The 52,879-nt window shown below is 41.1% G+C and overlaps 1 protein-coding gene and 1 long non-coding RNA gene across 3 annotated transcripts; both read right to left on the bottom strand.

Moving 5' to 3' along the window:
- Positions 1-10,468: 10,468 nt before the first annotated feature.
- On the bottom strand, positions 10,469-23,895 carry LOC121897983. 2 transcript variants are annotated; one of them, XR_006096317.1, is made up of 3 exons: positions 23,830-23,895; positions 21,879-21,940; positions 10,469-11,321 (listed from the first exon to the last, which is right to left on the bottom strand). It is a non-coding gene; the product is annotated as an uncharacterized LOC121897983 (long non-coding RNA). The 2 variants fall into 2 exon arrangements; XR_006096318.1 differs by lacking the exon at positions 10,469-11,321 and adding an exon at positions 11,863-11,949.
- Positions 23,896-45,884: 21,989 nt separating this feature from the next.
- Positions 45,885-51,257, bottom strand: dusp6 (dual specificity phosphatase 6). Its single transcript, XM_042413021.1, has 3 exons — positions 50,036-51,257; positions 49,182-49,616; positions 45,885-47,621 (listed from the first exon to the last, which is right to left on the bottom strand). The coding sequence occupies exons 1-3, from the start codon at positions 50,436-50,438 to the stop codon at positions 47,308-47,310; spliced, it is 1,152 nt and encodes a 383-aa protein (XP_042268955.1). The 5' UTR covers positions 50,439-51,257; the 3' UTR covers positions 45,885-47,307.
- Between the last annotated feature and the right edge of the window lie 1,622 nt (positions 51,258-52,879).

Here is a 52,879-nt window from a genome sequence, read left to right as displayed (position 1 = left end):
ATATGAACACACACGCTGTTCTCATTAAGTCGCTCTCTAAAGCCACTCTGACTCATTCAGTGCATTACGCAACTTCCCATGAGTGCATGACTGTATAGAAAGACTTAAGTATAATCTTATTCCAATGCTCTGTGTGAATGGACCTGATTGTTTCCATTCATATATTCCTAGAGAACAATAACTAAATTTTAAAACGTAAACTGATAATTCACCAGTGGATCAGGGATGTTCAGGAGTGTAGGAGCATTCCCAAAACACTTGCAGTCTGCAGCCACTTGGTGTCATGAGTTGAGTGGCCAACATGTTGGTTTCCAAATCCTCAGCTGGGCATCTAACACTTGGTTTACAAGACTCAAGGTAACAGGGACTTGCTTGGTGGCCATAGATCTGTTTCAAAATGACTTTCCTTTTTCCAATAATAAGCTGGTCAGAAAGGTTTTCCCAGTTGCTGGTGTTTAAAAAACGTTTGTCATTTAGGCAAATATTGTTACCATTATCTTAGACATAAATATAACTTTGAACTGTAGAGTTAAGGCTGTGAAATGAAAGTTTTAGAGACAAAAAAGTTCAGATAATTCCCAAGATTTAGTTTGTTTTTGCAGGGAATATAAAAATGGACACCCATGAAATGACTTCTAGCTTGACAGTAAAGCTCTCCGTGCACTGACATAAAGCCTATTATAAAACTTTTTCCAACAGAGGTATACATAAAATTTTAGATTTCAACCCTTCTACTGTAAGCTTGACACATCACGTAGCTTGGTTGTAGAAAATGCATCATTTCCATGTGGGAACTCACGCCTCCTTTCACAGCATCAATATTTTAGTCCCTCACAAGCCTCTGCTTCCGATCAGCAGTGATGCCATGTTGAGTCAGATGTTTGACTTTAGCAGTCTTAGATCATTGTGCAAAGGCTGTGAGAAGGGTTAGATTTGCAAAAGCAACACAAAAAATATGATACTTCTGTTCAAAAGGCAATGTTTTCTAAGTAATCTTTTCCCATATTCTGTACTTTGTAAAATGACAACATGACTGCAAAGGTTAGTGTGGATGGAGGACCAAAATAGAAAAGAATGTTTTCAGATTTAGTCACGTTAGTGTGGAAATCAATCCCTCCTATGATTTATGACAGTCCTATTAACAGTAAAGGTCACAGGAAGGCTGTGCTTAACGTTACAGCCTTGATGGACCGTTTTCTGCTGTCAAGTTAGGAATCATCCTCCAGGTGTTAAAGTAGGGCTGTTTTACGACCATGTTGATTGCCCTTTTCATTGGCTGTGGCAGCCTTTATTTCTGTCAGGATGTGTTCCTACAGGTCCGTATCAGGGGTTTGTACGCACAATTTAATTATTCATTCCTTTGAGTTACTGACTCATAACCTCAAATTACCTCATTTGATTCATTCGATGATGAATGTGTGCACAATAACTATTCATTTAAGGGAACAAATTATTAATTTGTACAGATCAGTTATATATTTCAATCATACCATCGTTATCACACACCATCCTTTTGTTGCTGTGTGGTCACTGGTCAGTTTCTAAAAAGTTCAAAGGTCACTAAGACCTATAGGGTTGAGCCCGTAATCTGCTGCTTATCAGGTGTGCGTGAAAAGCTCCGCCCCCTAACCCATGGTGACCTTTTAAACTTCCTATACACAGGAATTTTTACAACATGAAAGGTCTGCAGGGAATTCCACAAGTGGCCCACTTCAAATGAGGGCTGTTCTGCCTTAAAGGGCCAAGCATATGACCCCTGGCTCAGAGGTCAAGTAAATAAAGTGTTATGGCAGCCCATGAGGAACAAGACTGTCAGCTTTTAAAGCACTTTGTGCAGTACAGTTTTGCTGACAGGCTTTATAGACTTTGTTTTCCTGTTATTATGTTGTATTTGTTCTGTTCTTTGGTGGCCAACTTCTGCAAGGAAATTTTTTTTTCTGCCGCATATCTTTTGGGCTTTTATTTATATTCTCAGTAAAGCACTTTAGAAAGTGGTGTAATATTTCAATAATATTTATTAATGTTATTTTCTTGTGGTTGTTTTTTCCTTGTGGTTAAACTTTTTTTGAACAGCTATGTGACTGGCTGGGGGGGATGAGATAAGATGATAAATATCATCCTTATGTTTGAGCATTACGCTGAGGTCAGGATGTATTTAGCCTAGCTTAGCATAAAGACTGGTGGCAGGGGGGAAAACAGCTAGCCTGGCTTTGTCCATAATTCAAAACTACATCTACCAACACTGGTATTACTGATGTATTTATACAGTGAAACTTTTTTGTTTAATCAGTGAATAAACAGAAATTTTAGAGGAACTTTTGTGTTGAAACTATTTCTTGACAAATAACAGGGTCCAGCGCTACTCCCCCTTAAATTACAATTTCACAATAGGCTTTAACTATTCCTTTAAATTAATGACACTTGAAAAATAATGGATTAATTCCAAAAGACAAACCTCACTGGAGATGTTTTATGTAGATAATACTTTTTGGCTTATGAGTAACAATATTTTTTCAATACCATTTACCCGTTCTCAGGTCTTTAAGTTATCAAAATACATCATTTGAATGTTGTATGTGATCCTGCTGCATGCACCTGAGAACTAAAGGTTTCCAGAGAGTTGTAGCTGACCAGGCAAATACAAACAACATTTCTGTGATACAAGTCCTCACTAGGGTAAAAATATCCATTTCCTGGATGAATTATTTTTAAAAAAGCTCATGAGAAAGTAGTACACACAATGCACATGCACGCTGAAACATACTTTGCTTTAGTGAGATTTTACTCGTTCCTGAATGGCAGCGTTTGTTAAGCGGTCATGTGAACTGTTGTGGTTAAATTTGGCTTCCTCCCTGCATCCCATGACATCCTTTGAGGGCAGGCGGGCCCAGCTGGGAGGGAGAGGCAGAGGAGAAAACCAGCGTACCACAAGCTCAGGGATAACAAACATGAAGATGCATCTGATCATGGAAAATTTGACAACAACATCTCATGTTAGTGTTCGGTAAAGGCAGGGATCGAATATCCGGAGCGGGGATCAATATATTGACACTCATCAGTGTCAGGATGTGACGGCTCCCTGCTCAATAACCTCTGAGTCAGCATGCCAACTATTCTCGTAACACAGCATGAACACACACAGCTACTGAGCTCTGTTCACATGACAGATTCACAAAGAGGTTCTGCATGCAACTAATGTATCCATAATACATGTAGCACACAAAATTACATGAACTTATGAGTGCACACACAAGCACAAATACACATATATGGTATATGAGAATGAAATCAGTTATATAATCATTGTCTTTGCCAGAAAGTTTGAAATACTGAAAGTTCACGTGTTCACAAATACTTTTGAAGCTAAAAATAAATATGTTGTATCTTGTGTTTTTTAATTCACACATAAACAGAAATGTTAAAATGCTCATTTGTGGTTTTATGGGGTGTCACATGCTGGCAAACAACAGTTTATCCATCCTCAATCTCCTGGAGCTGCACCGTCACAGCACCCAGGTGTTGTTCATGAAGAAATTCCAATATGTAACTGCTCTAAAACCACCACCAAATTGTGTTGTATGTAAATGGTTTTCACATTTCTCTTTATGTATGGATGAAACAAACATGTGAAAAAAGTTCCTTTATTGCAACAAGTCCTCCAAATTAAATGACCAAGTAGGTCGTTTGACCATTTACTCCAGAACGACCCACAGTAGCGTTTTGTGATCAGGCACCTCTATCAGCAGTAATCGGCAGGACAAAATCATTTTTCTGCACTTTCCAAACCGTTACAAATCACACTTAAAAAATAATTATGTTTTATGATGTGACGATGCTGTGGTTACGGTTTGGTTAGGTTTGGATGCAAAAACCACTTGGTTAGGGTTGGGAAAAGATAATGTTTTTTGGTTAAAATGATCATTTGAATGTGGTGTGGGTTAAACTTACTACTTCCTTCAAGTTGGCAAACTTCATCGTCAAGGCAACAGTAAACACCACGACAATCATAGTTATGGTTTTTAAAAAACTGTCCCAACTTGTGGTTGGAAACTTGACACTGTCTGTTGGAAACGGAAAGTGAAAGGCAGTCTCCAAGTTAAAATCTAACCAGCCACCCAACCTGCCACCTCCAAATATGGAAATTTGTCACCTTATATAAACGTTGTCTGAATTGTGCCACTTCTCCCGGTGATACTTACTACAGCCACTAGATGGCGTCTGTCACTCAAACGTAACTATAGGTCGTTTTTGGCGACTGGCATTACGACCTATTGTGTCGTTTTTCTTGGGAGGACTAGCTCCTTTATTGTGATCAAACCTCTTCCCCCTCTTCCTTGTCTTCCTCCCCTCTCACTTCCTGTGTTTTTGTGTCTACCCAGCTCTCATCAGTGTCATGGGACTACAAGGTCAGTCAGTTCATTACCTGGTTGTAAAAGAAGCTCTTGGTGCAACGTGACTGCTGTATCCCTGCAAAGATGAAGAGGCTGGTGAAAGAGCGAGAAAGAAAGGAACAAGACTGAAGAGTCTACAGTCACGCGGTTCTTTGATAGAAAATAATCCCAACAAAAAACTGGTCAGAACTAATTCAACATGTTTTTGCTCTTAATTTGAAGGGGGAAAAAAAGAAAAGTTCTCAGGAAAATATTGAATTTTGGCTGCAATTTTAATCAACACAATCTCAGAAACACTGTTCTCACAACATGACAAGTGATGGACTCCTTAGAAGATAAGAAAAAAATAGGATAATCCACCAGAGTGACAACATTTTGGCCACTTTGCACTTCTTCAGGAGAAATATTTTAGGTCTGGACTCGAGTTTAAGATTCATATTTAGATTACGTTTTTTTTTACACTCTAGGGCTACTTTTAATTGTCCAGGATTGGGTTGCATTTGCTCTTCTTCTTTGCTGAAAGAATGTAATATCTCTTCACTGTTCTGTTGACTGAGTAGTGAACCACCAACTATCCATTCACAACTTCCCAAAAAAGCCCTGTGAACTAAACCCTCCTTTCAGTTTTCTCAGCTTCCTGATCACAAATCACAGCAGAGACAATTTCAAACACTTCATTGTTGCAACTGTCGGTGTCAAGTCCTGGTGGGTTACGCAACCTGCGTAAACCCAACTCTGTCTGCCCGGCACGGCGGATGTGGCGGCTCCTCTCAGCCGGGCCTTGGCATTCTCCGGTTACTGAGTGTGCAGGCGGACAGGTCCTTGTGTGTATCCCTTACACTTGTTCAGGCAGGCAGGAAGTTCCTGTTGACATGAATGAACTGGCCTTTCAATAATGCAGGAGGAGCTCTGGTGAGAACGGCTGCCTCTCTCCGCGGGCCATTACCTCAGCAACTGTCCTGCTTAGGCTGGCCCGAAGGCTTTCTGTGTGTGTGTGTGTATGTGTGTATTTGTGTGTGTGTGTCTCTGTGTGTGTGTGTGTCAGGAGGAAAAAGAAAGAGGAGGAGGAAACAGAGTGTTTGTTTTATGTTAAGTGGATGCATTAGAGCGTCTGTCCACTTTATGTGTGTGTCTTCACTCTTACTCACTATCCTTATCTCATATACATAAACTTACAAGGACAGAAATAATGCACCAAGATAATATTTTATTTTTGGTTTCAATTTAAAAGAATACATTAGGCAGTTTAAAAAAGAGAGGTAATAGGGGCAGCAGAACCAGAAATATCTTTTTAATTCCATGCATTCTTCTTCCTTGTCACCCTACATAACCCACAACGCAATTTGACCGCTGACAGTTTGGTTGTAGGTGTAATGTTCGTAGCGGCTAATGTAGCCACTAGCAGCTATAGCCTGAAGAACAGAGGAGGAGGAGACTACAGAGGTCTGGAAACTTCATTTCTTTCTAACTCCACACCCCCAGATTAGATTTTTTTTTTGTTTTTCCAGCCCTATCCAACATTGCCTTAAGTGACATCATTTGAGACAGATGTCACACAGCTGCCTGGAGCCATAAAAAAGCTTTATTCAACTTTGCAGATTTATCTAAAATGAAAGTAATCCCTGGAGGTAGTGGAATAAGTATTCATGCAGTTTAAAGTGAGAGGGAAATATCTGATTATGCTACCAGTAGGTTGTCAGTAGGTTCAGCCAGCTATGCAACAGCTGTAGTGTTGCATAGATCTACATAAGTATGTATGGTGGTATTTTAGTTAATACAATCAGCAGCAGGTTAGACGCAGTTTAAAATTAGATCAGGGTTGAGGATAAGCATATAGCATGGAGGGTTGATTATATGATGGAGAAGGAATGGAAGGTTCTCATAATTAACATAAGAAAAATCAGTGCTGGACATGAAAACAGTCAAGTCGTGCATTTCTGAGCAATTTAAACAAACCACATTTGTGTTTTATCTTCACGAAACATGACCTCTCCTCACATTTTCTTTGCCAGACTGTACATCAAACAGTCAAACTAGTCCCAACAGGGCCATTGTACTGTAAATGCTCCTTGTTATCTGACCAGACTAAACAAGCCAGACTACACAAACATTCTTCTTACCCATAAAAGCCCAGAGTCGAGCTCTCCCCTCCTCTCAGTACAGCCTCCACACCACACTACACTCCAGCAGCTCTTTTGAAGTCGACCCCCGCAGCTCTCCACCATTAGCAAACCTCCCATCTGCTGTGCCACAGCTACTTCATTACCAGCCTACTGCTGGTGCCATAATAGGAAAGAGAACAGCACGCTAATGTAGCCATGGTGCTTCCTGAGCTGAACCCCCTCACTCCAATTCCAGCTTCTTTAATTAGCTGCTGGTTGTTGGCTTTTTATTGACCTGAAACATCCCTAAAAGGTATTGCTCCAAACCCCTGACTACTATAGCTCATTAAGCCTGCACAAGAGAAACAGTAAAAGTACATAGTCCCCAAAGGATACACTTCGACACTGAGATCGGTTGATGATTCATAGAGAAACAATGTGACAGCGGCAACATCCTCCTCACAAAGTGCTTTGATGAGTAGAAGTACAACTTTTTGTGATTCTAGTGTCACGTGTTGCTTAAATGTAACCACTTGCTTGTGCTTCTCTATGTGATTTCCTTCCTCTCATTGACCTTGGGCACGGGATTTCTACTTAAAAAGACTTAAAAATGTCTTTTTATTTGATTTTATTATTTGTGTTGTGTGATGATTTTCTGCAGTTTGTGACAAATTTGGTATCTGCAGTCAACGTTGATTTCTTCTTACAATGACTACAATCTTTCCTGACAGACATACTTTTAGCTGCCTGAAAAATCAGGTGGTCTCTTGTCTTTCACAGGCCTGAAGCTGGTGGTCATGTTTACATTAAGCATTTCATTTGCATACATAGTTTTGATTGGTTCCTTATTATCTCCCATTGCCTAAATAATGGTGCATGACAATTTTAGTTAATTTCCAGATTCATTAAAGTTATATTTCAGGGAATCTGAAAGCTTCGAACAAACAGCTTTCCCTCCATTTTGATTGAAGTTCTGAGCGTTTCCATTTCCTGAGGGAATTAATGGGTGTGATTGGTTGTCACCAGGTTGTCGTAGGCTGTCGTATCTGTCTGCTCAATATGAGACTTGAGCCAACAGCCGATTAGCTTAGCTTAGCGTAAAGACTGGAACAGGCTCTGTCCAAAAGGTACCAAAAACCCCCCTACCAGCACCTCCAAGGCTCATTAATTAACACGTTATTTCTTGTTGGTTTAATCTGTACAAAAAGTGAAATGTAAGAATGTGTGCAGTGACTTCCTGGAGTCTCCAGTGGTTGTCCGGCAACTTCACGGTGAAAACTCTAGGAAGCCACTGTGCCCGGCCTGGCCAAGGAATCCCACCAATAACATCCCACAAAACCACAAATTGTCGTCTTTACACCTCAGTTTTTGTCATGAGACCACTGCACTCAGACAATGTGGTTTGCTCTGTGGACAAATCTACGGTAAGCAAACTTGAAAATGGAAAATCATCATAAAACTGCACATGATTCCTCTGTACAATGCTGATTATTTGGTGCTGCTTAAATAAACAAAACAGTGTTCACTACATGTGTCTTTTCTGAATATAGGCGACACATATAGTATGTTGACAGCACAATATTCCCAGAGATAAAACATAGGAGTCTTGTTTGTTTTATATCATATACTGGACATCAAACAGTCATGCATAAAAGAAGGAAAGAGAGGAAATACAGCAATATCAAGATCGTGTTCCCATGCAAGGCGGACACGATCCAATCATCATTAAGCCTGATGTTGCAATAAGGTTCGTCGTCCAGTCAATTTAACCACAACATGACCAAACAACTTAAGTTTTGAGTTATGTAGTCACCATTTAAGCTTTTGAATGCACAAGCTACAAGAACATCTGTTTCCCAAATCAGAGAACATTAAGCCTACTACTCATCTATCTGGCATTCAATGTACTGTTCCTCTCTTTCTTGTTTTTATATGAGGGGTTGTAAACAGACAGATAGCCTCTGGCTTTACTGCTCCCCTCCCTCTCCCTCATTTAGTGACTTCCTCTCAGGGTGGCAGTAAAAAGAGTTTTATTCCTCATTATTCCTCTGGTTTGTTGTAGCTCCAGACAGCAGGATCAAGTTGAGGTCAGCCAGGTTCTTGTTTGCCTTCAAGGGGAGGTTAGTGCGTGCCGTCTCTGCTGCTGCTGCTCCAAACCTCCTCGTGTAGATTTTTGCGCAGTTATTGGTTGATTGGAGAGATCGCATGCTGAGATGCTTTGATGTTGGTTTCAGAGGTGAAAAGTATAGAACACTTAGACACAATGGGAGTGTCCTTGTTATGATTCACTTTTATGAAGCCATAAGCTGAAATGTCAAATGAAGTTTATGTTAATTAGGTCAGTGCAGTGCTGCTGAGAATCGTGGCAGTCAAAATCCAACCAAGGTAATTAAGTTACAATTAAATGTACAGTATTTATATAGCAACATGTATATAGCAATGCAGCTAAAAATGCATTACATTAATAGAGAAATACTGGAAAAAAACAACAATTAAATCAAATTAAAGAATTTAAGAAACACCTGAAAAGAGGTGTTGGGAAATTAAAAATAAAGTAGCAATAATTCCAAAATACATAATAAAATAGAATAAAGTGTACCTAATAAAATGACAGTGGAATAGTAATAACAGATAAAAACCGAGGCTGAAAAGAAGAGATTTTAACATACAAGTGAATACGCAGGTTGCCTTTTCCTCATCTGTCACCTGAGTGTGCTACATCACACCTCAGTGCTGAGCTTGTGGTTTGTTTATGACGCCATTTGTCATGTGATTCCACACAATTTCCTCTCCAGCAGGGTCACAGCGGGGTCATCACAGCACATATGTACACTAGCTGAAGTCTGAAATCTCACCGGTCGTTGAGCACAGATGACACCGTTGCCTGACTTCTCTCTCCACCTTCTGAATCACCACCAAATTACTGCATTACTGAACTTTTTCGAGCACTCTTCAAGCATCTATATTTAGACATTCGCTGCTTTATTTGCCCACTTTGCCCAGTGCACAATCAGTCTGTAAGTATGAATAATCACAGCTCTCCATCTGCATGTTCTGTAATTGAATCACAACTAAAAATCTTCCACTAATCATGCAGGCATAACTTTTAAATCGCTCAGAGCACTACTTAAAATGATCCAGTTCATGTCAGGCAACTTAGAGTTATTTTAAAAAAGGTTACAGTTGTTTTTTTTGGCCAAGTGTCAACTGACAGTGTACTCACCTCAAAGACATGAACGCACTGTTGACACCTGAGTCGAATTCCTGTTTTGTTCTTGTTACAAAAGCATTCGGAATGAAGCATGAAGAGACAAGAGAAGGCATAATGAGACGTCTCACATGTGACGATGTGAGTAGGCACGCGAAAATGTTCGTCAGTGCCAGGCACCATTCAGATTCTCTCGCTTTGGCTGAGATCCAGAGACCTTCAGTATCCTGTTTTACAGTGTATGACTGTGTGTGACTGTGTGGGTGTGTTTGCACATGTATTTTTGTGATGTGTGTGTGTGCATGTCTTGTAAAGCACTGGGGGTCTTTATGATCAGGGGATGGGGGGTGTTGTGTTCATTTAATGTTTTCACTTTGTTTCACAGTTTAGGTTTGGTGGAGCGATTTTTGAGTGGAACTGTGATTAAGAGTCAGCTGTACAAATCTACTTGACTTGCACCTTTATGTGAGTGGGTGTTTTTTCCCTCCCCCCTTTTACAAAAGTGCGTGTGAGCAAAAGTACGCTCCCCTGCGAAAAATAAGATCTTTTGTTTTTTTTACAGGAGCAGGAGGTGTAACAGAGGAGAAAACATAGTCCCTGTATGTCAGCAAGTGTGTGTGTGTGTGTGTGTGTGTGTGTGTGTGTGTGTGTGTGTGTGTGTGTATATGAGAGAGAAAAATCGAGTGAGCAGCAGTGATTAAGACTACTCACACTAAGCTGGCAAATTTTGCAAACTGTTTGCATGTAAAAGATCTGCATCCACAGAAGTCGTCCATTCACACTGAAACAAAACTACAAAACTGTGCACCAACATGAACTCATAATTCAGTTGTTCTCTTAAACACATTTTTTCTTTTTTCTGTTGAGCGACAACTGAACAAGTATTAAACAAAAAAAACAAACACAGGCCGTCAATGCTATCTGCTAATCACACATGCAACAGTAATTTGTGCACAGCTGCAGTGCAAAGCCAATCAAATGGAGTACACAAACAAAATAAACATAAATCATAATCAGCCATGTAAATACAGTTTGAAAAAGAATTCTTACCTTAAGGTCCACTTTTTATGGAGCTTTCAACCACATCTCACAGCAGTTCTAGTTTGCCCATGGCTATATTGATTTTTAAAATCATGGATCACATAAAGGATTAGAGTTAACTTTACTAAAAAAAAAAAAGTTATAAACCAGCATTACATGCTCTTTTTTTTTTTTAATAAATTGTTTTCCTCCTCCACACTAAAATTCAAGGCAACCCTTTTTAGATTTATCCACTGTGAATAGCAGATTTTGAGTCTGCAAAAAAAAAAAAAAAAACCCAATGGCTTAGTGTTGATGGACGGCCAAAAAGAGAGAAAAAGTATTTTCAGATTCAGCCAGCTCGGTGTGGACACAGTCTGGGAGCGCAGGAGTGTGATCTACACTCGTCAACACCTCTCCCCTCTGCCCGTGTCATGAACCCCAGATCTGTGCGATATGGCAGCTGGCAGACCTCTCAGCGGCACATCACCGACCTGCCCACCTGCAGTCCACACATTCCTGCACCTAGAACCTCTCTTTCACCTCCTGTTTTCTCCTCCTCCTCAAACCTGCTTCTCCGCTCAGCCGGGACTCCGCAACCTGTTTGTGCAGAGCAGAGAATAATGAACTCATGATCACACATGATCTGTATATATACCGTAAAAATCGCTAGTCCTGATCGCTCACCTGGATCTCCTCTTCTATACTTTATGATTAATGAAAGCAACTGAAACAGTTTCATAATAACTGTGTGTGATTTCTGAACTGACTATATTCAGTCTAAAGGCCTTTGACAGCAACAGCTAACAAAAATTTAATTTGGCCTCCTGTTCAGCCTTGGAGAACAAGAAATCGGCTTGGCAGGTATCAGTTAAAATTGTAAATGGTGTAAATTATAAATCTTAAAGCAGAAAGTTTAACTGACATCTAAAATCTGTGTGCAAGATATTTTAAACAGAGACAATTATGATTCATGCAACAATACTGGTGAAATGAACAAAACAATGCTGCTTTTTATATGGATCAAATGACAACATGTGAAGTGAAGGGTGCCGTTCGCAGTGATGAACCCACAGAGAATTATCACCCGACTCTCCAGTTCCTCTCAGCTCTGTGGAGCGTTTTAGCATCTTTCAGCTCATTGTTTTTGGTTTTCCAAACGGCACCTTCACTGTTTTGGTTCTTTTCCAGCTCTCTCATCAACTTCATTTCCAGCTGTAGCAGGCAGCTGTTTTCAGGGGGGGAAAAAGCTCTGATAAAAACACTGCACAGTCACAACAAATGCAGACAAAGTTAGTGAATAGCTTTGAATATAGTGAAGCATTTAGCAGCTTAAGAGCGACATTTAAATCAGGAGTTAGCGAAGACCAAAACAGAGCTAAAGGGAGGATGAATACTGGACATTTGCCAGGTCACATGACTCGGAATGAATAACAGTGTTGTTCCATACATACTAAATGTGTAATTTGCCAATTGTTTGCAAATATGTTCACTATAACATCTCTATAAGGTGATAATATGACAGTGTTGTGTTTACAGCTTTTTGTATAGTGGCCAGAAAATCAATACACTTTAATCAATGCAGATTTTAAAAATGGATGGCAATTAAAAACCTCTCCTCTGTTGGGTAGGCTGATAAGATGGTGATGCACATGTGTCAAGATACATAGAATAATGGACTCATATATTGGAACACCTTCTTGTACACTTAAGTGCTTACTTGTTCTCAGTACATCTTTCACAAATTTCACACATTGCCAAGAAATAAGGGTTTATATTTGAAACAAGATCAAAAACAGCTGATTAAACAGCTGATTCAAGAAACACCTTGATTTGCAAGTTTTTTAAAACTTATTTTAAGATTGTAAGATATCATATTTGTTTCATATATTTTACTATTAGTGTAAAGGTTAGTTACACTATTGGCATTGTTGTGGGGCCAATTCAAACAATAATACAATATTAAGGACATATTATTTCTTGCTCTGATAGAACTTTAGTTTGTATATAGCTGAACACAATGAGCACAATTCATATCTAAGGGGAAAAAACGAACCACTTTTACAGTTAAGTGATCATTCCGGTCTCTTCACGGCAATGCAGAAAATATGTTGTCAAGTGTTTTCAGCAGTGCTAAGCCGTTTCACAGAATCATTTTCAATAATCTTACTATTAATTATTATGACTAGTCTTGCATGCTTATAGAGAAAATGACGGCGTATAATCGCAGAACAAAGTGTGACACCATCCCATTACGTAATGGTGCACTGCAAAGAATGTGAAGTACATTGAGTACAGCCTTGCCCCTGCTTTACTGCAGGCCCGTTGTCTGTTTTGACATACTTTCACAACGTTAATCTTACTCCTCCATGTGTTACACAGTGGGGAGGCTACAACCCATGGCTAATCTTGGCAAGAATATAGACAGACGTATTAACAGCAGGAGGGAATGTACTCAGTGTAATGGTATATAAACCCTTAACAAGAACAGAGGTTTCTTTGAGTTTACTTAGTCATTATAGCTTTTGAGTCTGGTGGTTTTACTGTGTCAGGGACATGAGGTTCTCTGTTGAAAGGGTTGGGTGTAACCAGGTGTAAATGAAATGTATGCAGCACACGTTTTATTCATCTGACAGGACAGAGTTCTGCAATGGTTTCAACAAGCAAGATGGTGTCATAAGCCAAGAGCTCGTCCTTAAAACAGACTCATGTTCTAAGCTTTACATTCACCCAATAACCTCAGGTTACTGGACTTTAACATGGGAGATCACTGTTCATTTTCCTTTTCCAACCTCAAGTCAATATTTGTTTCTTTTAAACTATGACCATGATCGTCCCCTAACCGTAATCTCATAGTTTTTTATTGTCGCCATGAGGGCGAGGGTTCCCAAACCTTAAAGGATGGGTTCACAAAAGTTCAACTCTGTCTTAAAACAACTGTCAGGTACCCATATGAACATTGAAACTGGTTTTGCTCGCTATAATCATTCCTCCTGTCAATACTGATCGTTAGAAAGTCCCCTCCAAATGAGCTTACAATTGAAGTGGTGGTGTGTGACAAGTGTGATGAAATCCACAGTCCTAATTTTGACCCAAAATTTATTTAAACTTAATCTGAAAATAATATGAGGCTTTAACAGTCGAGTTAGTCAAATAAAGTCTTTTAGTAAAAATGTCTGTCTCTGTGTCTCAACAGACAGTGTTTTCCTATTGAGCTGCAGTGAAAGGACTGTAACGAAAAGAGGGCATTTGGCACTAAAAAGACTTTAAAAGACTTGATTTGACTCATTTTTAAATACATTTTTGCACAGAGGGGGAGCTGTGGATTTTGTCCCCCATCACCTATATTGAAAGTGCATAATGAGGGGATCTCTTAATGGTCAGTATGAACAAAAGGAATGATTACAGCAAGAAAAACGTATGTAAATGTTCATTCGGGCACCTGACTATTGGTTTAAGACTTGAAAAATTCTTGGAAAATCCTTTAATGAAGTAATAATTTTAACCAAAAACCAAACCATACCTAAACCTAACCAAGTTTTTTGTTTGTTTGTTCACTCTGGTGTGCATGAACCAACGATGTGTTTTGCTGTTTAATTTGGAGGTCTTGTAAGGAACACATGCTCTGGTCGTCACTCTTAAAAGACCCAAATCTGTGACTTTATTATGGTTAAATGATCAAAGTACACCATGCAGAAGTATAATTGTACAAGGGTTACTACAAACAGTTGTCAACTTTCAGTTCATTGTTAGAAAACAACAACTCGGCAACAACACTAGTCCTCTCTTTATTCAACCGATACGTTTTTGGCACAGGGAACTTTCAGTTCATTAAAAGTGATCATTGTGTTTACATTGACTGTGGCAGATGGTGCTGGCAGCATGGTGTAACTCTTTGTTTTCCTTATTTAGTTTCTGTATGAAATGTTTACATAATAAACTACTCTTTACATTCATATTTAAGTATCTCTAAACAGACATTTTGGGAAATATGCTCAACAGTTTGATGAGAAAAGAAATATCAGTGCCATGTGTTTAACCAAGCTTTGCCCACATTATGAAAACATGAGGAAACTGCTAGTCAAGCTCCATCAAATGGTCCCTCCAACCTTCAAACTGTCTTTAATTTTGGATCCTGCGTATTTTACAAGAGTAGAAATAAAAATGAGACATGCAGACAGCTTAAAATTTTGCCCACTTACATAAATCTGAACAAAATCCAGTCATTCACCAGGTGTCAATGTACTGGTGACTGACTTACTGGCCTACAAACTTCTCCAGCTGTTGGAAGCCATATCAATCTAATGATAATGATTTTCTCATCTAACATCCAGTAAAAAGAAAGTATGTTTTTCTTTTTCTTCTTTGCGTCTTCAAGATTAAGCTCAAGACCACTGCTATTTCTGTATATCTCTACATTCATGCACCGCTGCAGACACTATTTACTTAAATCCTCCTTAGAGGGAACATTTATAACCCTGTCACATAAACTTAAATAGACCAGACTCTATTCAGCTCCCCTCAGCCATGACAGAACAGCCACCACCCTTTATCTGCCCATCTCCCTCATCGAACTCTTTCTCTATGTCAAACTCAAAAGCTGACCTCTTAACCCCATGGTGACCCCGCCGCCCCCACCAGTGGCAGTCTGAATGGACCACAGGAAAAACGTCGCCTCACAGCCTGCAGGAAGCCCCTGACCTTTAACCTCACCACCTCTCTTTAGGGTTTTTTTTTTTTCGCACTGGGAGGTGACACTTTTCCACACCATTTGAACTGGTACTCCCATCAGCACTCCTGTGTTATTCTCTGCTAACACAAGACCCGTAGAGGCAATGCAGCCATTACACTTCCACTATTTCACAAGTTAACTCTCAACAGCAAGTCAATTTTGAAGTGTAAATTGCATTTTTTTCCCCCAAATGAACCCTTAAAAGTAGCTTGTTATATCCCAAAGTGCTTAGAAGAGAATATACTGACTTTTACAGTGGTTCAGTGGTGCAGCAGACAGTATATGTGATTTCAGATCCAAAGATTTGACTCTTAGCATGCATGAGTAAGCAAGTGATTGGTGAATCTGACCACTAAGTCTGGCCGTCCCTGTGTGGTCATTCCTCATGAAACAACCCTTAACCCCAACTGGTCTAGGGTCAGACTTTATCAAATCAGTGCCAAGTTACTGCTTGTTACTACTCATGTCTCCTTCATAATCTCTTTCATGGTGGCATTTATGTCATTATTGATGTAGTGTGAGGTTGGACACAATGAAAGTGGTATAAGCGAGGAGGTTTGGTCTCTGCATGTCATTCAAAGACAGATTATTGTTCTTAAACACACACTGGCTAAACTCTGACCTTCCAGGTTACAAGAGGTTCCCTCTCAAGGAATGCCAAACCAACTTCAAACTGCTAGTGGTGATGAAACACGTTGTCTTGCTTCTGTTCAAAGTTGCATTTGAAAACTCCCAAATATTACCGCCAACAGTCATCTGATGGCCTACATTTATGTTCTGAATGTGCTCAAGTGAGCAGTTGAAAGGCAAAGAAAACCAACAAGCTAACCATCCTTATCCCACAGTAATTACTCAAAAAAAAAAAGAAGTCTGATGTTGTCAGTCTGTGTTTTCCTTCCTACAAAGTTGGTAGCAAACAAAATTAAGAAGGTAAAGAACCCATCATGAATGGGTGACATTATGGATTCAATCAGCAACACCCAGTCTCTCATTTCTCTTTGACAGTCTGCTGCTAATTTGTCATGTTTGAATGTCTTAGCGGACACTGACAAAGGTCAGCTAGTGCCAACAGCGCCAGACAGACACAGTCGACAAAAACTACAGGCAAGGGTCAGTCACAGATTCTCAACGGCAGCCAGTGATCAACGGTTGCCTTGAATTGTCATGTCCATAACAGCTAAGCAACTTGTTATCTTTTCATTTACAAATTTCCCCTATTCTCTGATAACCTCTTCCAATCTAAGTCAGTTTCTCTCATTGTAATTCAACTTTCTCTCACAGTTGTAAATACAAAAACAACAGCAGGAAGAAAAGGAACCTCACTGGGTAGCAGGGAAGGGAGGATGGAAAGAGAAGGAGGAAGGAATGGAAAAACAAGGATTACTGCCCTGCATTGTCCTGCTGCTAATCCCTCCTCTACTTCACACAAAAACATTTGACACCTTTCAGTGGCTCAGCCTAACACTTCCAGTTACTCCCACACACTCAGGGTTACACAAACTCAACACAAAATGGAAGCACGCATTCACATGCTCGCAGATTCAAAGTGTTTCCTCGTTCTGTCCGCTCTGCTTCTCAAACAGCATGAAATCTGCCGTTCATTGGATGTGGGGGCTCTTCGTCGGTTACACCCCCACTTCTCCTTCCTCCTCGCTTTCATCCATTCTCCAAGGCCCCACCCTCCCTTGGGGCCCCATAAGGCCTTTGTGCAGATCGATGGCCTGTGGCTAGCCTAGAAGTAGGGTTATACAGAGTGCACCATACTCACTGGTGCAGGATTTTCAGAGAATATTCAAATCACATTTCTTCTGTTAAAGTGAATTAAGCTTCCTGTGTGGCTAACTAGCTGAAAAACCACATAATCCCAGTCATGGATGAAATATTCAGAGTCTTCAGAAGAAGAAGTTGATGGAAAGTCCTACATTTAACGAAAATACTTCAGTAGAAGTACAGAAGTATTATTAGCAAATTGTACTGTGTCTAAAGAACAAGACTGGTGTATATTTTCTCTAATTGTCAACAAACCCCATGAAAAGCTAGCTTGGTAAGATCCTCTGTGTCATAGACCTTCACTGTTGCCCAAAAAACTATCAAAAACATTTCAGTGAGCCACACAGTTGCACTGACTTTTGAGTCAATCCCACATACAGCGTTATGCTGCCATAAATACTCCCCAGAGCACCAGATGTGTATTAACCGGCACCTGAAAATAGTCCACAACAAATACACTATTTACTCCTGTTTGAGTGCTGTTTTCTAAAAACTACAGTGCCCAGCTGTTTTAGGAAATCACTGAAATTAGCAGTTTTTCAAAGTGAAACTATAGAAACTGTGACCTTTTTGTAAAGATTTTTTTTTCTCTGTATGAACAAATAGGCTTGAGGCTGAGTCCACGAGACGGAAAGTATTGAGAGATGGACCGATGCACAAGTACTCATCAGGCAGCAGAATGGTCACTTTCATATGATTATATTGCTGAATGATTGTAACTACTTTCTATAACATTAGATAGTCTATAAGAATGCATTTTATCTTATTCAGTGATCATATGTTAAAATCTTAATCTGCAAAGTACAGCTGTCAGATAAATGTAATGAAGTAGGTGTAGAAAGTAGAATAAAATGTGAAAACTAACACTGAAGTACATCTCGGGGGTACAGTACTTATCTATGTTCCACTACTGCATGATCCTAATAGTTTTTCATTCACTAAAAATGTACTGTTGTGCTTCACTGCATGGCATGTTTTGTAGTTTGGTTTTCAGGAGTCCTTCGTGCTATTGGGAATTGTGTTAAATTCAATTGGTTGTCAATTAAAGAGAGGGCGAAACCTCTTTGGCTCATAGCACAAAATCCCTGAGAGAGAACTGATAGTTAAAGGACCTGGTTGACAAAAAGCCAAACAAGAAACAGATGCGTGCCACCTAATACCTAATACCTAATCCTCATTTTAGATATTTAAAATACTGGATGAATGTGAAATGGTTTGACAAAGCACTCCGAGGTTCCTTGCACCCTGTCATGAATGTTATCCTGCTTTTCTCACGTTTTCCTCACTGCGTGGGGTGACTTTGCAGGTGAGGTGCGACCTCAGCAACCTTTTGACTCACACGCTTTCCCCTCCTTCTCATTTGGAAAGAATGTATTTTCAGTTCCTTATTTCCTTTTCATTGCCCCTTTCTCCAGCGACCCCGCCCCCTCGATGCCCCCTCCTGGGGCAGTTAAAGTGCAGCTGTCGCTCTCAGCTCTCCATTATCCGGCCTTAGGGGTGAGCAGAGCAGGGGCAGAGAAGCAAAGGAGTGGAAAAAAAAAGAAAGGAAAGTATGGGATGATATTTAAGCATTTCTGGGAAGCCGTGGGTGTAGTCCGGGATTACTTGAACAGGTGTTACCCCAGTTTAATTTCTGCCCTGCTCTCCTCCACTTCCTTTATAAAATGTAAAAAAAAAAAATTAAATATCCCAGAGAGGAGTGCTACACATACAGTATACTGTAAAAAACAAGGAACCAGGCAATTTGTTTGCAGGGTTAAACCAGTATATCGATAATTTTGTGGAGCTTTAGTTTTCCTTTCCAGAGGTTTTTCTTCTTATATGTAAAAAGTCCAGTAATATTTACAGGTTAGTCTGTGTAACATATGACTGTGTGTTCAGACAACTGGTGACAAAGCAACAGGCTACAAGTCATTCTCAATGGAAGCTGGTGACATGAAGCTACAAACTGATGCCCGACACTTGTCGCTGCGTGACAGGCGTGACGCACTACAAATCAAAGTTGAGCTGTCCTCAACGCTTTTTCAGCGCTCTGATGATGCGGTGAAGCATCAACCAATCATATGTTTCTGTTTCAGCATTTCTACTCCCCTTTTCTCTCCACACAATTCCTGCTCTGTTCTATAGATATAGACATGATGCTATTTAATGGGACCTTTAAGTTAAGTACAGCTTCAAATGTGAATATTGTTTCTAGGTTTTGATTTAGGTTTATTTGTCCATATTATTCCAAGAACATACCTGAGTGAATAATGTTGCAGGAATGATATGAAAAGTTTCTGTGGATGGTTTGATACTTTTTTTCTACCCAGAAAACCTCTTCCATTGGGATCAATTGTAGTGACATAATTACACGCAGGTTTCTCTGTATAGAAAGAAACTACTGACTTTTTATAACCACATTTTAAGCCGACAGAGACTTTAAACTTATTTTAGGAAAATCAGTCATCTACAAGATTTAAATTAAGTTAAATTAATTTTGGAATTTCATTCACAGATATTACATTTATTAATTTTTATTAAATGAAATAAAGAGTAAATAGCTTAGAACATTGTGTTTTTGTCTGTCTATCACCCAGTCAGCTACAGAAGGTTTTTTTGTTGGTAGCTACAGGAGGTAGAATAGGATTTTTAGTTATTGTATTATTTGTTGTAAATCTGTGTTTGAAGCATATAAACAAATTATTTTCATTTCTATGACTTTACATTCATTCTTAGGGCATTATTATTATAATACTGCTGCTCATTCCCACCACGGCTGCTTGTTAATTGATCAAATTAATTGATAGCACATCAAGCTGCTGCCGGTGTTCGTGCTCTCTCTCTGTTCGGGTCGACCGCATTTTGGATGTTGTTGTTATGTTCGGGTCTATTCTGTTTGGGTCTGGCTGTGCTCGGGTCCCCCTCGGGTCAGGTCTCTCTTTTTTGAGAATTAATTTTTGGGTTCGGGTAGGTTTTCTATGGGTCCGTTTCAGGTTGGGTCCAACATTTTGGACCTGTGAAGACCTGTAGTTCACTTTCCAGTCTTTTGTTTCCTCCATTATAAAACAACAGTAGCGACAGCAGGCTAACGTGGCTGATAATCACTCCACTAGCCATCTACTTTACCTTGACCAGAAGGAAACCACCATGTAAACTGAACTCTGTTCACCTGTCAGTCTGTCGGTTCACCCGCCATCCTATCCATCTCACTCCTCAGGATCAATTTGGCTGAGTTGAACGAGGGGTCAAGGCAATTTAACACTCCTTCTCCATTGTAAAAAGGGGAGAGGAGGGGTCAGGGCCAGGCAGGTGGCAGTCAATTTTGCAAGGACTGTCTGCATTCCTGCATGTGTGTGTGTGTGTGTGTGTGTGTGTGGGTTTGGGTTTCAAGGAGGGACAGTTGTCAGGAAACAGAACACTGTCACTGGTAAACATCATCATAAAATGGATTGTTCTGTATGGATCTGTGTGTTTGTGTGCTCTTGTACTTCTATTTTTGTGAGGACCAATTAGACTGCTAGACCTTGAGAGTGATGACATTTTGGCAGGTCCTCACTTCTTCAAAGGCTTGTTTGACAAGCCTTGGTGATATTCAATATCTTTCTTATAATTATCTTTCTTATAATAGAGCCATACTGTTGTACTGGATGACCACTGTAGCTTATTTTGACTCAGTCTACATTCACCACCCTGCTGCTGTAAATACTCACTAGTCTCCCAAATGTGTATTAACCTGTGGCTGAAAATAGTTCCCATCTTCCAGGATGAGGGCACGAGGGGTCACTGAATAGGTTGATGAGAATGAAGATGATGTGAATCATATGCTATGGCCTTCACAGTCACCAGATCTCAACCCAATTGAACACCTCTGGGAGATTTTGGACTGACGTGTTAGACAGCGCTCTCCGCCACCATCATCAAAACACCAAATGAGGGAATATCTTTTTGAAGAACGGTGTTCATCCCTCCAGAAGAGTTCAGAGACTTGTAGAATCAACGCCAAGGCTGAGGAACACCATTTTATATTGCTGTAGAACTGAATTTACTGAGTTAGTTTTCTGACTTTATAACTTTTCCATACTTGCGCTACTGTTACAAGTTTCTCTTTCCTGTTGAAAATAGAATGCCTGACAAATAAGCTAAAAACCAATAAAACTAAACTAAATCATTATCCTGCAGCTAATCCTCACTTGTGGAACTTGTCACAAGTGAAAATTACTTGAAACAAGGTCCACTGTTCTACAAAAGTTATATTTTGCTGATATATTTGTAGGTTTAAAGGTGTACTCCCATGTGTGTGCCTCACTATGTGCATGTTTGTGTTGCTATGATTATGTGTCCACAACTTGTGTGTGTGTATATGTGTATGTGTGTAATTTAGCCAGTAAATGTTAGTCATTAGTGTTGGTCTCCAGGAACCGAGAAGGAAGGAAGCAATGCAACAACCAGCCTTCTAGGGTTTCATGGTAATCACCAGTGCAATTATGTGCAAGTATGAACACACACACACACACACACACACATGCACACCTAACCAGCACCAAGATGGATTATGGTTTATTTCATTGTGTGTTCATGAGTGGCTTTCCTTCTGCATTTGCAATCTTCCTCCCACGAGGAAGGATGTGGAAGAGGATGTGTTTCATTGAGAAAAAACTGCACACATAACCTACCTGTAGGTGGAGGTGGGGGGTCGGGAGTCCACTTTCACCCATGAGGATACTCGATCGACGGTCTGTGAATGGGCAGACAAACACATGATGTCTGAGCTGGTGCTCTTTCCTGATGTAACAGATGGCTCAACCCACTTACTTCCCTTGTACTGGATATGTATTATAGTGTCATGTACTGTAGCTGCTACGTGCCTGTGACTGTGTCTGAATCAGTATCCCCGGTGTACCATTTACCAGATGTCTGATAGTTATATGGTACCACTTTCAAATAAGGCATTTTACATGTATTAACAGCTTTAAAGATCAGTAATAAGCCATTACAGGAACAACTTTTGGGTTGCCAGGTTGGTTTGGTGGTTGGGGAAAAATCCTAAATTCTAAATAACCTGATTGTGTTTTTCGGATGCTCTGCAAGTGGTCAAACTGTCTGATGGAGAGGCCTTTCTGTAAGATGAATTAAAGTTAACTATTTTGTAATATATGCTTTCTTTCCGAGAGTGAGATAAGACCATCTGAAAAGCTGTTTCACCCTGCTCCCAGTCTTTCTGCTATCCTCTCATTTAATTCTCAAAAAGAAAGTAAATAAGGTTTTTTTTAAAGATGCAGTTGAAAGAAAATTATGCCGAAAGAAAATACATGCCATTACATTGTGTTCAAAGTCTGTCCATGAGCTGTAGCAAAACTTAATGAGTTTTAAACTTGAGAAAAACTCTTAGACATTATTTCAGTGAACAACTGTTTAGTACCACTAACCAGCTTAAGGCTGCATTCAGACCAAATCCGGCAATGTGGTACTATCATGCAGGGTTCTGTGGAAGTGTGGATGTGTCACTACATGGCCCAATTATATGTGTGACATATCTGATCGTAGCACAAGTAGAAATACTAACCAGGAATTCTAACTTGCAGCCCGATACAACCTCAATAACCTCGAGCGCATAGCGATTTACATCTTTGCACTCCCTCATGACAGGGTTGTCATGGCGGTGATGAGTCTCTCTTCCATCTTCACAGTTCCTTGGTAAATAGCGGAATGCTACAATGCTACATGGTAAACAAGATTTTTCTTTATGTGGTCAGTCTGATTGCCCGCCTACATGATTGGCCATCGTAGCGCCTTGTCAAATGACATCATGTTGCGTTCCGATAAAAGTTGAGTCTGGTCCAACTTTTTTGCCGGATGAACGCTGTGGTATTTTGCTGAAGCCTGTGCAGTCCCTACCCCGCAGTGTAAACACACTGCCCCCATTCAAATTAATGGGAGGACAGCCGTTTTTCAAGCATTGCCGTATTTGGTCTGAAAGCATTATTGTGATACAAGTCAAGTTTATTTGTAGAGCACAGTATCATTCAGAAGCCATTCAAAGTGCTTTACAGAGTGATAAAACAGTTAAAAAAAATTGGTTAAGAGATAAATTAAGCTTTATTTGATGAGTTTCATGAACACTCAGCAGAATGTTCATGAAACTCATCATGACTGAAGAATTCATGGGTATAAGTCCCAGAATACATTAACAAATAATTTGTCAACATTAACAAAGCCATCAGCTGCAACATAGAGAAGTTATATGTCTTATTATAAAGTATTACTATTTGACTTCATTGCAGACAGGAAAGTGATTAAATAATTTCTTGCAACCTCCTCTTTTCTTTTTGCTGAAGTAGCGAAGCAAACTGAACTCATACTCAACTATCAATGAAAACTGAGCTATCCTGTGGCACAGGAAAGCAGAAATTCAGTGGATTCATTCCCCTTAACATGTTTCTTCATGTTTTTTGAGAACTCATGTTACCAAAAGCCTCTTTCCATCAGCATAATATAGCAACAGTTTGCTAAATCTGCTTAAATCCCTCTTTGCTTGGAGGTTTAACATGTCTGGATTCCGGTGGAAGAGGCGCGCCGTTGACACAAAGAGGATATTGATTTCAGAAGGTTTCCTTTTCCTCTTACCTTTCACCTAAGTGTCAGTCCGGCAGACAGAGGCCCACAGGCTCGGTGTCGGAGCCCAACGTCAGACTTCGCCCCAGTTACAAAGAGAAACAGCAGGTCAGAGGTTGTAGAGTTTCTTTTCAACTGAAACCCTGGAGCCAGCGTGTCTGGCTGATGTAGAATCAGTACAGGAGTTGTTTCAGTAAATGTGGGTCTAACATACGGTAATGTGTATGTGGAATGTTAGCAAGTCTGGTTTTGGGTTTAGAGTTTCACAATATCATACAAACTCATCGTCCCTGTCTGAAATTCATCATTCAGGGTCTGATAAAAATATTTGCTCTGTAAAAAAAGTGTTTTTCCTCATGCAAGGATTCAGATATCAGTATTCATTTATAACACATTTTTGTTCACCCTTTTCTGTTTTAAATGTCATGAAATTTAGTTTTTGTGCCTCAGAACACCTGCAGTTTGCACTGTTAGCCAACATTTACTGATTGAGTTGATAAGAATGTCCACAACCACACAAATATCCAACACATTTAAAATAATACTGTCTGGTTCACACTGAGCTGTTTTCTTGGTTACATAAATAAACCAAGCTTGAAGCTCTTTAACTAAGCCTCACAGTTGTCCTTCCCTCACAGTACAGAGGTGTCCACTTATAATATCCAGTAACTATGGACATGTGCCACCAAATCAGAATCAAGAATTTTCAGTGGCCATTGTATAAATCCATAATAATACAGCAGATAAACTTAGAAATCACTTCTTTAATTTTGAGGCAAGCTTATTAGAGGCTTTAAAGGTGACATATTATACTCCTTTTCAACAAGTTAATATAGGTCTCAGAGGTCCCCAAAACACGTCTTTGAAGTTTTTTGCTGAAAGTACCACTGAGATTATGCATTCCAGCATGCCTCTATACCCCTCTGTTTCAGTCCTGTTCTCTATGGGCTGTTTCTGTGTCTATGCAAATGAGCTGCTGCTCCCCACGCCCCACTCCGGAACTGGTTGTTGCTTTCCGGCCGTGATACAATGCGAGATTATATGACCGCAACAGGAGAGACTGAGGGCTGTATTCATATTCATACTGAAACTACAACGGAGCTGCAGTAGAATCACTAATACTATTATTACAGTAATTCTAAGTGTATTTCAGGACCAGAATGGATGTATTAGTCTCAGCTTGACTTTACACACACTGCCACAGCAGGCCACTACAGCTTTATGGTTGGAGCAAGTTAGCTGCTGGGTGTTAATCAAAGTTACAAAATGTTGACAAGCAAAGGAATTCCTGCAGATTGACCATTTCTAATGCACACATGTATCATTACCTTCATGGCATGGTCTATCAAGTACATTAACATAATGTTACAGCAGCAACATACACATACCGGTGAGGATCATGGAGCAGAACAGGCTTCCGTGTAACAACAAAGCCGGCTGAGCTAGCGCTGCTGTTCAAAGTTCCACAAAAAGCAACATGAAAAAACAGTTACCACCATCCAACTTATTACTGTTATTTAGTTGGCTTCAAATGAGGCTTAACTTTCACACAGTTTCTCTTGACTGTCCCTCAGTATTACAAAATTTGTCCAACATCACTATCCATATTAGCCGCGCAACATGCTAACGCCAATTTCAACAGACTAACCAGCTAAATAACAGTAAAACAGCATAAAACATGGCAAAACCTTCAGCTTCCAAGTTTGAGGTCAGGTCACTGACAGCCGATATCGATCCATCACACATATAACAGTTTTTCAGTCATTGTGGGGATATATCCATCAAAAATTTAGTGAATCCAACAGGTTTCACTTCCTCAGATGATGGGAAGACAAAGACTGTTGTGTTGGTTCTTGCAGCCAACAACATAAGTTTGATTAAGTTAAAAATTTTATTTGGTAGATTTTCGGTAGGCAGGGACCATCAGCCTGCTGACGGGCTGGAGGGGGAGGTCTAAGTTCAACAGATCCCTTTATGATGTCATGAAGTGTAGTGTAGTGTGGTGTAGTGCAGTGTGTCGCGGTCTCTAACATATTTATGTTGAAAAGACATGAAAAAATGCATATTGCATGATATGTAACCTTTAACGTGCTAAATAAGGAGATGTTTTACCTTTTGCATGGAGATGTGTTCTATTTTATCTGGCACTGAGTTTCGTCTTGAAAGTTACAATGATAATAATACTTAGGGAGAGAGAGAACTTAGTAAAACTGGGCTTAACTTTGACTAAAGGGGCTTAGTGAAATGATCCTTTAAAGTCTCCGGTGTTGGCAAGCATCCACCCTGCTGACATGTCCTTGAGCCAGACACTGACCCTCCTACCACCAGCTCCAGGGGTGTTACTGTGTATAGCATCTGACCCTGACCCCTGACCTTCCTCCTTCAGGAATCAATAATCAGACATTATGAAAGGAGGTGAAGAGTAAAGTTGAGTGCCAAGTGCCTCTGGAGGGGGCCACAGCCAGGGAAAACATCACATTAGACACACTAAAATATTTACAAGCCTCTGTCGGCTCCTGAGCCTCCAGCCTTCATCAAGTGTCAGGGCTCTGCCATCCGGTGTGGCCCCTGCTGTTTGTTAATGGACTTCCTCCTCTCCTCTAACAGGAGGATGGCTGCTGTGTTTATGTGCCCAAGGCCTTTTTCAAGAGTGAATACAGGAGGGTATATGGAAAGAATAACAGGTTAGAGATGTTTCGTTGAAGGTTGGTTTAGGAAAATGGGGGAGTAAATGGTTGTTTGATTCATTAAATCCAGTTTTTAGGTGTTCAGTATATGTAGCAGGGACTTGTTAGTAATAATGGGAAGACAGATATGTGCAGTAAAGGCAATAAGGGAAACTGCAGAGACAGATAAATACACGGATTAAATAAATAGATGGACAGTTATGTATTCAGAGTGAAGAAAGTGTATATGGACTGGGTTAAAGCCATATAAGGGATTAATATCTATGCTTTTGTTATTTTTAGGCATAAACAGAAGAAAGAAACTCAATGTGCCTCAGTAGATGTTGACACTCTCAAGTTTTTTAGGTGTGAGGATCTCTCTAGCAAATTGTGGTCCTGTTTTTCTAAACTATTTAAGTCTCAAATAGTCAAAAAATATCTGCAGACTAATGGTCATCATGTTTTCCCTAGATATCACTGTACTATTTAGTGCTTATGTCTTTATTTCGTGATCTTTTTATCATTATATTGTTTATTCCATTATAACACTGTCCTCCTAATGAGAAAGATATATATTATGTATGTGCAAAGACTGTCAAATACAAACTTTTGTGATTCCACAACTATTTCAGTCTTGTTTAAAATATGTTTGTTCATTTATTGTTTCTGTTACTGATTTACTTGTAACGATACACTCCTGTCCTTTTTGAGATCTATTGCCTCCACGTTAAGTCAAGCCAATTTTATATGGCCCAAAATCACACATTTTTTTCAGAGGGTTTCAAAATACAAGATACAACATCCTCTATCCTCGACTCGACTCCACAGAAAACCCTTTAATGGGAAAAAAAGGAGAGACCTCAGGAGCAGTAGTAGGAATTCCTTTTTCAGGATGGACATACATGCAATACATAAAGTAAAAGAAGTAAAGACAGAAGTCTAATCCAATTATCACTCAACAAATCCTTTAGTTTTATTCTGAAAATGTTGAGATCTGCAGGTGAAGTACCAACAACACATTTAAAAAATTTAGTTACGATGAGGATGTGGAGCGGTACCAAATAGATATAGTTGGACTTGTCTCTATGGACAGAACTGGCTCTGGAAGCAAACTCCTGGTGAGAGGCTAGACTCTCCTTTTCCAGAGTTGCCCAGAGTGAGAGGTGCCAAGCGACTGTGGAGATACTCACGAGTCCCCAGGCTGAGCACTGCAGTGTTGGAGTTCTCCTTGCAGAATGAGATGGTTGCCTCCTTGCAGCTATGTGTTGCTGGGAAGAACACTGACTGTTGTTTGTGCTTACACCCTGAACAGCAGTTCGGAGTATCAAGCCTTCCTGGAGTCTCTGGTTGGGGCCCTGGAAGGGGCACAGTCTGGCAAGTCCATAGTTCTGCTGGGGGACTTCAATGCTTAGACATGCTAGACATTGAAGTGATTGGGTGAAAAGGCCTGCATGATCTGAGCCGGGGTGATGCATTGTTATTGGACATCTGTGCTAGCCATGGATTAGTCAAAATAAACACCATGTTTGAGCATAAGGTTGTTCAAAAGTGTACCTGATACCAGAACACCTTAGGCCAAAGATCAATGATTTACTTTGTAGTGGTGTCATCAGATCTGCGGGTGCATGTTTTGGACACTCCGGTAAAGAGAGGAGCAGGGCTGATCACCACCTGGTGGTGAATTGGATCAGGTGGCGGGGAGGCTACTGAACAGGCCCAAATGAGTAGTGACGGTGGACTGGGAACGTCTGGCGTAAGCCTTATTGTTGGGCTGTCATGGCTGGCATGCCTCTTCAGCATTGCATGACGATCAGGGACAGTGCCTGTGGACTGGCAGACCGGGGTGGTGGTTCCCATTTTCAAAAAAGGGGACTGGAGGGTGTGTGAAGCTTATGTCAGGGTGCTGGAGAGAAGGCTCCAGCCGATTGTTGAACCTGGATTCAGGAGAAACAATGCAGATTCTGTCCCAGCCGTGGAACAGTGGACCAGCTCTTCACCTTTACAAGGATACTTGAGGGGTCATGGGAGTTCACACATCCAGTCTACGAGTGCTTTGTGGACTTGGAAAAGGCCTATGACCATGTCCCTCTGGGCACCTTGTGTACAATGCCGCGGGAGTACAGGGTACCAGGGCCATTGCTACAAGCCATTCAGTCCTTATACAACCTCAGTGAGAGCTGTGATCGCATTCTTGGCAGTAAGTCAGACTCGTTCTCAGTGGGTGTTGGGCTCCGCCAGGGTTGTCCCTTGTCATCGATTCTGCTGTGATTTTCATGGACAGAATCTCAAGGCACAGCCAGGGGGAGGAGAGTGTCCAGTTTGGGGACCTCAGGAAGGCTTCTCTACTTTTTTCAGACGATGTGGTTCTGTTGGCTTCAACACACCGTGACCTCTAGCAGGCCCTGGGACAGTTTGCAGCCGAATGTGAAGCGGGCGGGATGAGAGCTAGCACCTCCAAATCTGAGGCCATGGTGCTCTGCCAGAAAAAGGTGGACTGGTCTTTCTGGGTTGGGAGTGAGTTGCTGCCCCAAGTGAAGGAGTTCATGAATCTCGGGGTCTTATTCACGAGTGAGGGTAGGATGGAGCATGAAGTTGACAGGCGGATCAGTGCAACATCAGCTGTAATGCAGGTGTTGTACAGGACTATTTTGGTGAAGAAAGAGCTGAGCCAGAAGGCAATTTACCAGTTGGTCTACATCCCAACCCTCACCTATGGTCATAAGCTTTGTGTAGTGACTGAAAGAATGCGATACAAGGGGCAAAAATGAGTTTCCTCTGGAGGGTGTCTGGGCTCAGCCTTAGAGATAGGGTGAGGAACTTGGACATCCGGGGGGAACTCAGAGTAGAGCCATTGTTCCTTCGCATCAAAAGGATCCAACTGAGGTAGTTTGTTTGTTTGTTTGTTTCAAAACCTGGTTAGGATGCCACCTCACGCCTCACTGTGGAGGTGTTCCAGGCACGTCCAACTGGTAGGAGACCCCAGGGCAGACCCAGAACACACTGGAGGGACTTCATATCTCCTCTGACCTGGGAACACCGTGGGACCCTCCAGGAGGAGCTGGAGGGCATTGCTGGGGTGTCTTGGTTTCCTTACTCAGTCTGATGCCGCCGCAACCCGGTCCTGGATAAATGGAAGGAGTTATGATGAACCTCTCTGATGAATACCAAAAAGAGGATGAAGGCAGTGTAGCCAAACAGGTCTGAGGGAATAAATGAAAAGAAAATGAAAAGAAAGAAAATTCCTCTTCTTCTTGTATTATGCATGTCCAACAGAGCAGAGTGAGTAAGCAGCTTGATATATAGCAATAAAAAACCTGCACATCAGTGCTTTAGAATACAACTGACCTATTTGCAGCTCAAAAAACTGAAAATGACAAGCTGACAGCTTCCATTCACCTTGCTCCTCCCATTCAGAGGCAGCGAGCGAGTGTTCATTCAGACCAAGGACAGGCTCTGTTTGTGTGTACCCGGTTGTCTTCCATTTTAAGCCTCCGCCTACTAATGGTCGAATATTGATGTGTATTTATTTATCTTGCTCACCATTGGCCTGACATCAGAGATGCACAATGATTCAAAGAGAACGAACAAAAAGAGACACACTGATGTGTCTATATTTATCTCCTTTTCTCTGAATGAGGATAATATTACATTTGATAGAGATATTGATGATGAGGGAGAAAATGCAAATGAAAACAAAATGAGTAGAAGTTCAAGAACAGGGTCTGTCTATGGAAATGTGTCAGTTCACATCTATGAAATGGATTTCTCCTCACCCCATAAGGAGTAATGTCAAGGTGTTCTTTGGTATGGCATCCATCCACACATGTATGAAAGTTTTTTTCCTACATAAATAAAAGTTGAGATCAAAAAAAGTGTTTACAAAAGCATGTGCACATTTCCTCAGTCCACCTGTTGTCTGCCCCTGTGTTGTTTTCATTAATAGAACAATCTGTGCGGACTCTGTTGACACTCCATTAACACTATGTTACATGTCAACAGTCTGTGGTGTTCAGTCCAGTCCAGCAGACATCTCTGATAAAATGAACAAATCTAGTCTTTGTGGCCACCACTTTACCACCACTTTACCTCAAGAAAACAATTTACCACACTTCGCAGAATGCCCCATGACCATCCGGGAATAAATACATGGGTTATATACGGTAAAGAATGTGTTATTGGAGATAACTAGCAATAGCAGTGGCATACAATTGAGAATTTTATATTTGAGAAAAGAAGACATATGCACCCATTACCCAAACCATAACATATCTTGTAGATGATTTGAATGGTCTATTCCAAACAGTTGACACCACACCTTTTACCACTAATGTTTTAGATAGTCTAACTTTTTTGCAATCAGATTTAATATAGTATATCATTACGTCAAATATCATTACTGTTGCTTTTGTTTATATTTGGTAAAAAAGCCACAACACTTCAGCGATGTAATCCATCAAAGTTCATCATCACAGTACACATGAAAGAATAGATGGTTTTAAAGTGTCTTCTATGTGATGCATGCTGATGTAAGAACCTTTGGCAATAAGATTTGAAGTTGACCTTCAAATAGCATTACATTCCTGAGCTGTGAGAACTAGAAAATCAAACCCAGAACATACACAATAGGTAAACATGGACATTGTGAAAAGGATAATGTGAAATTGGCAGGCTCTTCTTTTGAAAAACATTTGTTCAAGAGTCAACTTTCAGATGTTGGAGCTTCCCTCAAACACCTGAATACATAGTGTACATTTTTCACTGCATTATCTTGCATCAATAACATAACATTTATGAAAGAAAGATAAATGAAAAATACAAGCAGTTATATGATAATACAGGTTGTAAACAAAGCAAAAGCTTAGCAAGATAAGCTAAACCACTTTATTTGGAGGTAAAACTAGATGTTAGTGCAGCCAGAATGTCAGTAATGCATGTTTGTAGCAGACAGTGTAGAGAATCATTTAACATTCACAACCTTTACAAATGTCTGACTGTTCAAGTTTCTTAACTCGTCACATGTTTGAGACGAGAGAGATTTTGCCACATTCCAAGATCTCAGTAATTAACTTATTAGTGGTATCATAACGGATAAAAAATTTCAGCCAAAACTACAAAAATAAAATCCTTGTAATTAACAGGAATCTTCTAAGTACAGTTACAGCAACCTTGTGATAAGGGTGCATGCACAGTAGCATTATATATGAGTTACATATTGTGTCTGTTTTGGTAGATGTCAACAATCCTGTGAAGTATTCTGTTTATCACCCAATAGTCAGTGAAGCGTGCTGGGATGCTGAGGTGATGAAGTGCTATTTCCTCCCACTGTCTCCCTTATTAGCTCTCTTTCCCCTGTTCTGTTGCTGGAGTGGCACAGTTGTGTCAGCAGTATTACTCATACCTGGGCTGGATACACTGGGCAGGCAGGCAGGCAGGCCTGGATCTGCCTTAATCACCCACTTCCACTTCCTGTTCCTCAACGACGTGCCAACAACCTGCCGTGGGCGGACACTGATGACAGGAAACGGCACAGCCGAACCAGTGAGAAACAGGAGGGAATACTTGACTATAGGATATTATTATAGTTTCACTAATATAGGGGGAGCAGACTGGGAGGAGAAATGTGGATGCCTGGAGTCACCACACACTAAGAACACATAGAGGAATGCAGGTTTACTGATTCACATAAGAGATTTTTTTCAGGGACAGGAGCATCAGCTCAGGATTCAGCACACTGTGCAGAGCTCACAACTAGAATTTTTATTGAAAAACAGGCAACTCTTCAATCTAACAAGGACCCTCCAGAGGTATACAGATACAAAAATGACCTCCTCCTCTAATGAATAAATAAATTAATAAGGTGAGCAATCAGGATATCCAACAATCAGGTCATCATTTAGGATATCTAGTATGTAGAGCTAATAGGACTTGATGTTTGAGCCAAAAAAGTTTTCTAGCTTACGTATTGTGCGGCCAACTGAATACGCAAAAACTTTTACCTCGTTTGCGGTTTGGAATTCATCCAATGTAATCTTCCATTTGGGATTAAATTATGAAAACCACTGAAATTGCAACGTGGCTGTTACAGTACAAAATAATCTTAAATCTTGCCTGAATGATCGCTTAGTGGACGTCACAGTCAAACACAAGTATATTATTTGTTGATTTAGTCCTGAATCACAGTCAGACTAACACCAGACAGGTGTTGGACAAAACAGATACTCTGCTGAAAGTGTAAATGAGAAATGGACGCCAACAGACAACGGAGTAAAAAAAAAAAAAATCTGCATCAGTTAAGTGGGCCTGATAGCAGGTCTGTCTGTGTGGGCTGGATGTGCTGTTTGCTCGCCTTGTTTCTCTCATTTTGTCATCTTTAAAACAGCTTTTAAATGATAATGACTATTTATACTCCTCTTGAGTTGGCTGCGTGGGCTTGATGGAGACAGTGCGGATGATTCACAGCCGTTAGAGATCGCCCTTTGACAACCACCGCTTCTCTTTCCTTTGGCTCTCCCTCTCTTTCTCTCTCTCTCTCTTTCCATCTCTTCTTTCCTACAGAGCAATAATAGAACGATCATTGTAGTCACTTCAGGTAGAGGCTTTGTGGGTGGAAGGACAAGTTGACTCAAGGTTTATGAAGAAGCCAAAGATAGTTTTTGAAGGAAAGGTTTCATAAGTCTCCATTCTGACTCATGAATTCATACGAAACAGGTTAAGTTGCAGTGTCGGTGTTTTTAGCTGGGTAGACGGGCCGTGGCCCAGCAAATCAGGTCACTGTGCTTCTGCAGTTTGAATTGACTCAGTAACAAGAAGTTTCAGAAAAACATATTCTAAAATAGCTTTTTAGACCTTAAAGTATCATCAGTATCATTTTCAGACTGTACAACAAACTGGTCAATATAGATCCTTTTCACGACATTTGAATTGTCAAAGCAGGAAAAGCACAGGTGGAATCAATAAGATTAATGATGGCATTTAGGTGAGTCAGTTTCAGGGCATTGGTATTGTGCATGCTCACTCACTAACATGGCCTACTGGGACAATTAATGCAATGGAGCCATTGTTAATGTTATTATTTACACCTGTGTTTCTCCTGCTTTGACACCTCTGGCAGCCTGCCAGCTGCTGTCAATCAACAGGACATCTACATGCCCCTGGTATCTCCTCAGTCCTTTTTTCATCATTTATAAAACTACTGAAAATATATAAATATATGTTTGCCAAAGACATCTGTCTATGGTGGGTGGCAAGGATTACTCAGACTAAGACATATAGTGCAACCAAAACAATGAACGAGAAGAGGCTAAAAAGTTCTGTTGTAGTTTTGAAAAGAAGACTGATTCAATATAAGTATCCAAAACGTTGATTAATTAAGGATAAACATAAAAGTAGGCTTAGTTCAGTAGACTAGAAACTACATTGAAGTGTTTTTTTAAAATGTGAAATGAATCAGTAATTCTCCATCAGAAATCATGTTTCTTTTTGCAAATATGGACTGAAATATATGTCAGGAACGTTGTTTTGTCCTGATTGTTTCTTGTGTTTTTTGGTTATCGCATCAATATCTAAATGTCAAAGCAATAATACTCTTACTTGCAGTAGTTGTTCTTCTTGGTTTGAATGTCAGGATGAAGCAAGTTGTATGCAGCTAGAAGAGCTGGAATCAACAATTTTCCAATCACACACACACTCCTCTCACCATACAGGCTGGTTCTGCCTGGATGCCTATAATGGTAAAAGCCTATTATGGTATAAACCATGAAAATCGGATGTTTCCCCCATCACTTTGCCCGTATCTGGGACAGCTCACAGTAGCACGTGCAGCGCTTGACAGCCAGCACCCTGCAAATCCATCTGATTCGCACATGGATCACAGTGGGAGATGGGTGATGAGGGGTTTGCAGGGGATGGGAAGGTGGGTGTTATGAAGACATGCAAGCATATTCACCAACTTATAAAGAGGCAATTCCAATGACGTGAATGCTCGTCTTCCTCCTGACGGACGGCAAGGTTCGTCAGGGGGAAGACGAGCATTCACGTCATTGGAATTGCCTCTTTATAAGTTGGTGAAGTTTTGGTGGGTTTGATGGGGTAGTGGTGGGGATTTGACAAAATTGAGGGCAAATCTGCAATGCTGTTTGTAAAAAAAGAAAAAGACAGCCCCAGCAATTTGAAGAACGTAACTATTTTTGTCACAGCTTGTCAGGAGAGGGTTTTGATTCCCCCTTTTGTCAATTTCGGCATCTGCTGTCTCTCTACCTGAAATTTTTTCACATGAGGATTGTTTTTAAACATTATTCAGTAATAAAAGTTTTCATACTAACTTTAAGATAATAACTGTTGCTTTAGTTGAATCCTCCTTTTAATCAGACAGGATAGAGGTCAGGGTCAGCTACCAAATATAGCAGATTTATTGTCTTTATGTGGGACTTAACACAAAGAAACCCAATAAAATACAAATCAAAAGTGAACTTAGATCAGATTTCAGTTTTAATATCTTTGGGTCAACTGTAACAGATCTTGCAGCCATTTCACATTCAGTACTGTTTCCCTAATTGCTTTAAAATAATCGGTAAAAGAAATATTCAAGGATCAGGTATGTATGAATAAATCTATTCTGATCTAATTTAAAAGCTTACAAATGGCCAAGAGGAGGAATTCAATATGAAAGGAGAATTTCACACATGCATGCGTGCAAGAGATGCCGTCCACATTGATCTGCAGTTGCAGTTAAAGGCTGTGTGTATTGCTCAAAGGCACAGTGGCAGTAGTGGACAGAGAAAGTGTTTGTGGTTTAGTTTTCCCAGTGACTAGACTAGACCGCCTGAGGCTTCACTGTAGAACTTTATGGATTAAAGTTTATGGATTAAAGTGCAGTCACATATGTTATAGTATCCATAAAATGAGTGAAACTCTTTTTTTTAATTCAAAAGCGAAGGATTCATTTGTATTAGACTTAAATTTAGGTTATGGTAAAAGTTCAATATTTTTGCTAAAATGTCAGACTGTTCCAGAGCAAAGTCTAGGTTGGGTTGTGATCACACTTTAAAAAGGAGAGGGAAAAAAAAAGCTGCCTTGCTGTGGAAAGTGCGTGGGCTGAATGTCTGTGATAGAGAACACTGTATAATACTGTACACACTCAGAGAACACACACACACACACACTGAGAGAGAGCAAAACACTGAGTCCCAAAACAAAGCTCTTCATTCTGACTTTCCCCCTACTCCAGACATTCCTTCCCAGCATTCCATTAGGCGTGGGTGGGGTCAGAGGTCCCAACGTCACGAGTGATGATTTTAACAGTGGGGAAGCATGTTAATGGAACACACATGTCTGTAATACCATACTTGTGAGGACCCTCAGTGACATAATGCGTTCTCTAGTCCCTAACTTTAACCTTAAGCTATAAAGACTAAATGCGTAACTCCATACCGTAACCTAAACCTGATTCTGAACGATGAATGAATCTTAGACAGTGTCCTCATGCACTCTCAAGGTCTAAACTGGTCCTGACAAAGGTAAAAGTACATGAACACACACACTTTTTCACAGCAGACATGACTTTTCATAGCAGGACGAACACCAGTGGAATTAATAACATTAACTTTAACCAGTATGCCATGCCAGGAACCCAATAGTAGCATGTCCTTGAGTAGCAACGTCTAAACAGAATCCTGTCCTGCTATGACAAGTCAAAACGCCTGCTGTGGAAAAAGGTGTACTGAATAAACAGAGCAAAATCAACTGCGCTGAAGCAGATAAACAGACTTCCTGATTGATTAGTATTGGGCAAACTGTTTGTTGGTGTCTAACTACTGCTGGCTGCAATTTAATCCTGAGTGCCAAATGCCAGCTTTTTATAAAACATGAATGAGACATCCTCAAAGTGCTCAGGAGAAAAAATGTAAATTTGAACAATCAACTAAAATTCCACGGCAAATGGACAAACTTCATCTGCTGATGAAGATTATGTGATGTGATCAAAAGCTCCAGAACAGCTACTAAAAAACTATTTATCACAGATAGTGACAAAACATGTTCCTCCTAAAACAGCTGTAACGATGTATTAAACTCGAAAAGAATGCATCTTGTTCTGTTTTAAAACCTAATGTAGATTTTCAGGTTAAAACCAGCGAACCACTCGAGGGCAGGGTGAAAAGTATGACAGGTCTCTTCTCTCCTCTGCTTTGCATACATTTGAAACTGTAAATATGTTTTGGATTTTTAAAAAAAATGTTTTATCAAAGTTTATCTTTTAGCTTTTTCTTATTTAAGTCACATCAGGATTGGATAAAAGCTCAGTTTAGAGACAATGATGTAGCTGTCAGTGATTACAGTTGAAGGTTTGTCCATGTGGGAGGTTTGCAGTCTAGGAGAGGTGATGATAGCTGAGTGTGACAGCAGCCCTGTTTGAGAAGCTGCGATGCAGCAACAGGCTCAAATTGCTGACACTGTCAGAGGAAGTATGCATTTATGTGAGCACTGAGACCATAAGGACACCAAGTGTCTCCTCCTATGTCACAGCTGAACTGTGGGCCTCCATCAACAAACATAAAGCTCCAGTGAACACAGACATTTGCTTCGAAAATATACAGTAAATACAATCATATGATTTAGTTGCATTTCAATTTTAGTGTTTGCAACAATCCTGAATAACTAGACAACGACAAAAGTGGACCCAAAAATAGATGCAAGTGCAGGACTTGGCATGTAGGCTTAACAGGATGTTTTTTAGAACTGCGGTCACACAGCAACAGTCAAGTAGCCAGATAAGGCAATTTAGGCAAATATGTGAAGGCAGGAAATAACAGCCCGGCAGCAGGTCATACACAAGTTGGCAAGGTAAACAGGCTTCAATCAGGTAATAAGGAAACATCTGTTAGCCTGATAACAACAATACAGAATAGGCATTTGCATTCTTCACAAATACTCATAAGATCTATTATAAAAGCATATGGACAGTTAAACTATATATTTCTACTTTATTTTCAGTCCAACCTTGTTAAAAGTTTCATGTGTGTATTGAGTCCAGTATTATCAATTGAACTGTATCAAAGCTGACTGTATTGTTACAAATCCTCTAATGGTTGATTTATTCCTGACATGGAGAGTATGGACTCATAAATTCATATCAGATTTAATTAATTGGACAAACCCAAGAATTGATTAATTGAAAAATGCCACACACACTCACACACACACACATACACGCCGCTCTCAGCTGTGGAAAGAAAACTCTAACATGCTTTTTAATTAGCAGACTGCCTGCTGCCCAATTAGAAGAAAATTTACAACCTGCCTGCTCACAGACCTTTACAACTCTCTCCCTCTCTAGTTGACAAACACACACACACACACACACACAAGCGCCACACCCCTCCCATGTCCTCGTCCCACTCTCACACAAACACAGATACACACACACACATGACACACATGACAAATAAGAAGCTCTGACTGCATCAAACCTCACTCATAAAAACACAAACTCTGATAACAAAATTTTTAAAAATGCTGTGTTTGTTTGAGGGAGGTGATTTCACACATTCATACGCATACAGCTCACATCTAATCTTAACTTCCTCTTTCACCCTAATACACAAACATTATGTACACCCACCTTACAGGATGAAAACATTTGGGCTGAGGCCAAACGCCATTATCATAACCATTCATGAGAGGGGTTTTGGGCTGATAGGTTTGTGCATGTGTCACTGTGTGTGTGTGTGTGTGTGTGTGTGTGTGTGTGTGTGTGTGTGTGTGTGATCTGCATGGGTGCAAATCCGATGACAGGAAGTGTTTTGGGGTTGTTTTTTTGGTTGTTTTTTTATGAGCTGGTCCATCTGTTGCTTCCGATGAGGGTTTGTATCACAGCCTGTTCCCTGAGCGGGATTAATAATCTGGTCAGAGTGAAGGCTAGAGAGAGAGTGTGTGTGTGTGTGTGTGTGTGTGTGTATGTGTGTGTGTGTGTGTGTGTGTGTGTGTGTGTTTGTGTGTGTGTGTGTGTGTTGAGTGGGTAGGGAGTTGTGAGACAGAGAGAGACAGACAGACATACAGATAGAGAGAGATACATCAAAGGAGAGAGTTGGAAAGTGTTATAGTGTAAGCGATGAGATTGTAAGGATTGTCAGTGGGAATGATAGCATGGCTGGCATGCAAGAGAGAGTGTCTATTTCTGTGTGTGTGAGTGTTTTCACCCTTTTATGTCTATGTGTTGTGAGAGTGAGCTTGTAGGCAGTGTGTACAGTGTGCGCGAGTGTGTCTGTCTTTGCAATTTTGGAACTTGTAACACGATCTGCGAGGGCAACAGGAAATTGTTGGAGTGGATGAGGGGGAAGCAATGTGACATGAGACAGGTGGGTGGGGGGGGGGGGTTGGTACTGGGGGAGCTGATGGAGGGATGGATGGAGGAGGGAGAGACGAAGGGGGTGGAGGCTGCTGTCAACACGCTGTCGCTTGAGGGTAAGAGGGACAGGAACCGTTAGCAGAGGATTAGCAGGCGCGCCAAGTTTAGCCCCACAACCTCTTGGCTTTATTTTCAGGGCCAGAACGTCAGTGGGAACTGGGGTAGTCGCCCTCCACAGCGAGCTCACAGCCGGATGTCACGTCCAAATTCGATAATAAAACGGATGTGGCATTTTTAACACTTCAGGGTGTTACTTTGCTACATGTTGCGGGATAAATAAGCATGGGTTTTGAGGCTCTGTAGGACCAAACTAACAGAAGTTGATTGATTGGGCCTTTGACCAGTGCTATCAGCTCAACAATTACTTCTCTAGGTGCTGATTTCAAACTTTCAGAAGTTACTTTTTGTACCATGCAAAGCTCCCCACACTCTAGCAACTTATTTTGCTGCTCCAAGTGGAGGACAGTGTTATTAGCAAGCACCTAGAGTCGTGAGCCATTTCTGCTATAAAAACTGAACAATCTCATTCTCCAGCCAAAAAAAAGCAGTTGGGCTGCCATTATTCCACTATTCACCATGGCAATATCTCGACCTCACTTTTAATTGTCTATTTTATTCTACTCAACTGTGAAAAAAATACGTGTGTGGGAGGAAAAAAAGTTCTATAAATGTTGCTGCAGCTCCTACTGGTGACAGTAAAGGTCAAAGTTTAATTTCTGTTGATGATGCGGCATGGTGTTATCAGTGTAAGCATTGTTAGTCAGAGAAGTAATGGGTCACTTATTAATCATTTCAGATCTATATATTTTACTTATTACTCAACTGGGGCTGTAATTGAGCTTTAAAATTAGCTTTAAAAGTCAGGCTCACTCATGTGAATCATCCCAAGAATCAAACAGCATTGATGTCCAGGTTTCATGTCTTCCTTTACATGCAGCTATCTGACTTCAGCATCTTCTCATACACAAGTCACACCGTTGGTTAGCTTCATTCAGAAATTTTTGCTAAAAGAGCCCTATCACAAAGAGACATGTTGCTCAGAAGAAACGCCATGTAAATGAAATGTAAAAATGACAATGTTTGGTTTTAAAGGGTGTTATGAACTTTAGCTATTTCTTGACGAATAACAGCTTGTCCATCCACTCAGTCACTTTGTGCAACGTCTCTGTGAAAACAAGACTCCATATGCTTTGCTAAACTAATTAACACCTGGCTCTGGCTCTTTACTTAATGAACAGACATGAGTGTGGTATTGATCTTCTCATCTAATTCAACCCAAAAGTGGTTAAAAATTTTAAATGAATGACTCCAAGGAAAGTATCTGCATTTCTGTCTACTTTTTCAGTCCAAAGGCTGTCTTCCCCCCCCCACCGCCCCCCTTTTGTGATGCTCCTAGCCTTTTCAGTGCACCTGGTGTTTCTTTGTTTCAACTGACATTAGCACTGTGTCAAAAAATGCAGCCTCTTTGTGCATTTCACTGAGAAATTCACCAAAAAAAAGTCACAATCATCCTGAAAAACTGGCTCAACTTTTGCTGCAACACAATGCATTGGCCAATCAAATATGTGCAAGTGCCCCTTCTCAATAGTTTCCATTGTAATAAGAATGGATTATTGCTACTGTTTACCTTGCAATATTTGAGGGAGGATAAAATGATTGCTACCAATGATAACTTTCCCTCTTGTCTTATAGAAGTATAAACCAAGTTTTGGAGACTGACGAGCCTTAAAACTACATTTCCTTGGTAATATTTCATCTTCTCGCCTGTATCTGTAGCAACACAACCACACCAATGCAGACCCTTTCATTTTTAATGCAGTGCTATTTTTATTTTGTACGCTTGCTTACCATCCTCCCTACTGTACACTTAACTCCAGCCCTATCAGTCATCTGACCACACGTCCGCATGCCGACCCCCCTGACAGCCCTCACCATGACCCAGCCATACATGTTTCCAGATCCCTGTATGGCCTGCCCTGTCACAGCCGCCGTGCTATGGTGATAAAGGTGCTGATGGGGTCTGCCAAGCCCATCTACATGCCTGTCTAAAATTAGCGCTGGTAGTTTCCTGTGCCCTTTAATCCTGGGCTTTAAAACCACGAAAGGCCAAGCCGCAGACAGGAAGAACGGCCATGAGAGCCCCCGGGGTGCTCAGCATGCCCTGCATTCCCCCAACCTTATCTGTCAATCACACTACTGCCATGACATCACAGTGGCTGTTTCTAAGAATAAGAGCTTCCCAGGCTTGGCTATAGTTGGGTTCAGGTTTGATGGACGATATCTTGGTGGCTGAGGAAGCATGTCCCTTCACCTTCATGTTCACAGATCCGATCCCCTGCAGCAGCCAGTGAGTCTGTCACAGCGTCCTTGAGCGAGACATTGAATTTCATCCTGCTCAGAGGCCACAACTCCTGACTGAACCTTTTTACCACTCAAATATGGAGTGATCACCTTCACACTGAATAATCAATCTTCACCAGATTACAGTAACATTCTGATGATTTGATACCTTTAAAGGTGCAGTGTGTAGGATTTAGTGGCATCTAGTGGTGAGGTTGCAGATTGCAACCAACTGAGTACCCCCTGCCACCCCCCACCCCCCCACTTCCAAGCATGTAGGAGAAACTAGTGGCCGCAAAACTCGTGAAAAACGCAGAAGGCCTTCTCTAGAGCCAATGTTTGGTTTGTCCATTCTGGGCTACTGTAGAAACATGGCAGTGCAACATGGCGGGTTCCATGGAAGGGGACCTGCTCCCTATGCAGATATAAAGGGCTAAGGTAACGAAAACACAATGATTCTTATTTTCAGGTGATTATACACTAATTAAAACATACTTATGAATATTATATTCCATTTCTGCCAATTCCGCTCTGCTAGATGCCACTAAATTCTACACATTGCAGCTTTAATTTGGCAAATCTTTCAAGTTATTAGGACATACTGTATAGAAGACTCAAATTTCACTAATCTCACTAATTTCTGAAAAAATCCTGCACACATTCTCGAACTTTAACCCCACTGAATTACTAAACTCCAACCATCCAACAGCCTGAGTCTTAACCTAAACATAACCATTTTCAAGGGCTAGCTAGCATTTTACAGCAGCATGGCACTAGTGATTGCAATGTGTGACAACTTTGTGATGGGTTTCTATAAATTTGGAACAGATAATCATGGTCCCTTATCCCTGGACTTTGGTAATTGGTACATTTTGCTGGGGATACAGTGACACAGTAGTTAGCGCAATTATAGCAACTATAAAATTCAAATTCAATTCACAGCCAAAGACCTTTTGGTATGGAGTAAGTATATTAATCCAGTGTTCCCCTGTGCTTCCTTCTACAATACAAATGGATTGAATACTGGTTTAATTAGCGATAGGTAGGAAAGTTACTATTCAATGCCTGTATGGTGGGGAATGCCCCCTTAGTACTAGTGAATACAGTATCATGTGTAATGTTAGTGAACACAGCCCCAGGCTTGACTCCTCCTCTAACCAATCCCCTAATCATGGCCAGAATATATAAAACACCTGTTGATTTTGTTCCCCTGCTTGCTCTTGCTATGTGCCCTGGTCAGAGCTTCCTTGCTAGTGCCTCCTGCTCGTAGACCTTTTCATATCATGTTGGTCTCTACCTGCTGCTGTTTTGCCTGGCTTCTAGTGTTGCGATAATTGCGTGCCATATTCCAAACATTGTATTGTTGTGGAACCAACTGGTATCCTTATTTTGTTTAACCTTGTTTGTAGCTCTTCTTATTTCTTTGATTTAGTGAAGCTGAGTGCCAGTCTGCTGGGAGAAGCTAGTCACCCCGGATGAGGTTCCTTCACTGTTTGCTGTGGTTAAAGGACACCAGAATGGTTCACTCGTTTGATGTGTGAGTGTGTTAAAGTTGCTGTGACTGCACATGTGGTGAGTATATGGTAGCACCTCTAGACACAATTCAGTGTAGCCTGCCACCCCATTTACCAGTCTTTGATCTCATTCATCGATCTCATATAGTCCTCTCAACCCTCACACCGCCACACCTGTACAGTATAATTACAATAATCCTGTGATAAACCGGTGACTCTTCCTTCCATTTAGTGCATCTAAAAGACTCAATGAACACATAGTACATTATTGTCATTGTGAAAGTACAATGAATAATTAGGCTGGTTCCATATCAGCTCCATACCATCTCAGTTTTATGGCAAAATCTGAAACTATGGCATGTCAAATATGCATTTAGGGCTTTTTAGAGTTATTGATCGTTAAATTATTACACAAATACAATAATTATTGTATACCTGAAAACACTGGCTTTTGTAAAACTGAAGCGACCTGCACAGAGCTCAGACCTCAACCCCATTCAGCACTTTTGGGATGAACTGAAAAGCTGACTGCGAGCCAGACCTTATTGCCCAAAATCAGTGGCAGACCTCACTAATGCTCTTGTGGCTGAATAGAAATCCCGGCAGCCAGTTTCCAAAATCTTGGAAAGCTTTCCCAAAGTGTAGGCTGTTATAGCAGCATATTGATGCCTACAGTTTTGGAATATATAGTTAGTGTTCCACATATGTTTGTCCATGTAGTAAACATAGAATTTAGATTTTAGTTGCAACTGTGTGTTATTGATGTCATATTTGACTCCTAAAAAAAGAAAAATGTGAATATTCTCACATGAGCAAAGTTGTTGATTGTTTAACAAAATTCTCTGACCCTTTGACACACATCACATTTTGTGCCTGCCAGCTACAGGTCTGTGACGTCAAATCAACACACAGAGCAGCTGTGTTTGTTACAGCATGGCTTGCACTGAATCAATACCATAAGTTGTAGTCTTTGGATTCAGTGCCTTGAGGCTAATAGGAGAATTGTCTTGTGTACAGATTTACTACCTCTAACGTATATATTATTTCCTCCAAACAAAAGTCAGTGTTATCTATAGCACTAGCCTTGGGCTAGACTGCTGTATTGTCAAATGTATTCAAACAGTATTTGCCTCTCCATAAAGACATTTCTTATATAGTGAAACCAAAGTTCTTCCTCCGACAGATTCATTGTTCAGATTATATCCATTTTCTGTGAATAGCAGCCTGGTTACAGACCTCTGAATTGATGTGTGATAAACTGATGACTCTTCCTTCCATTCAGTGTATCCAGAAGATGCCATGAAAAGCTATTAAGCAATAAAAACAATAAATGAATGAATGATGACATTACTGATTATCAGTTAAAATCCCAGAGATATTTGCCTGCAATTCTACTTGGCATGAATGGGTAGCTACAATGAATAACACTATATACAGCACAAATTACAAATACTGTATACATAAATGGGAATTTCCCTCAAGGTAAACGCTGTCTTTTTCCTGGTTCTTGGTTCCTTAAACACACACAAATTCTTGTGGGCAAATTAAGAACTCTAAGATGTCTAAAAAATCTTTACAGAATGAGTTAAAACAAATATTGCTCATGTATGTACTTTGCTGTCACAGTTAGGGTGTAGGAGGTGTATCATTATTAAATGATTACCCAGGAAGTGGAAAATATCACCTAAACTGGAAAGTGGGTAAAGGGGAGCACCAACTGTGTATGTAGGACTCTTTTTATAAATCATTTACGTCAGGACATGAGTGTGCAGATTTAGCCCTTTGTTACATAGCCAATGATTCACTCACTTTGTTCAACTGAATGCCAGGTTGTATTTCCAGTCTAAACCTAAGACGTCAGTAGGTAGTTGGTTTTTTTTTACTTTTATTTTAACCAGTAATCACTTATTATTCTAACTTAATGTAATTTATGTATTACGTTTTAGGTTTTAGGAGACGTTTTTATGCAAGGGATTTTGTACAGCTTCCCACTTCTCCTGCATGTTATTTTCTCTCCATATATATATATATATATAAAACTTTTTTATATTTTCTGTATTCTTGTGTACAAATTAGGAATATGTAGTGTTAATATTTTATGTTGTCTACTTTTGATAGGCAGCCAGTATGTTTCTTGAAACTCTAGACTTCAAACTCTGAGTTGTTTTGTCCATGCTGCCAACATATTCACTGTGCTTGACAATCATAGCGACTCTTAGCAGCTAATCACGGTAAGGCTGATGTTTGCATTGACTCACACACACTCTAAATTTAAGTTTTAGGACTTAACTCCATGACAAGCACATACATGCTGCACACATCAAGGGCTTAGCGGACAAAAAGAAGAAAATCCCTTATTATGGCTAATTGACACCCTTCGTCTATTAACTTTCATCTCTGGAGGTTGATGCATTGCTTGTACCTTTTTACTCACTCCAAAAAATTAACACACTGAAGTCGCACACACACACTAAGCTGTTTGGTGTTAATCAGCATGTGTGGGAATGTTGGTGCAGAGCAAAAACTTCTCTGCTGAGCTGTGAAGCGAGTTGCTGCTTGCGTGAGAACACAACGCTCCTCCTCCCTCCTCCTTCGCTGTGAGGATCATCTTCTCCCAGGCCTCCAGGTCTTAACAGGTACATGCAGCCACGCTCGCTATCAAATAACACCATATCTAGGTACTTCCAGTTCCCTTTGATGGCTGACTGCCGAGACCCCGCCTTATGGAAGTGCCAGAGGGAGTGTTTGTGTGAACCCAAAGCCCTCGCCACAGAGCAGCACCTGGAAAAACCAGTTAGACTGATTGCAGCGTGACTGGAATCACTTTGTACCTGTTCAGTCGCATTTTGCAGTTTGTGAATGATTGTCACAAAGAACAGAGTGTACACAACACTTGTTGTTACACAAGCATCATGTGACAGGACAGGCTAATTCTGAACTGGTAAGTAAGGTGGAATGAGTTTTTTGTGAACTGCCTCATGATTCATGGCGGCCGCTGACTGTTTTTGTTGTCGTGACTCGGCCTGCTGGTTAACACTCAACTGTACTGCGGGTGAAGAGACACTTACATAAATGTGTTACCATGGACACAGACAAAACACCAATAAGCGTGTCGATAGAAAAACAGGCACGAAAAGCATAAAGTGTAGACAAAATAGCAATTTATTAATAACTTATCTTTTCTTTACATTCGTAAGAGAGGAGTGTGGAGGGGGGTGGCAGAGGTCGCCAAGATGGCTTCCTCTGGAAAGAGGCCTTCTCTCTGGAGGGGGCAACACAGCCCTCCGAATCTCCGGATTCTTCTTCTCTCATCTTGACAAATAAAAACTGCATTTCATAGAGTTTTCCCTGAAGAGGTGAGGCAAGCAAAGCCTCCTGCTTTATCCACATGTCAGAGACTTTTAACCCTTGTGCACAGATTAGGATTACTCACATTAACCTTCAGAGATCCAGACTACAAACAGTTGGCCATTCAGACTGCTTAAATTATCGTTTACGTGGTGCTATGAAAATTGCTCATGGTTTGGTTGACTTTTTGTGTGATATAAAAAAAAATCTCTAGCATTCTTTAGAGTTGTGAAAATTGGTGAATTTCTCTGAAGGCTAATGCGCAATAAAAGCCTTCTGAGCGCAAAAGTAAGGCAAACAACCAAGGTGACTTTGATTTGTGAGAGGGTTGGTGCAAAAACAAGGCCCATCGGCTGAATTTACACATAAAGCGATTATCAAATATATTATACATGTATACATTTTTGCACAATTCTTGGAAAGCCTACTTGATTTTTGGCATAATCAACTTAAACATACTGATCAATATGCAGTTGTTTGCTTACATAAAAGTAGAATATGAAACAAGAGAATCTTCAGTACCCACTTGTTGCAAAGGGTATATACTAGAGCAAGGCTTTTACTGTATTGTCTTTTATATTAAGATACGTATATACACAATGTATAAATGTTTGAAAAGACTCCACAAATGTAAAATCGAGTCCAGTATATAGTGTGCCATCTAAAGCTGGGGTGCTTCAACCCCACACAGGCAAGTCTTCACAGAAGACAAAGGAGACAACGCACCCTAAAGTCTTGGCAGAACCAGTGCTAGACCCCAAAACAAAGATAAAAAAGGGTTTCATTTCATATCTGTCCAGTTTGAACAATCATGTCTCTTTGGCACACCAGCCTAGGAACTTTGAAGCATAACATACAGCTGTCTGACAAAATCACTTTCCTCAGACACAATGACAAAAAGAGATAAAAGACCTCAGGAGTCCAACAACGATACAGGATTGTAGAAAGTATCTGCACTTTTTTAAATGACTCTTTCCTCTTTTCTGTCTCTGTCTCTTTTACTGTCTCTCCTCATTTAGTCTGCAGCAGCTGCATCTCGGCCAGACAGCATTGGCCCTCCAGTAACCACGCTCGGCAGCTGTCGCCTCAAACCAGCTGTATCAATAACGTCAAGAGCCCGGTCGTACAGCAGACGACGGAAAAAAGAGAAACTTTTTGCAGCTTTTCCAATAGGAGGCCCACAAAACCTACAGCAAGGAGAGGGTGGTGACAGCCGACCTCACGTGGACTCGAGGGGGTCCAGCTGGAAGACATTGTGGTTGGTTGGGGTAGTGAAGTAGAGCTGCTGGCTCGGTGCTGCCATGCGGTTGTCGCATGGGCTCTTCAGGCCCAGCGTGCGCTCAAAGTCCAGGAGCTGGCCCATGAAGTTGAAGTTGGGTGAGATGTTGGACTTTTTCATCTTGACGATGTCGTAGGCGTCGTTCATGGACAGGTTGAGCTTCTGCATCAGGTAGGCCACTGTCACAGTCACTGAGCGGCTGATGCCAGCCAGGCAGTGGACCAGGACGCCACACTTCTGGCCTCGAGCTTCATCTAATAGAAGGAGAAAGGGGTAGAAATGTTTAAGATCACTTCCAGAAATATGCAACAGATTTAAAGCAACTATGGCTGTGTTTTACGGCTGTGCTTTTTTCATTCAAGATTAAAAGTAGATTATTTTACAACTAAATGATTAATTGTTTAGTCCATAAAATGTCATAAAAGTCCAAAGTGATATTGTTTTTTGTCTGACCAACAGTCCACAACCCTCAAAAATTCAATATACAATGATATAAAACAGAGAAAAACAGCAAATCCTCACATCTGAGAAGCTCAACGGAGTAAGTTTCTGGCATTTTGGTCTCTGTTAATCAACTAATCCCTTTTTTCAAAGGCATTTACACATTTGGACACACTAGTGCTTCTACAAATGAGGAAAAGTGCATCCCCTTGCTACATAGACAGTACAAAACTTGTGATAAACATCTGTGACATTTAAGTCAAGCTGTGTTGGAAGTTGGAGCAGGTCCAGCGAGGGAGAGCAGCGGAAGTTATTATCCTGACTATCTCCCAGGCGTGTCAGTCAACAAACAGGGGCTGCGGTGGTAGCGCACATAAACAGAGCCGACATTCTTTAGTTTTTGGCCTAGAGTAGCCGGCTGGGAAATTGACTATTACGGTCTATTAAACCATTCTTCCGCTCGCCAGGGTTACTCCGACAATGGTGCCATTTGGGCGTGTAAACGTAGGAGTCATGAGGGCACCCTGTCAAGGCGAACAGGATGTCAACAGGGCCTGTAAATGGCTCCTTTTGTAATGTGGAGGGAGGAAAGAAGGGGAGGGGGGGCAATGCCATGTCCTAGATTACTTTCAATGCCACTTCCTTCCTGCGCTCAAATTACCGCCCTCCCTTCGTTCACTCTCCCCATTCTCCTGTTTCAACGTCGCCCTTTGTGCTGCAATTACACAAGCCCCGGGACAAGAGATAGGCCAGGATGTCTTCCATTGAAGTCAAATCATTTGTACACAGTGCATTTCAGCCTGTGCGCCATTAGAGGCAGACTTGTATTCCTGTGCCTCAACACAATGGCCTTAATCTGCCCACTCTATGTGTCCCTGCCTGATTGACTGATAAGACCACAGCCAGGGACACCTCATCTAATCTCAATTGCACAATAAGAACTTAAGAACTTCCTGTCAGTGATAAGACATATCACATTAATAAGATTATGTCCCCAACTCTCTGGTTGTGCCCCTTCTCTTTGTCTATATATTCAAAACAATACCATATGGTCATCAAGTGAGGAATAGTGATTGGTGCTGATGTGATTAGTCAAATAATAGATTGACAAGCTGGTTCCTGCTGCAAAATGATATCTGAGGGTTTGGAACTGTTGGTCAGTCAAAAAAAGTAATCTGAAAACGTCACCTTGTGCATTTTCACAATTTTATAATATTTCATAAACAAAAAAAATGAACCATTTATTCAAGAAAATAATGATTAGTTGCTGTTCTAAGTGAATAAGCATGTAAATAACCCAACAAGCCAGGGGCCTGCGGTAACAGTTTGCAGCAAGAGCTGCAGTGTGTTTGCAGCTCTGCAGGATTACTTACCGATGAAGCTGATGGCCTCGGGGAAGAACTGAGACAGATTCTGGCTCCAGTGATCCGAGATGGGGATCTGCTTGTATTTAAACTCCCCTGCGTTCTCAAAGAGGTTGGGCAGGTTAGGAGTCACGTTGAGGATGTACTTGATGCCGTACTCTTCCAGCACGTCCAGGTTGGTGGAGTCCTTGGCGCAGCCCAGGTAGAGGTGCGGCAGGATCTCCACCGGGAAGGAGGGCTGCGGGTTGGACAGCGGGCTCCCGTCTGAGTCCGTGGCGCTGCTCGGGTCCCGGTCTATGTCTGACTCGATATCCGATGAGTCGGAGCTGATCCGGAGCCCGCCGAGGCCCAACACCTGGGCGGTGGGGGAACTGCTGTTGGAGGAGCCGTCCAGGTTGGTGTCGCACAGAGCCGGGTGCTCGGCCTGGAATTTACTGAAGCCACCTGGAAAATAGAACATAAATCCAAATAAATACACATGCCACTATATGATGCATTTGTGCTACATCACAGAAATATTCATCTTAACTTGTAATTCGGGTTCATTTCACAGCGAAATTATATTTTTCTTTCCTGAAAATTCCTGCAAATAGATTCAGTTCAGGCTACTTTGATTTCAGTTTAACATCCTTATGTTTATCAGTGCAATAAAGTAGCTAAATAGACCCATTCACGAAAAAATAATCACATTTTTTAAAGCTGTAAACATGTGAAGATAGGCTACACTTCAACTGATCACAACTTAAGATTTCACATTAAGTATGCCTACCAGCAAAAGCGCCCCCTCCTCTGCGCAAAAATCTGCGGGCATGAATGAACAGCAGCGGCCGCGGGGCCCAACAATGCGAATGAACCGTACTCACCCTCCAGATAATAGGCCCTGTAGCCTTCGTCCTTCATCCTCCTCAGCAGTAAACCCAACACAGAGCCACCGTCCACGTTCTCGTTCCACTCCCGGCTGTACTCGTCGTACAGCACGATGGTGTCCGTCTTGCAACGCCGCACGAATCTCTCCCGGTCCTCGCCGTCGGAGAGCAGCGACCGCACGGGCAGGTTGCCCTTCTTGAGTCGGCGGAGCATGAGGCTCGGTATGGCCACGTTGATGGCCGTCTCGACATGCGACGACTCGTAGAGCTCCTGGGCCCGGCAGTCCATCACCAGCAGGCCGTCCCTGCGCGTCTCCAGCTGTTCCCGGAGCCAGCCCACCGTCTTGCTGATCGCCATGACCGAGTCGAGCTGGACGACGGGCTTGAGCTTGTCAAGCATTTATAAGCAGGAGTTAAAAATGATTTGAAAAAGCGAGGTTTGCTGTGCTGGAGACTTTCTGGCTGCAGCAACCAAAAAATCTGTCTGGGATTTCTTTTTTTCTCGGTCCGTTCAGCTGCTTGGAGGGCCCTCAGCAACACGAGCGACTGGAGGCGATTTTGGTGCAAAAAATTAAAAAATTTTAAAAAAGTGAAAATGCAAAATCAGACAAATAAATTCTCGCTCCAAGTGTTCTTTAATGTCCCATAATCTTTGGGACGAGACGGATCAATCAAAACGCGGGTCTCCTTCACAAATTTCCCGACTGCAGGTTGCCTACACTGGCGCTCATTCATGCATCTGGCCGGAGAGAGCCCGTGTTATTTATCAATGAGTCACACCGGCCCTGACGCTTCCTCTGCTCTTATATAACTCCACGGCTCCAAGCGCAAAAAGCTTTTCCACCTCACCTAGTTTCCCTTTGGAGATCCAGAGTAAAAAATAAAGGCAGGGTGGTGGTGCAAGGATCTGTGGATGTGAACCATGCGGGTTATGTCCGTCTGTTACTGCTTGCGGATGCCGCCTGCTCCCCTTCTGTCTGCGGTATGAATCGACGCTCTGCAGGCTCTCTGGCTTGATGCGCTCTCTGCGGCGCCAGGCTGCTGAATGGCTACAAACAGGAGGCGTTTCATTGGATACATTATGTCGGCCGGCCAATCGGAGGAGCCCCGGCGGCGGTCGCCTTGGAAACGGGGGCCGGATGGAGCGGCCTGTGTTGATGAATTGTTAATGAGTTTGTCATTCACAAAAACGGAGAGGAATTTCCGCTCCGGATCAAGTGAGTGCAAACAAACAGAAGAACTGCAGGGAGAAGGAAGGGAGGGAGGGAGGGAGGGAGAGTGGAAGACCGAGAAAAAGAGAAAAGAGTATCAAATAAGTGTGCGAGGTATTGTAATAATAGGGGCCTATAACAATGTGTTTTACATTATTCAGTTTGTTTGAAGTTTCAGAAAGTTGAAGATCTTTTGGTGACACTGTGACGCGTTAAAGCGCACTAAAGGCACAGTTCGACAGTTGTTACAGTAATATAACATTAGATAATAAAACAAATTAAACATCAAGTTGTTAAATAAAACTACAAGTTTTCATTCAAATGTCTTATTAGCAATGTTTAACGTATCATTTTTAAACGAATCACACAATATTCACAGTATAGTCCCAATATGAAATAGATTTAAATATAAACTTTGTGCAATGAAACGTGTGACTCATTTCTCACTAGAAAAAAAAAACAATACACAGAGTAAACTGCAAGATTTTTAAGACATTTGAAAGCTCTGTTCAGCTGCACTAACTTTTTTTTCTCTCTCTCCACCTGCAGACACCCTGCTGATGATCTTTTCTCTGGCTTCCTTCCACTGAGGTCAGAGGTCAGACAAACAACAACTGGTGCAGGATCAGTGCCTTGCTCAGTGACACTTTAACAGGAAACTGCTTCTTTAAATAAAAGACGGTCCCTCAATAGGACTCTGACCTCATTAAAATTGATAAATTTAAATGAGTAAACCTTTTATCTCTGGGTTTCATTAATGGTCCAAGATCAAACAAATTACCTCATTGAACGTTTTATACCGACCAAAGCACACTATCTTATCATTTGTCCCCTATAACTTCCTGTTGTCATGAGATACTAGATTGCATAATGTATTATACTAAACAACAACAACATGAAGTAACGGATCAAGTGCATCTTCAACTTTCTATTAAGCGTCACTGACTGATTACAGACCACCACGTCCATCCGAGTGCAGACTTTGAAGCGTGTCTGTGCAGCTTTCTTAATCGAAAGAAGCTGAAATAAACACGGTGAAATAACACTGCTCTGTAGCATCGAGCAACAGCACAACAGCACTGGAGCTATTTTTGTCCGTGTGGCCTTCACTGGACTGAAGATTCTCGTTTGTGTAGGTGGTTGTCTATCAACATGTCACCTTGTCTTTTTCTCTTCAGCTCTTTCTCGCGGTGACTCACTAGACTAACCAGAATCACTTTGATATTCCTGTAATGCTGCAGCATGTGTTGCTGTAGGACTATTATTCAAAGGAAAAAAAATCATTGGCCTATATTTTCCATTTCGAATATAGGCTATAATATTTTAGACATGCAAACACAAATCTTTGTTACTTAAGTGTTCGCTCCGAGATCATTTCACATCAATCAGCCAGATTTCCGGCATCTCAACGTCCTTCACGCCCTTTTAACGCGGACAGACACGAAGCCCGGGTCCATACAGGAGTCATCAGGGCCGCTGATTGTTTCCCATCGACCTGTTAATGGCCTCCGCACCCAAAGCTTAACGCATTTGAGCAGTAAACAAAAGGAGTATTTCTACCGGTTGTGTTTTTAACGCCAATCCGCGCCTCGCAGCCGACTGTAAACGCAACACAAAGACTTTTAATTGA

Source organism: Thunnus maccoyii, chromosome 5, assembly GCF_910596095.1.
Source record: "Thunnus maccoyii chromosome 5, fThuMac1.1, whole genome shotgun sequence".
NCBI lineage: Eukaryota > Metazoa > Chordata > Actinopteri > Scombriformes > Scombridae > Thunnus > Thunnus maccoyii.
Note: the sequence above shows the minus strand (reverse complement) of the source record. Positions and strands in the feature narration are given on the sequence as shown.

Excerpts from the sequence above, each read along its gene's own strand:
- dusp6 (XM_042413021.1), bottom strand. The coding sequence starts at position 50,438 with ATGCTTGACAAGCTCAAGCCCGTCGTCCAGCTCGACTCGGTCATGGCG. Across the intron at positions 49,617-50,035 it reads CAGGGCCTATTATCTGGAGG|GTGGCTTCAGTAAATTCCAG; the intron begins GTGAGTACGGTT and ends TCTATTTTCCAG. Across the intron at positions 47,622-49,181 it reads CGAGGCCATCAGCTTCATCG|ATGAAGCTCGAGGCCAGAAG; the intron begins GTAAGTAATCCT and ends TCCTTCTATTAG.